The sequence below is a fragment of the Lupinus angustifolius genome, chromosome LG04 (genome assembly GCF_001865875.1).
Source record: "Lupinus angustifolius cultivar Tanjil chromosome LG04, LupAngTanjil_v1.0, whole genome shotgun sequence".
Classification (NCBI taxonomy): Eukaryota; Viridiplantae; Streptophyta; class Magnoliopsida; order Fabales; family Fabaceae; genus Lupinus; species Lupinus angustifolius.
In genome coordinates this window covers 27,268,035-27,333,975 of record NC_032012.1, presented here as the reverse complement: position 1 = coordinate 27,333,975, position 65,941 = coordinate 27,268,035, and the positions used below count along the sequence as shown (strand labels likewise).

Below are 65,941 nucleotides of genomic sequence, written 5' to 3'. Positions count from 1 at the left end.
TTTCGGAGTTTCGGGGTTTCGGGGTTCGGGAGTTTCGGGGTTTCGGGGTTCGGGGTCTCGGGGTTTCGCGGTCTTGGGGTTTGGGGTTCGGGGTCAGGGTTCGGGGTTTTGGGTTCGGGGCTCGGGGCTTAGGGCTTAGGGATTATGGCTTAGTGCTTAGGGCGTAGGGCTTAGGGCTTAGGGCTTAGGGCTTAGGGCTTAGAGGTTAGGGCTTAGGGCTTAGGGCTTAGGGTTTAGGGTCCAGGGTTCAGGGTTTCGGGTTAGGGGTTTAGGGTTTAGGGTTTTGGATAATAGTTTTTCTAGATTTTCAAGGCTAAGTTAAAAAGAGAGCATTTTTGAAATTTTTTCTCAATGGAACACTTTACTCTTCTTTTCTTCATTATTTTTCCCAACCTCTTTTACTTTTGAACCTTGGCTTCTATTTTTCTCAATCTCTTTTTGTTTTTTTTATTTGTAAAGAGATTTGAGTTTTTATTTCTTTTAAGAAGCTAAGTCCACCAATTCCCCCCCACCCAACTTAATCCTTTCCAACTACTCTTTAAAATTTAATGCTCTCTTAGAACATTTTTTCAATTTGGTTTCATGGGATAGTTTGGAAAAATTTATTGCATTTGTTTGGCTCAAAGGGGCTTATCAAAGGATGATCTTAATTGGGTTTGGACTTTTTGGCCTTTGGTTCAACTAATAAAAGAACATGCCTTGATTATTTCTTATCATTTTTATGCAATTAAGAGATTTAAAGACTCAAGCCTTAAATTAAATTACATCAAGTCCTAGTCCCCCCTTTCTAAATGAAGGCTTGTCCTCAAGCCTTAAAAAAATCTTTGGGACTTACTTGATGTGATTTAAAAATTGCTTTGCTTTCTAAATAAAAATAAAAATACTAACAAAAGACAATCTATTAATTTCAACTTGATAATAACATAGATTTAAAGCATAATAGAAAATGACATAAAGAAATGCAACATAATATAGAAATTGAAATTTTTAGGGAAAGAGAAAACCGGAAAAGCTTTTCTTATTCTTCATCATCGTCCTTCCCTTCTTCTTCACTTGTGTCTTGAGACCTCCCCTCAGGCCACTTGGTCTTTGCAACAAATTCTTCATAAGATCCTCCCTTGAAATTGTGCTTCTTCCCAAAAATACTATGCAAACTCTTATAAATGCCCTTAAGCCCACGGTAGCATGTCTTCAGTTGCAAGTTTTGCATTTGTTGTTCCCTCATTATGGCATCTACTTTAGAACTCATGGTCCTTCCATAGCCGCTTGGTTGCTTTGAGCTTAAGGCACCATACTTCTTTCTAAGCTCGGTTTGAGCTTGTGAGAGGGATTTTTCTTTGCAATAATTGGTGACATAAACAACGTTGATTTCGGATTTGAGGGCCATCATTTCTTTATAGGGTCTAAGCACATTTTGAAATTTGCATAGGTCAGTGATAAAATATGGAAGAATAATTGAAGGGATACCTTTGTTAATGCAATCCCAAATAGCATCTGAGATCACTGCAACAATGTCTATGGAGTCTTCATCATAGATGGAGCTAATGAGTTTTGCTTTAGGAAGAGGAAGATCTGAAACATGTGATGAAGGCCATATGTTGGAAAGTATGAAGCTTGCCCATATTTGGGTTTGTTGAGTCATGCAAAATTTGAAAATGGGCCCATACATGTCATATTCTTCTTCATGACTTTCTTCTTCACCCATGTAGGAAGCGTTGAGCTTCATTTGGTAGTCACATAATTCATGCTCCTCACTTGGTGGATTCCATGGGTTACCCAAGTACTCATTGATTATGTGCTTGTTGTCGAAAACTTGAGTCTCATTCACCCAAGTGTAATGATTTCTCCTTGCCAAACTTGATGTGATTGAGTTTGCAAAAAATTGCTTTACAACATCCAAAGAAAACATTTTCTTTGGTTAAGCATTTTTTTGCAAACCATATCTTTCCACCATATAAAGAAAACCTCCAAACTCATCCTCACTCAAGTTGATAATTTTTTATAAAATGATAGCATTCTTGAGTGTGATTTCTTTGAATTTTTATTTAGCATCATTACAGACAAACTTGGAGTTCTTGTCTACCCTTGCAACTTCCTTTCCTCTCCTTGATGAACTCCTAAAATTCCTAAGAAAAGTCCACAATACACACAAACTCCAAAAAAGTTAGAACATAAAAATGTGCATGAGTATATAGCTATTTCATGAATTAAACATCTTACACATTTTCTTGAAGAAGATTTAAGTAACAAAAATGAAGATTTACAAAATAAAATAACTAAGAAGGATAATTTACATGATGAAGGTAAAAGAAAACTTTGAAACTTGAGAGAAATTTTTTTTATGTTGGAGATGAGTTTGCAAAATTGCCTTGGTGATTTATGATTCAAGAATGGGTGTTTATATAGGGGTTGGAAGTCTCTGGTCAAGGATTTTTGGTCAAAAATCAAGAAAAAAATCCTCTTTTGAGGGATTTTTGGTCCCAAAGCACATGGCCTGAATTTAATTCATAAATTGTATATTTGTGAAAAATAAAAATACACAGTTATAATGAGTTATCTAACTACTAACTTTTACTTTCTGTCATTTACTTTTCTCAACTAACATTTATTTTTTGTCATTTACATTTCTGCAACTAACATTTATTTATTGTTTTATTCTTTATATCAGCCATTCGAAAGAAGTGGTAAGGTTAAATTCTAATTTTATTGCTTTATTTATTTGTTCTTTGCCAACCTTCCATAAGCAAGTAGTTCGGTTAATAAAGGAAAACTAAAATAAATATCATTCATTATCACTTGTGTTAAATTGTTAAATTCATACCATTATACCAGCGTTGGAATTGTTAATAATTCAATAAAGCTAAGTTTTTGGATAAAGGAACATTCTTGAAACTATTATACTATCGTTAGAATTTATTCTAACAAAGCCGAAATGTCGAGCAAAGAATCGACATGTCATTAAATAAATTAATCAGAAACTTGCTACCTTAAAATAAAGCAAGTAGGAAGACTCTTTCAACAAACATAAACAAATAATCTCATACCCTTTTATGTAATTTATTATGTACCAAATAATCTTTCTACTTTACCCAAACAAAAAAAATTAATTTATATCCACTTTTCAACTAAGGTACTCAAACATAAACAGATTATAATATCATAATTTATAAAAACTAAAACTAAAAACATAGTCACTTTATTTGCAATAGTATATAAAGTATGTCATTATATATTAGATTTGATAATTTTGAGTATTTTATATAAATAGTAGTATTTGAAAATTAAATTGATATTTGTTAAATAAAAGTGGTAAAAAAGTTATTTTTTTATCAAACTACATTTTGGAACCAATGGGTGTTGGTTCAAGTGATACATGTGTGATTCTCATTAACAATATCTCGGGTTTGAGTCTTGTGGATGAAAAATACCTATTAGGAGAGTTAGTCTCATATACATGTGGATGTTCTCGGCTCGAACAATATTGCCTTCAGTGCAAGGATACTTGTGGGAAACAAAAAAAACTACTTTTTGGAACTTACAGTCAATTCACTCGACGATATTTTGAAAATGTTAAACATACTAAGTAAACTAGGGAAAAATTCTTTTCGAGTATCGATATATACTTTTGACAATCCCTAAGTATAAAACCATTTTATATGAAGAATATTGACATGAATTATACTTTTCATTTAAATTACTACTATTTTGATTCAAATAAGGACATATGATAGGAGAAGTTTACCTTAGCATTGTTGGAAAGAATTGATGTAAAATCAAAACGAGAGTAGACTTATTGCCAAACATGATAAGACTTTGAGCATGTGAAGAAAAGATGGTTAATCACTTCCTCATCTTCCCCACAAAGAGCACAATTTGGCATAATATTTGTACCTAGGACACCCTTTTGTGCGAGACGTAACTTTGTTGGAACTCTCCCCAAGAAAATTTTCCACACTAAACATTTCATCTTTAGTGGCACATTACCTTCCACATCTTTTTGAAAATCATGTTGTCGTCCCTGTTATCTTCAAGAGAAAGAACCATGTATGAATTTTGAACCGAGAATGTGCCTCCTTTGTCATGAATCCAAATCCATTCATCTACGTAGTCATACTTAGGAACGAAATTCCCAAGCATCTTAATGAGGTCCTCATACTATTGATGCTCCCAAAAAAACAACCTTCGCCTCCATGAAAGAGACCAAGTCCAAACTCTATTCCTCTATGGAACTAAATGATGCATCTTTATGAAGAGTCATCTGAAACAGTCTAGGAAGTAAGTTCTTAAGATGGTCCCTCCCCACCCATAACTCTGACCAAAATCTCACATCTCTACCTGAACCTAATCTCCTATGGAAACCTTCATCAAACCACTCATTCACGACACTTTCATGATCATTACGAAGGTTACCTAGACCTCTCCACCAAGTCGAGCCCCTCATAAAATACTCATAATCAGTAATCCCACCACCCCGAAAGATCCCTACTCCAAATATAGATTGTAACACTTCTACCCAAAGAGAGTTTCTCTCAGAAAGCAATCTCCATTTACCTAAAAGAGCTAGGTTAAAAAAAACAAATTTTTTACCCCAGGACCATCATCCTTCTTAGAACTATATACTCTTTTCCAACTCACCCAATGAATACCTCTTCTCCCTTCATCTCCACCCCACAAAAATCTTCTTTGAGTTTTATCAATCTCATTAATAACAGAAATTGGAGCCTTAAAGAAAGAAAATAAATAGATAGGTAGGGAGCATAATATTGATTTCAGGAGAGCTACCCGACCACCAAAGGAAAGGAGCTTATGTTTCTTCTTGAAAGAGTCGATGACAAGAGACCAAGTAGAGAGTCTTCTAGGATTAGCAGCAACAAGGATTCCTAAAAATTTGAAAAGAATAGAACCAACACCATAATGAAGATTATTCACTGCCAAGTAGATGAAGTCACGAATATAGTTAACCCCTATGAATTTGCTCTTGTGGAAATTAATTTTCAAGTCGGACACCAATTCAAAGCACATCCGGATACTTTTAAGCACCATAATATTCTGAGTAGAGTTCTTTCCAATAAGTAGCGTATCGTCTACATATTGGAGATGAGAAATAATCACCTCTTCATTTCCAACCTTATAACCTTGGAATATATTTTTATTCACCGTTTCTCTCATAATACCTCCAAGACCCTCAAGCACAATCAAGAATAGAAAATGAGTTATAGGATCCCCTTGCTTAAGTCCTTTGGCCATGCTGAATTCGTTAGTTGGGCTACCATTAACCACAATAGAGACAGAGTTTGATTGTAAGCAAGATTTAATCCAACTCCTCCATTTGAAACTAAACCCCATTCTTTCCATCATGTAGAGAAGGAAACTCTAGTTTACAGAGTCATAAGCCTTTTCGAAATCCACTTTGAATATGAAGCACTCACAATTTTTCTTCCTTTTGGCCTAATCAATAACCTCATCTGCAACCACAATACCGTCCATGATATATCTTCCCTTGATAAAAGTTGATTGGCAATCAGAAATAAGTAAGTGGATCACCTTCTTGAGTCTAGCAGCAAGTAACTAGAGATAATCTTGTGAATACACCCTACAAGAAAGATATGCCTATAATCACCAACGTTCTGAGGATAATTAACCTTTGGGATTAACACAACAAAAGAAGCATTACAACCTCTAGAAGTGCTACCAAAAAGGTAGAAGTCTTCAACCATCAAAACAATATCACCCTTCAGACACTCCCAAAAATGTTTGATAAAGATGGAGTTAAACTCGTCAGGACCTGGGATTTTATCACCCTCACAGCTCCAAATAGCCTATTTTATCTCCTCCTCATCAAACTTTGCAGTTAGAAAATGATTATCCACATCAGATAGTCTATTGAACTCTATACCATCAAAAGTCGGCCTATTCCAATGGCATTCAGAGAACTTTGACTCAAAGAAAGATTTGAACAATTAACTGTTGTTTAGTGTATTTTACAAGGTTTGAAAATCATCTTTTCCATACTATGACACTAGATGGAAGGTTAAGACATGGTGTATGGTTTAACCAAAGTATAACACATAACTTGCATAAATTCTCATGTTGATATTGTTCAAGAAATTATTTCATCATTCTAACCATATTCTACTATTGAATTTGTAGATATTTAGTTTCTTCACTTTTTCATGTTTCTTACTTCATAAAAACACCAAAACAATTTTGTTTGTTACATTCTTACTTTAGATAAAAGATACAAAGTATGAATATATTTCTATTAGGAAATTCTTTGTGGTTCGACATAATCTTATACTATACTATAATTGAATCTTGAAAGAGATGCAAGTGTAAAATAGTAAAGTGTTAACTTATAAATTTTATTTGTTGATAAAGATTTCCTAAAAACATAAGTTCAAATCAATTCATGGTTTGTAACTTTGTACATAAGAATAGCATACAAAAAGTGTAATTCAATCAATAAATTGTTACTTGACAATAAAAGAGTGATGAATAATAAATCTATCCGCTAACATTTACTTTCTGTTATTTATTTTCCACAACTAACATTTACTTTCTGTCATTTACTTTTCTGCAACTAACATTTATTTATTGTTTTATTCTTTATACCAACCCTTCGAAAGAAGTGGTACGATTAACTACTGACTTTATTTTTTTGCTCTTTTTATTCTTTGATACCAACTTTTAGTAAGAAATGGAAAGGTTAACTTAATAAAATGAGACCGACCTTTATGGTATGGTTAAAAAGAACCTGAAAAGGGAGTAAATAAATAAAGTCACTAATTAAATAAATTGTCCATCACTCATCACTCAAAATCTAAATAAATAAAACTTGCATGAGTAAATCTTCTTTCAACAAATTGACCATTTGTTGAGGGAGGAAAACCTCCTCTAAATCATCTTTCAACACTTATTGAGTTACTGGTTGAGTTTTTGACTGACTTACTAACTGACTTATTGAATTACTGACTGAATTACTGAGTTGTTGACTGACTTACTGACTGAGTTACTAGTTGAATTATTAAGTTACTAACTTACTTACAGACTATCTTATTGAGTTACTGACTGACATATGACTGTCATACTAAGTTACTGATTGACTTACTGAATTACTAACTGACTTATTGACTGAGTTACTGAGTTACTCACTCACCAATGGAGTTTTGAAAATGTCAAACATGTTAAACAAATGTGGAAGTATTTGTTGTAAGTCTGTTTTAACTACTCCTAAGTATCCATTTTTAATGAGAAAGTTGATTGCAATTTTATTTTTTATTTAAAACTACTACTACTTTTGTAATTTTAAGAGTTTAAATATTGTGTCATTTTTTTTTGTTATGAAAGTTATGGTGTTACATTAAATATAAACCTCTAATTCCCAAAACTGCTAACCCTCTAAATTTTAAACTCAAACACTAATATTAACCCAAAATCCTAATATTAACATTGAATCTTAAATTTTGTGTGCATATTTTTAATCATGAATTTATTGTCCGAGTCAATTAATAACTCATACAAATTGGATGTGTTAACATTAGTGTCAATTTATATTCTAATTGATCGTATGTATGTTATAAGTTATTAGTTATATTATAAGATGATATGTTATCATTATTATTATTTATAAATATTCATGGTATCAACGACTACTAAAAATGTTAATTTTTGAAAATTCTTAAAAATAGTATATAATATCTTTATTAAGATATTTTTCGATATTATGAAACATCTACACCATTGTTTACTAATAATTGCCTTCTTCAATTCTTAGTCATGTTGAAATTTGAGGCTTCCTTGAAAAGCCTCAACTTTAACACTATTGTCTACTCGAAGAATTATTATTCAAAAGAGCTATCGTAGTCCACCATAAGGTGTATACTCATAACACAAGCCTTGTATCAATGTCAACTAATGCTCGTATCACACTATTGCATCAAGTCAATGCTCATATCATACTCTACCTCTCTACAAATGCACTTGTTACACCTTGCATCCAAGTTAATGTATATGTTGCACTCTGCATCAAAGTCAACCCGTACATATGTGCTTTTGTGGATCCATTAGCAATTAAAATCTTTCACCATGACATCATGGGCACACCATAAAGATATTTCATTTCTTATGTGAAATGAGATCATTTTCTCCAACATCAAGAAAGATATTACCAATACTTGCTTAGAGTATGACATGACACATGAATCTATATCTCAACCTTGGTTCCAATCCGGTACATGAACTTATGGATCTAACACATTTGAGATCCTCATCACAGTTTCGCCATGTTTCATTCTGCTTCAACTATCTAATATTCTTGTGCAATACCTTTGACAAACCTTATCCAGTTAATAAGACCTTCACCCCCTTTGCCACAATCTATAGTTACTAGTTTCATTGAACTTATTCACTATGAATCTAATGTATGAGTTAAGAGTCATATACTAATTGGCCTAAATATCAGTTATTGATGCAATAGAAGTGAGTATTACATTGGTCATAAACAATCACATAAATAGTATAGGAATAAATAGATCGAAGAGAATAAAACAAGAAAATTTGTTAATGTGATTCAACCAATTGTATCTACCTACTGTGACTTCATGAGTCTTCAGGACTATCAATATATTATTAGATAATAAGAATTAAAAGTTGTGAGAAATCAATGAGTGCATATGCTACTTAAGAAATTGTGTTTCAAATGCTTATAAAAAAATGTAGTTTGGCGTACACTCAATTTGATCATTAATATTGTGTCCATTGATCAGATCTGTGTGGCTGATAGAAGATAGATCCCCATCAGGCCATCAGCATGTGGGACTCACATATTGTGGAACTCTGCATCTATCATGTGATATTACTCACTCAACTGGCTTCTATAGTGATGTGATTCCAGAGGAAGGGAATGCATGCACAACACAATACACAAGTGGGAATTTACATTGCAAATTTCTCAGATCCATACAAATTAAACAACTAATTTAGCGGAATATATAACAAGAAATAATAAGCAAAACTAAAACAAACTTATTTGAGAGAGAGGATCAAACTAAATAACGTATGTTTGTTGGTTGAAGTTTACCTCTCTAATCTTCCTTTCTTAAGAGGAAAAAGAGGGGGCAAGGTACTGCTTTTCACCTGTGTGCAAATTGGTACGTTAATCATTGGTCTAATTCTAATAGTAGCTGACCTTGTCCTCTCCAACACTTTCTTTGTTCTCTTAACTTGTTGCTCCTGCTCTTTTTTCCTCGATGAAGTACCTTCTTTGACAGCTACAACATCACCAAGTGAGCTAGCAGAAGAGGATGAAGATGAGGAAGAAGAGGGTGATAAGGAAGAAGAAGCACGTTGCTTCTTCAACCTAAGTAGCTCTTTCCATAGAACAGTGCACTTAGGTGGCCTTGGAGATGGGTCATCATCCACAAACCAATTCACTGATCTACTCTCCTCATCTTCTTTGTTGTTACTTCTTTTTTCTGCTTCTTCTTCTTCTTGCTCTCCATCTTTGGCTTTGAGACTAATCTTGTTGAGCTTCTCTAGATGCTGCATCTGCCAAAAGGGAAGAAGCTTCCCTTCAAAGAAAAGTTCATCAGCTGTTAAGACTTTCTCACTATTACTCGCATTATTATTGTTTGAGAGGAACTCAAAATCTGCTGCATTCCTTGCTCTTTCACTTTCCTTATCTTTATCCTTTTCATTATGAGACTCTGGACTGATGGAGATGAAACTATTTTCATCTAAGAACTCTGCTGAGAAAGATATTCTTGGACTTGAAGGTGCCTCTGTGGATCTGGCTAGGTTACCTTGAATAGGTTCAACATCAAGGGAGGCCATTTTGTTTTGTTTTTTTTATGGGGTATAGAGGAGAAATGACAGACTGTGGTTGTGGTTGTGTTTGTGAGAGGCTTTATCTGTCACGTTTTTATATGCATGGGAATCGTGATGATTTATAAAGGAGGAGAGTGTGCTTTAATTGTTACATGGTCTAATTTTTAATCTCTTCTATTTTAACTGTGGTGTGGAGCTGGACGGTGAGATTATAAAAATCAAGTGGCCTGGTAAACTCGAAACAGCTATTTATAAACTAGAATATAGGGACAGCACATGGACTCCTTGGGAAGTTAAAGACAAGGTTTTCTCATTACCCATTCTTTGCATGCAATCTCGCTTTAAACCCCCTCCCCTGCCTTGTGTCTGCATGCTTTATCATTATAATTTCTTTACATTCTCATTCCATGGATATGAATCACAAGCAAAAATAATAATAAATATTTATTTTTTTAATTTAAATATGTTTTTGTTTGGACACAATTTGAAATAGCATATCACTATTCCAAGGTTAGTCCTTAGTGCATTGGTCTCGCTCCAGATTAAATAATTCTATACCTACACACTTCTAAATAGATTTAGCATCCTCGTATCACTTGCAAATTGGAATAGATCAAGCAATAAAATAGAATAAGGACCTGCAAATACATATTTTTAGTTTCATTCTAATTAAAAGGATTAATATATCATTGAAACTTGTATTTTTCTTTGTTTTTTTAAGTATTTCTCTCTTAATTAATGGAGATAATCCTATCTCTATAAAATAAGGGTGAAATTAAAATAGAGTTCTAAAATTCATAAGCTTGTAATATCAGAAATTAATTTGGTTGAAACTAAGATTGGATTCCCTTCACAGTTAAATAGATGTAGCATGTACCAGAGTTATCTTAAGATTGAAGAATGCAAGAGATATCAATAAAGTCTATTTTAAAGTACTATTTTTTTTTTAAAATCTGACCAAGTTAAATGACAACTCATGCGATGGATGGTTAAGTTTATTTTTTTTGCTGATCAAGTGCATGAATACAGCCTTTTCTCATTCAGATTGCTGATGAAGTTTATAATGATCCCTGCAGAACAGAACATGCACAAAAGAGACAGAGGGGGATTACATTATTTGAAGTTAAATTAAGGTTTAGCAAATAAGCTTAAGGATTATAGTCATTATTAAAATTAAAGCGCTTAGTCAAAGAAAGATAGGGTTGTTAATTTGACTCCCACTGCATGCAGGGACTATAACATGGGAAGAGCCCCAACCATGTGGCACATGAGAGTAATTTCCGGGCATGTGACAATTGGGGTTAAAGATTGAAGAGATGTCTATGAAATGACCAAGTAACCCTCAATGTGCACATGAGATTGTTGTCCTAAGAAATCGAAAACAGGTTGTATGTATCCTGTCCACTGTCCAGCTCTTGAGAAAGCTTCCGTTAAGATTTGGGCAGGCTCTAATTAATTTCTGACAGCTAATAAACAATGGGGTAAATCTTTCAATTATTACACATTGGTTGCTTGCTTTTGTTCATAAGTGGCATTCTGTGTGGTCCTGCCTTGGACTATTATTGAACTCCACATTAATGTAAAAGGACGGTAGTGTGAAGAAAAGCAATAAAAAAACTTGAACATTTCTTTTTGTCATTAATTTATAAGGTTAACTATGCAGGTCTTTACCAAATTGAATATGATTCTAGTACGATCAACACTTAAATGATGTATTCTCCTAAACTTACCCATTTAGAAGTCGCTATAGGTTAAGTATGAAGATAGTATATCATTTCATTTCTATTAACTCCTTAGCTTTCCTAACATGTAAGACATCTCAAGATCAACCATTTCATCACATAGAGCAGTGCTTTCATAGTTTCAATTGTTATAAAGTTTAAGGATTGTATCAAAAAAGTTATAATAGCATGCTAAGTTTTACGCTTCATATTGCCGTCAACAGCTGAACTACGACATGCATGTGTGCTTAGCCATCAACTGAATGTAAATAACAGTGATTTCTGATGCATTTTGACCAACGGTATCAGTACAGTAGGGCCCTTAAACAATTGATATATGGTTGCACTAACCAACTTGGTCTGTAACAGACACGAGTAAAGAGTTATGTATCACCAACTTAATAGTACCTTCCAATTCAGCTTTTATGGGATAGTGAAGCATGTGTTGCTTTCGAGAGAAAGAATATTTGTTAGATATCATTCATACAAAATCAAAAATGGAAATCATACTATTATGAGAAATCATTCTTTATTATCTACAACTATGAAAACTATGATCTAATCTAATTCATATTAGAGAAGAAATATATATGTAAATGAACATTTTATATTGTCACTATATTATTTATTATTTATATTCAATTATTTTTTACTCTTCAAAAAAATAATACAAATGAATAGTGGGTGATTTACTCATTGTGTATAATTTTTTTTTCATGTTATGCATATGCATTTCTTCTTCCTTCTATCCAATATACATGTTTTTGACTTTTCTCTTTCTATAATTTCATTTGATAGATTGAATATTATGTTTTCTCTTTATCTAATTGTGCTTTATAATAAAAAAAAAGTTATATAATATAAAACATTAATTTCGAAAGCCAACGTACACATCCTATTATCTATTAAATTAAAAATACTATTTACACTTTACTAAAGCTAACTAATTTTATCATGTATATTTTTTAAGATTTTGTCCAAGTTTCTTCTCACTTTCTTAAGAAGTTGGGAAAGTGGGTTGATCTAAACAACATGGCAATGAAGATTTCCTTAGAAATGAATGGTTGGTTTTAGAAGTTTGTACAATTGTGATAATTATTGGCTGTTTTAGATTACATCACATAGTATACATTTGGATGTATATATTCTTTCCTATTTGCTTAAATATGATCGAGAAAATAAGAAACAAGGATCGAAGATTTTTTTGGCTTCCCTTTTAACTTTTTATTACCTAAGTTTTTACATCCATCAATTTCTACTATTATCTATACTAGCGTGTACCGTGCCTGTCAACTCGCTTTTCTATTGTTTGTAATGTGTATTCTATATATTAAGTTGTGTTATATATTGTAATTTGCAGTTGATTATATATTTGTTTGAGGTAATTGTTTAATCTTAAAGAAATGATACATATACAATTGTGTTCATCAAGAATAGAGTGTTGATATCTTCACTTAATTTTATTTTCTAGGGTGTTAACAGGCACTACCGTGTCTGTCAACCCGTTTTCCTATCGTTTGTAATGTGTATTCTACATATTAAGTTGTATTATATATTGTAATTTACAGCCGAATATATATTCGTTTGAGGTAATTGTTCAATCTCAAAGAAATGATACATATACAATTGTGTTCACCAAGAATAAAGTCTTGATATCTTCACTTAATTTTATTTTCTAGCGTGTTGACAGACATTACTGTGTCTGTCAACCTGCTTTTATATTATTTGTAACGTGTAGTCCGAATATTTTAAATGTCAAATATTCACATACTCTTTACTTAATTGCATACATTGTGACCAATGCAATATATTTTCATGCATTCCTATTTTTTAATTTAATGGACATACATTATGACCAATGCAATAGATTTACTCAATAAATTGAATTAATTAGATAAAAACCATTTTTATATGTAGAATACACATTACAAACAATAGGAAAGCGAGTTGACAGGCCTAGTAGTGCCTCTCAACACGCTAGTTAAAGGTTTTATATGTAGAATACACATTACAAACAATACGAAAACGAGTTGACAAGCCTGGTAGTGCCTCTCAACACGCTAGTTAAAAGAATATTCATAAATCAAGGGAGTAGTCACTAAAGTCAAGGAGTCTTATATGTCTTCTTCAAATTTTTCTATAAAATGTACAAAGAGTTTAAAATCTGCATTGACAGTATAAAATATTCTACACTATCAGTACATCATTCACCATTGATTTGTATTACTTTTGTTTAAGAGACAATGATTATTAACAAATCAATGGTGGATGATTTAATGGCAGTGTAAAAAACCTTAACACTGTCAGTGCATACATATTAAATTCATGTACATATATTAAGGAGTCTTATGCAAGAAAGTATAATATAAGGGAAAGAATGTTAACTGTTATAATTATTATAACTTCATTCTCACTAATAAAAAATTATGTGAGTTATTTTCATCAATTATTTAGTTTTAACTTAAGTAAGTTCAATTGTTACAACTTCTTCTAGGTGCATATTTATTGGGAGATGGGAAAATTTAACAATTTTTTCATCAATGATTCTCAAGGCAAAGAAGGAAAAATATATTTAGTAAATGGAGGAGATTTATGCAATATTAGTGGCTGACAAAATGAATGGATATAACTATACACATGGAATTTTATTGACTTAGTAATAAGGATGTTATTATGATAAATGTTAGTAGTCTTTCCTTTGTATTGTGTTTGTTTTGCTATTGGTTTTATATTCTTAATTGTTTACTATACTAAACAACATCATTGTGAGTTTAATTTTTATTATTGCCTTTATTATTTACTATAGTAAGTGTATAAATTATTATAGTCATACGAATATAAAGTATTCAAATGTAGATTATAATTAAACTTTATCACTCCAAATGTTTATAACATGTAAAATGAAAACTCGGTATCAAACATTGGGAATACAGGTTGATAGACACGGGGGTCACCCTAACCATAAACTTCACTTACAAAATAATTGTGAATCACTCAATTATTTTAATGTTTAATTTAAAAAATTAATAATTACATCAATCGAATAAATTTAATTACAAATTATAATATATAACACAACTTACTATATTTAATATTTATAGCTTGTAGATTATACATTACAAACATATTACAAACAATATGAAAGCGGATTGACAGACACGATAGTATCTGTCAACATGCTAGTTTAGATATTAAATATTTATAGCTAGTTTAGATATCAAACTCTTTAGGTTTCTCTCACTATAGGTTCATTCCAAATAACGTTAGTTCCAAAGTAAACTTATAAAATAAAAATGGGAAACATATTTGTTTCGCAATAACATCTAACCCAAGTTACACCAGTGACGCTATTGTAGTAGTATTTTAAGCCCCCGAGAGATAAATAATGGTAACATCAAAACTAATCTCAAATTAATGGACAATAAGAGTCTTAATGTACTCATTATGGGCAGTAAATACTTCATAAAATGGTAACAACTACCATCCCAAAGTAAACTCAATTATAACCATTATTTATCCTTTCTTGTATAGTAAAATAAGATATAGTGTGTAGCACATTACTATATATTAACTTGCAGTGGCGTTGATGACATTTCTTTCATCCCAACTACACTACCATTCAACTACCATTCTTATCATTAGTATAAACTAATCTCAAGTGATTGAATTATGTGAAACTTATGAACACGCACAACAACCAACAACGTACTTTACTTAATTGGACTCTTACCGTATCCTGTAATTAAGGGTAAAATATAACAATACCTTCATATGAAGCACAAACGATAAAAACTCTTGAAGAATAAATCTATAATGTGAACCTTAAATTTTGAATCAATATGTCTGTCATACCAATAGAATAGAGAAATGCATTGCATTATGTCCTCTTATTAATGACTGACATTGGGTGAACTCGATAATCATATGAATTGTAGAAATAGTGAAGAAAGAATCACATACAAATATGGAATTAAATTAGTTAATAAATATACCTTGGAACTTAGAAGGAAACTCATGTTTATTTGATTGTTTTGTGTTATCTCCAAATATAGTTAGTGAAACATTTCGTCAAATAGGTTTTGCTCACAAATTTCTTCATCCATATTGCACTGATATCTACTTGCATGAATAAAGCCGTTGTACCCACCTGTATTTCCAAGTCAGAGTATTCCTTTAACATGTAGAGAAAAAAATTGAAAAGATCTTTCCCATTTAAGAATAAGATGAAAATGGAAATGGAAAAAGGAGTAGTTTAATTCATCTTAGATTAGAATTTGAATGGAAAGATGATGGTGTTGCTTTCAGATCTAATATCTTTTTTATTTTCCAATCATCAATGTATAGGTATGAATACTCTATGGATGTGGATGTCAGGAAGAGTGTTAGAATTGGGACGGTGAAGGTGGAACTTCACTGATTTGTAGAAAATTATGTATTAACAACTGCAAAGAGAGGAAGTGAACTATAATAACCCTTTAATAAAATGAGAAAAAAACATCTGACACAAATTAGGCTAATGGTTGCTATTTGTAAAGGTAACCTGAAAAAAATAAAACTGAGGTAAAGAAGACAATAATATCTTGATATAAAGAACATAAGATAGAAATTGTTGAATAAGCAATCTCTAACAAAAAACATAAATATTAAATGACTGTACCTATTGTAGAATAGAGGCATACCTTGCATTATGACATCTTATTAATGACTGTGATGAAAGAATCTTATGTAAAAATTGAAATTGAATTACTTCATAATGTAGTAAGTGAAACATTTTATCTGGTTTGGTGTATAAATTTTTTCATACATTATTCCTTTCCATGTTACATGAATGTAAAAGAGATGATTGTAAAAATTTAAGGAAACAAAAGGTATCATATTTTGACTAATACTTACATGTGTGGATGAAGCCATATACATACTCTGCATTTCCATTTCTCTCATTTCCTTCATCCTTTTTTTTCTTTTTTACGTCCCATCACTCTCTCTCTCTCTCTCGTTTCCCTTTCTTTCTTCATCTTCCTAAACAATAACTAAAAACCTTCTTCTCCACATTTCCCTTTTCTCTTCCTTTCCTTCTCCCACCATAAACACACCAACAACCACAACTTTAACCCAATTTTCCTGCTCCATCATTCTATTTTTCCCCAACCAAAAAAAAACTCACAACACAAAACTCACTTTCCCATTCCAACACCAAAACTTCAAAGTTTAGACCTTTGTTTTTGTTGATCATGGAGTTTGCATCTAGTAGAGCGTCTCCAGCAAGTACACTACCACTTAAGGCAAGAAACACGGAAGCTCCACCGGTATCATCTACGGTGGTGGCAACCCAAACCCTAAATCAAAGGTGTTGTGAAAGATGTTGTTGTTGGGTTGATTTGAGAAAGAGAGCAAATAAAAGTAATGTGAATGAGAGAACATTTATTCTTTTTGAATGAAATGTGCAGTTTTCTTATGATGAGGAGAAACTGCCACTCATCTCTGCTATACATATACACTTTCACACACTAACATAGTAAAGTGTAAATAATTTTAAGTATTAATTGTAACCATTATATATATATATATATATATATATATATATATTAATTTTAATTATTATTATTAATAAAAGAAAAGAAAGGGCTGGTGAAATCACAAAACTAAACACTCTACATTTGCAACAAGTATACAAAGTTAAGGGTATTTTTGTCAATATGAATGATTGGTAGATATATCATGATATAGATTTCACATATTTTGTTCTACACATCTCTCATCTACAACACCTTGCTGCCACTCACAGGTATGATTTTATATTATTTTATTTCTTGTCTTTGTTGGTAGATATATTACATATTATTTCTCACTTTTTCAAATTGCCCTCATCAAATATATCATCTTCATTTATGGTAGATATAATTTTTCATCATATAAATTTCACATATTTTATTCAATAGATCTATCAACTTCAAGCCTCAAACTCAATCACATGTGTGATTTTCTATTATTTTAATTACTGTCTTTGTTGGTAGATAATCATATAAATTTCGCATATATATATTTTATACGATTTCTCACTTTTTCAAATTGTATTCACCAAATTTATCATCTTCAAATCTCAACCCAAATCATAGGTATGGTTTTATTTTTATTGTCTTTCAATTTTTTCTTCTTTTGTGGTAGATATAATTTTTTCATCCTATAAATTTCACATATTTTATTCAACAAATCTATTATCTTCAACTATTAAACTTATTCAATTTATAATTTCCTATTCTTTTAATTACTGTCTTTATTGGTAGATAATCATATAAATTTCGCATATATATAATTTATATTATTTCTCACTTTTTTAAATTGTGTTAACCAAATTTATCATCTTGAAATCTCAAACCAAATCATAGGTATGATTTTATTTTTGTTATCTTTCAATTTTTTCTTCATTTGTGATAGATATAATTTATTCATCATATAAATTTCACATATTTTATTCAACAAATATATCATATTTAACTCAAACTCACTCAAGGTACCAACGAGTGTTGGTTCAAGTGGTACATGCTTGATTCCCCTTAAGCAAGAACCCGAGTTCGAGTCTTGTGGATGGAAAAAATGCTCGTTGGGAGAGTTAGCCCCACTTACTTGTGGATGTTCCCGGCTCGGACAGGATTGCCTCCAGTGCGAGGAAACCAAAAAAAAAACTCACTCAAGGTATAATTTTCTATTCTTTTTAATTATTGTCTTTATTGTTAGATATATTTTATATTATTTCAATTTTTCTTTGTAACTCTTTCAAATTTTCATTTCTTAAGGTATGGTTTTCAATTTATATATAAGTGTACAAGACTAATGTATTTTTTTATTATATGTTTATTGTTCTCATTTAAATTATGGATCTGTCATGATATTTGTTTCAGCATTTGTAGAAGAGAAAACATACTTCATAAACTATAATAATTAGAGGTTACCAATATTATTTGAGTGTAATTATAACTCTTTCTTAGGATGTTTTTTATTGCAACAGAAATTATATATATAATTATATGTACATTGTAATGTTCCTTTTATAATTCATTATGAAAAACTTTATTTCAAAATGAATTAAACTATTAATAATTTTCAGATATTAAAAATATTAAATACATATTCATTTCATTTTCAATTATATTTAACAAGTTTTACCACCAAAAAAACTCTTAAAACATTCGAAGACAAAAAAATAGCAAATTATACCCTACAATTCTATTACTCCCAACTTTAAACACCACACACCTTTTTTTACCTCATTTGTGTATGTGTTCAAAAACCCTAGTCTCCTTCTTCCACCAAAAATGGCATTTCTTTGAATAAGAACTAGCAAGTTACCCATGCATTTGCACGAGACGATATTTTTTGCCGCATGATTAAGAACATATATTACATGTGCATTTATGATTAAGAATATGTATGTTGCTCGTGCATTCGCATGGTTAAAACCATATATGTTACTAGTGCATCAATATTGTTAAAAATTATTAATTATATATAAAATCATACAGTCAGACCATACGATTTAACTGTTTAAATTGGATAAACTTAATATGAGACCTCTTCTGGTTTAACATTTTGCTCGACTTTCCCAACATTGTCTTTTACACATACATAACATGATATAGTTAGTAGTATCCTATTAATAAAAAAATCATCAATAAATTTATAATTTCATTATTATTTGATTCTAAAATAAGATTAGTATAAAAATAAATATTATTATTTGACTCTAAAATAACTACAAACAATATGTTATGATTCATATTATTAATATTTTAATATTGTTATAGTAACATTATATTTTAATATTGCACATGTAATCATATTCCTTTTATTTTTAAATAAATTACATACATTATAGAGTTAATTTGTTGTATCATCATCTTATTATATTTGATCGTTTAACTTAATTGGTTATTTGTGTATAATATCATTTTTATAATTGATCCATAAAATTTGAGTATTTATATTTATTTATGACATTAAAAATATAATTATTTATTTATCAATATAATTATAATTGTGCATTAAGTTTCTAATGTTAAATAATTGTGTAATATGCTCAATTAATCATGCACATTATGCAATTCAATAAATCAGAATAAATTATAGATTAATGAATCCAAATAAAAACAAATTATCATAAATGATGTAAAACATTAATCAGTAGATATTACTCAATTAATATTCCATAAATTCATTAAATACAATACTGCAAATTTATATTCCATTTTTTTGACTGATCCATAAATTCAAATAAACAAATAGAATATAAATGGAATTGAATATAAATATATTTCTCAAATTTATTATTTACAATTATGAAAATTTATATCTATAATGATCATTGCTTAAAATTAGTGAATCATAAATAATTTAATCAAAATATAAATCAAATCAATTGATTATCACAATCAAATCAAATTGCTGTGATATTTTGATTGTCACATCCTATTAAAGATTAAATAGAAAATAATCCAAAAACACAGTGAAAAATCAAATCACAAAACTAATTTTGAGAATAATTATTTAATTTTTAGATAACGGAATAAAAGATATTCAAAGACAATCATGCTAAATAATTTTGGCTTCTAAAATATAACTAACAATTGATTAATTGTGTGCAATATCATTATTGTAACTGGCTGAAAAATGTTGAACTTTTATGTTTCTTTATGATATTATTATTTATTTGTTTATCAGTATAATTATAAATATGCATTAAATTTTCAATTTTAAACTAATCATGTAATATGCTCAATTAATCACGATTGTCATGGAGTAGAATGAATCATGACAAATTAAATATAAATATAAATTGATCCATAAATTCAAATTTTGTAATAGATCCATAAATTCAAACAAAATAGAATATAAATGGAATTAAATATAAATATAAATTGCTCCATAAATTCAAATTTTGTAATAGATCCATAAATTCAAACAAAATAGAATATAAATGGAATTGAATATAAATATATTTCGCAAATTTATTATTTACAATTATGAAAATTAATATCTATAATGAGCATTGTTTAAAATTAGCAAATCATAAATAATTTAATCAAAATATAAATCAAATCAATTAATTATCATAATCAAATGAAATTTCTTTAATATTTTCATTATTACATCATATTAAAGAGAAATTCAATCAAAAAACACAATAAAAATCAAATAACAAAAATAATTGTGAAGGACCATTATTTAGTTTTTAGATAATAGATCAAAATACATTTAAAGACAATCATGTCTAATAATTTCAGTTTCTAAAGTGTAACTACCAATTAATATTACTCAATTAATACATTCAAAGACATTAATGAGTAATTATTACTCAATTAGCATTCCACAAATTTATTAGCTATAATTATGCAAATTTATATTATATTTTTGTAACTCATACATAAATTCAAACAAAACAAAATATCAATGAAATTAAATATTAATATTCCATAAATTTATTACTTATATAGTAGAATATAAATGAAATTAAATTGTCTTTGATGGTTATGACTGATATGATGATCACATTTACTATGATTAATTATATAAAATATACATATTCAACAATTAAACATGCTAAATTATTTATAATGATAATAAAAAAATTAAAGATTATTTTTACTAATATAAGGTTGACACATTCATATAGTGAAAAAAAAATCGAATTTAAAAGAACAAACACATAATAAAATTAAAGAACTGTTATTTTACACTCAGATAATGAATAGAATCTCTAATCATTGTATTATAGGATGTGAGGTTTCTTTTATGCAAATGTCGAAACAAAGAATATGAAAATGTCGAAACAAAGAATATGGCCAATTCGTATTTCTTGTTTTGGAAAAAATAACCACATAGGAAAAAATATTTTAACAAATATCATGTGAGAAAAAATAATCAAATTCATTTATTGTGCAAAGGATAATAAAATTGAAGATTTTAGTAAGATAGGGACACATAGACATAACACTAACCCGTATATATGCCTTAAGGGATAGTCAAACTGCAAATGAAGAGATAAGATGATAAAAGCGAGATAATATGAGAAGATAAATAAATTCATAACAACAAACAAACCAATACAATATTGTAACTTGTAACTAATAACTAAATGTGTGTATATATATAAATGGAGATCGGGTACATAACATAGTTAATGAGGATTTGGTAATTGTTAATGATGAAATCCTTGTAAATCATACACTAAGGAAGATGATTATTGAAAGAAAAAATCTACAAAGTAATGAAATCAATCGTACCATATATACAATATAAACAAATCAAAGAAAAAATAAGAATACACATACATAATAAACAAAAAATCAGTAAAAATATCTAGAAAATAAGAATATATCTAAAAGTAAACAAATGAATGAAAAAATCAATAAAAATGCACTTTAAACAACATATTTACAAAAGAAAAACAAATATACAATGATGAAGATTGAGTAACGGGATACAAACGCTATCATATTAGGTTAATGAATTACAAAATCAATGAAAATACACTTTAAACAACATATTTATAAAATAAGAACAAATCTACAATGATGAAGATCTAGTATCGAAAATCAATAAAAATACACTTTAAACAACATATTTATAAAATAAGAACAAATCTACAACGATGAAGTTAATGAATGAAAAAATCAATAAAAATACACTTTAAACAACATATTTATAAAATAAGAACAAATCTACAATGATGATGATTTAGTATCAGGATACAGAAGCCATCATATTAAGTTTAACGAAATGAAGATTGACGAATGAAACATTGGATTGTAGACATGTGAGAGAAGAATAGAGAAATATGAAATGAAAGGGGAGAAGAATATGAAGATATGAAATGATAATGATGGAAAAGTAACTCACATGTGAAAAGGGATTCAATCCCCTTTATTGTGAGATGTAATTTATTTATAGAATAAAAAACAAATGGACCAATTAATCATTAGAATTAAATTGTACAATGAACAAAAATGGAAGACTGACATGTTTTGGAGGAAAAGTTTTGATTGAGATTAACACATGTCATGAGAGACCTTTATTTTTTATGAGAGATTGACACATGTCATGAGGGCTTGAGATATTGAGACATTTCATGAGAGAGTTTTTTTTGTTATATAGGTAATAGAAATGGTAAGGTTTTCTATTACTAGTACTTATTGTGGTTAATCACTCATTGACTCCATCACCATCATCATATTACGAAATTTACATTCATGGTTGATTTAATTCTTGCAGTACTTACTGGAGTTTAATAGCTGTCCAACTCATCTCACAAGATTTCACTCATTTTTTAGTTAATTTTGAGGGTCATTGGTTGGAGAAGATATTGGAAGACAAAAATAGCTTCATCATCAACAATGAAAAACACAACTATGGACTTAAGACTATTTAGATTTTCTGGAAATATATTACCATTCAAGTAGATACTACATGTTTGCTTTGTAAATTTTGAGAATAGTGAATTCTTTCTTTATTACCTTTCTAGTAAACTAGTTTTAAGTGGACATGTTCAATTTTACATGTTTGTAAGTCTTTATGTTAATTCTCAATAAAATTGATTTTGGTTTTGATTCCAAATTTATTTATTTATATATTTAGCTTATAGAATGATGTTTTATTATAACATGTACTGGTAGTGTCACAATAATTCTTTATAAAAATATGTCGTAGTAGTGGAAGATAAAAATAACAAAAATATATACCTACGAAAACAAAACTGTAGGTATAGCATCAAAAACTTATATCTACGGAAACAAAACCGTAGGTATAGCGACATAAAAATGACGGATTAAAATGTCCGTAGGTATAGGTTTTTGAGGCTATATCTACGATTTTTTAACTTTTACTTACAGTTTTTTGCCATCAGTGAATGTCAAATTTCTTGTAGTGAAATTACCTCCTCAAATAGTATAAATTGGATCCTCTAACCTTTTCTTCTTGCTTACACCCATCCAAGCTAAACTACGCTAAGAACTATGATAAATTGAATACAGATGTTCATATTTGAATATATGTATACAAATCGAAGTTAAACCTCAATTTGATTGTTATCCGATAAGCAACAAGTAAAGATTGACACATTTGAACATCCAATATTTCCATACCCAAAAATACTTTCTGGAGAAAATGTTTATTTAATAAATGAAAATACTGCTAAAATAAAACAGATAATGGTGTTTATCTCTATAGAAAATGAAAAAGTTGAAGATAATCATGCTTTGAATTATGAATAAGACTGTCCACCAATTTGTTACAAGTTTGTTAGCAATTTGTTAAGTGTTTGTTACTAGTTTGTTATCTGAGATAACATCTCTACCCCATAGAGATAGTTGATTCCTTATCAACAAAGTTCTCACGTCCATCTATAAGTAGATCCATGAGTCCTTAGTTGAAAAGATGGGCGAAAACAAAAGAACACTAATACAATTTACAAGGTAAATACCAAATGAGAGAAATAGTGCAACACCTTAATACTTGAGTAACTTTACTCCATTCAATTAACAAGGTTAGCTTTATTATCTTCCTCCTATTTATTTTATTTTTTTCTTTCTAATATAATTTATACTAGTTTATTCTCAGTTTTAATAAAGATTAATTAGAATGAGTTCATCAATAATAAAACTAATTTAAGTTATTAAATTTTAAGTGTTCATTACTAAATTAGTTGAAGAATTTAATAATGATGTTACATCTGGTATCGTATTTCGCTTTCCACTTCAAGACGATAAATGGTTATGATCATTTACATTGTCTTTGTTATTTATCAAAGTGGAAAGGTGGTTAATAATCAATGTTAACTCTTCACCTATTACTTTTATTTTTTGGGAAATATTTAGTTATTTAAATAATGTTTTAATTTTTTAATGGAGTCAATAATAAGGTTATGGTTCGTGTTATATCTTACTTCCTACTTTGGGCCAAAAAATGGTTGCGGTCACTTATACTATCACTGTCATTTATTAAAGCAAGAAGATATTAAACAACCAATACTGACTCTTCGTCTATTGATTCTGCTTTAATCAATTCAAACAATTTCAAAAAACAACCAAACCAATTTATCAATTTTCAAGTAAGAACTACGCAGTTTTGATTCACTAATACTTTTGTGGATAAATATGAGCAAAATCTTATCTAGTCTGACACAACAAAAATAAAAAAAAATATTTTCTTCCTCCTTTTAATAGCACAAAAGTAAAATATTTGTTTTATCAATTATCTTTTTTTAATTTAGGGTATAATAAAGTCTATCTTGTTAGTGAGGGTACCATCTTAGTATGGACGGACAAGGTGTTGATACCTTCTCTAATTCACAATTGACTCTCGAATCCAAACCTCTAATTTAAAAAACAATTTTATCCTAAATTGGACTTCAAGTAGAATATTCTATGTTTTAACCACAAAAACATAGTGACAACTTCACAATAAGTTGTGTAACCAAAAATTGTGGCACAACACTACTGAATATAAAACACATGAAGTATTTTTTCATCACGCTCAGTCAAAAACCTAATAAATGATTTCACTTCATCCTCATATTCTTTCACTAATTGATTGACATTCATCCATTTTCGATCAACAAAGAAAGCCTCGTCTTGTTCCATCAACAATAGTAGTTAACTTTTAAACCCTAAAAAAAATATTGACAAAAAGTTATAGTGAGCTTAAATCATAATCTAACTCATTTGTAGTGAGTAACAATGAGAGATACAAAAAATTAAAATACATGGATGTTATAAAAAATGAAAAACTAAGAAGAATGACAAAGCTCACTTTCAGTATCTTCACTTTGGTTGTGGGATGAGTTGAATGTATGAATGTTGTGACAATGTGAGTCTTGTGTGAAGGTGAGTGTCGTGAGAATGTTTTCTGAGTTTTAGCGTCCAAATAAGCGAGTAGTGTGTGAGGTTGTACTTTTAAATTTGAAACGATTCAACAACAATCACTAAAACAAATGTTGTTGAATCTATGACTGTCAATAACGCTTAGTAAAGCAAACGTTGTTAAATGCGTGAGAAATAACAACACTAGCTTTTGAATCTTTGAGTGAAGCAAGTGCTTTTGAGTGTCGTTGAATCTTTGAGTCATACAATAATAATGTTCAATTAAGAAAACACAATTGATTGTATATATACCTATCACATTTAAGAATATATTTTTTTACCAAATATTGTTGATTTCCTTCTGCCTATCATTTAACATCATACTATATATGAACATTGTTAAATGTGTGTTGCTAAATATGAAGTCTAACATAAAGTACTTCTTTTGTTGAAAAATCTTGAATTAGAAATATTCTCACCACTATATCCTAATTTTATTTCTATTTGTCATGCATATTAAATTTTAATTTTAGAAAATTAAATAGATTTATTGAGGTTTGACAAAATTATACAAATGGTTAGTGTTAAAATAAATATAGATTGTTATATGGGAGGGCAACCAACCATTTCAAAAGAGACCCATGGAATAAGGGGATATCCTTATTATACCCAAAAAATAAAATAAGGGGATATCCTTATGATACCCAAAAAATAAGGAATAAAACTTGGACTCTTATATATTACTAGCGTGTTGACAGACACGTGTGTCTGTCAACACGTTTTTCTATTGTTTGAAATGTAATTGTTTATTTAAATAATTAAATTACTTATAGTTAGTTTGTAGATAAAGTGTATAATTGAGGCGGAATTTTTCAAATAAACTATCATGAAACGAAATATTTGTCAAATGCATTCTTATTTTTTAGTAATGATTGCACAAAGTAGTAAATATTATAACTCAATTAATGATTTTCCTTTGGTATGATGAAATTGTGAAAAAAAATCATCTTTATAGAACGTTGTTATTGAATATTGAAGTCGTGAGAATACAGTTAAGAGATAAATATCATTACAAAATATTTTTTGTTCGGTAAGTAAAGAAAAAATGTTATAGTTACAAAATTAAGAAGAAGACATAATTAAGAAAATAATATGGGACATGTAATAATAGGGATATGGACATTAGGTTATATGGTCTTTTTGTAGAAAATAGGCAAGGGCAAAATGAGGAATTATAAATTACTCCATGGTAGGTGGTTACACCATGTTTTGGCTTTATAATAAGTATAGATATAGGCTTCGTCTATTAATGGCAAAATTTAGTCTCACATGTTTTTATGATGATGTATATATCGTTTTCCAGTATAAATTATTTTACCCACAAGAAAGTGATATATGTCACAAAATAATTCTTTATTTATTGATGATTGGTTTACAAGTAATATATATATATATATCACTTTCTTATGAGTAAGAAAATTTAATAAGATGATATATCATTATTCTTTTGTTAATTGGATTGATGAATGTAATGTTTTCTCCATAACCAAGTAGAGTACCTTTCATTTTTTTAAAATTGGTTTGATGAAACAATAATGTTTTATGCATAACCACCAACTAGGTTCCCTTTTGTTTTTATAATGCTTTTTCAGATGTTTTTTTAGATAAAAGATAATAAAGTAAGTGAGGAATAAATTATATTAAGATAAAAAAAATGAAAAGAAACCTCCTTTATATTATCAACTTAAGGACTTGTTCGTCGAACATGAGAAATTCTTAAATGTTTCAACTCTATATATTTTAATTACCATTCGAAGTAAATTATTAACTCTTTTATTAATTATCCTCCTACTAAATGAAAATATATATTATGTCTTTTTTTTATAAGTAATATATATATATATATATATTATGTCTTGAAATTATAAAAACAATCATTATGATATGTTCAATATAGTTAGCTTATAAATAATTTTTTTTAAAACTAGTCAGTTGTTTGGAGTTTTATAATCTAGGATATAAATGGATGAATGATTTTAAAGTACACATATATAAGTGATCGTTCGCTCTCTATATAAGTAAATAATAATTAAAATTATATAATATTAATAGTAATAATGATTATATATAAAAATGAATTATCTTTTTAATTGATTTTGTTTTATAGTGAATTTTAGTTAAATTATGCAGTTTCCGAATTATTTCTCAAATGAGGTTGTTTTGAAACTACTTGTTCAAAAATATATTTATCAAACTAAACTATTTATTAAAATAAGAAAGTCCAAGTCAACCCATTTTTTAATATTTTTGGTTTGATATGTGGCTATAAATAAATAGGCAGTATTTTTAAAGAGAAAGTTTATGAATTATTTAAAATGAATATCCTTAATCAACCCAATTTTATGTATTGTTTGTAATTTAGATTTTCATAATAGTTGTTATTATGGATTCTCATCATGAAATATACCAATATAAATATAAATGGTTGGCAAAACAATACAAACAAGGTTACAGGTAGGCATGGGGCACTAACATAGTGACATAGGATAGGATAGGAATAATAACGATAACTTAGTTAGCTGTTCCAACCTTTACTAACTAAGAAAATTACTGGTTTGACAAACCAGATTATTGGTGAAGTTGTTTTTGCGTACTACTCAGAAGCTGGTTCACATCCCTTAATAATATTGTCATCATCAAAAAACCTCTTCCACAACCAATGCTGCTTCCAAACTCTGCCAGTCATCTCTTCAATCGGGACATTCTTTGTCTCAGGGATGAAGAAAAGAACAAAGGTGGACATGATAAAGACCCATCCTGAGAAGAAAAAGAAAATACCAAACTTGAAGTGGCAAAGCATTGAGAGGAATGCTTGTGCAATCACAAATGTGCATACCAAGTTTACACAAACAGTCACACTTTGCCCTGCTGATCTAGTCTCTAATGGAAATGTCTCACTTGGGATAAGCCAACCAAGTGGACCCCATGACCAAGCAAATGCAGCTACAAAAATACACACCATAACAACCACTACAACTGCATAACCTTTTGAAAGTTCATTAGAATGATCCTTCACCTTGAATCCTAATATGATTGCAATCACCATTTGAGAAAAGAACATCTGAACACCAGCTTCCAACAAGAGAATACGTCTTCCAAGTTTGTCAACAGAGTAGATAGAGACAATAGTGGAGATGAGATTAACAGCACCGGTAATGACAGCAGAGTATAGGGAAGCATCATTCTTGAAACCAAGTGTATTAAAGAGAACAGGAGCATAAAACATTATTGCATTGATGCCAGTGAATTGCTGAAACACCTGAAGGGCAATGGAAATCACAAGTTGAGGTCTGTTGCTACGCTTTAAGAGATTCCTGAAAGGGTGCTTAACCTCTTTAGCTACACGACTTGCCTCAACAAGTTCTAAGAACTCAGGTTCAATGTTAATGTGAGTGCCACGGATCTTTGTGAGGACAGCTCTTCCTTCTTCCAAGTGACCACGCTCAATGAGACTGTTAGGAGTATCAACCACCAAATATGCACCTATTGTGAGCAGCACTGCTGGGATACCAGCCAGACCTAGAGACACTCTCCAACCCCACCCACCTTTTATCCTTCACATCAAACCAATGGTACAATTGATATTACACCGTCAATGGTGGTGGATCATGTAAAAATACATTCAAGATATTACAAGATTTCTTTATTATTCAGTGACACTAGCATTACTACTTGTTTTAATTGAAGGCAAGAATCACTCTACCGTGTACTATTCGATCAACCATCATGCAAGTCAACATATACTTTAACAAAGAATGAAGAAATTGATGGCTATAGAAGTAAAAAAAACAGTCCTTGATTTAAGGAGAAATTTGTATATTGTTTCGGATAATCAATCTTGACCCGCACTATTATACTATTACTATAATCATTAATTCAATTTGCTTAGTGCTGACTACCACAAGCTAGTTTTGCTTTGAATTCCTTTGGGCTCTAAACATGATTAGTTATATTTTAACACACACATGACACAACTAATCCGATTCCTTTCGACTTGCAATGAATGGTAAGAAGACAAAATAAAATGATACAAGGGGGAGCACATTTACTTGCTGGTGCCATAGTTGACAAGGTTAGCAAAGAGAATGCCAATAGTGACATTAAGCTGGAACAGTATATTCAATGCTCCACGTATTCTTGAAGGTGCGATCTCTGAAAGGAAAACTGGCACTGCCTGTATCATCAATTTCAAGTACCATTGAATTATTAGCCATATAGTTTGTTTGTTTTTTCATTACAAGTTGAATTAGAGTAAAATAATCAGCTGTATCTTTTGTAACTTAAGTTTAAATAGGAGTATTAATTACTGAAGAATTTATCAAAGGTTTAAATAGTTAATAAAAGATAAGATAGAGACAGAATTCGTGAACTACTTCAAAATAAAAGGAGTAAATTAAGGTTATATAGCTAGGCTGGCACTTTCGGTATCAAATTATGAAGCGGAAGCAAAATTTAAGGACCCTATTTATGAATGCATTAGTGTCATAGCTCTATTGCAAAGGAAGGTGGTGGAGCCTCAACATGACCTTGCTATTGATAAGGTTCATCTTGCTCGTTATGATGTTGCAGCTACAATGAGCAATTAGTTGTTAACGGTTTCCCACAAAGTTCTAAGTTGGCTTAATAAATTGATGGATCAGTGAAGGTGCCAAACTGATTAGTTCAAATAACTCAAGAAAGTTAAAGAAGTCATGCTTGGAGGGACTGGACCAGAAAGTCAATGATGAACCGCACTAACATTTGGTCCATGTATTCATAACCAAAACCAGAACTACAGTGGGCAAAGTTGTGATAAAGGATCACTTCTGATGATTATCTTTTGGGCTTATATTGGACATTCTTTTATTTTCTTTGATGTTTACTACTAAAAAATATCTTCTTTCCCTATTATTAATTACATCTATTTCATTCATACATTGTTATGATATGTATTTTAGTTACACATTAAGATAGAGATTTCAATCCATTTCTCTCTCTTTCACCCATTATAGTTGTTTTGTTTCTGTCAAATAGATGGTTAAACAACTTTCATCAATTCTATGAGGTTTGGTCCATTTAGATGATGAGAAATGAAATAACTTTTAATAGTAAAAAAAGTAACCATTCGCGGGTGTTACACTCTATCCAAGTTAGCTCATGGCTTTGGTATTTTAATTTCTTATTCATAATTTATGTAATAAACACATAGAGGTCTCCATAGTGATTCCATGCATAAACGTCAATTAGTAAGAATATTTTAAAGCCAAGCAAAATAACCTAGGGCTAGCGGACGATCGAGAGTTTGAAGGGGCAAGGAACCTATATACATCACCCTAATTTTGGTTTCAGCTCATAAAACAACAAAAACCCCAAATTTGTCTTTAATAGAGGGACACGAGAATCTCACATCACCTAATTTTGTTTTGGCTCATAAAACAATATAATAACGAATATAGAGACCTGTTGTAGTATGTGGTTTTTAAAGGACATTTGATGGACAAATACGTGCCCTTCAAATCATATATATACATTTTATTTATTTATATATATATAAATAATATTTGATAGGTAAAATTGTATTAATTAGAAGGTACTATTGGTATAAGATTTATAAAGAATAGTCAAATAATTATATAATTTCAGCTTTTTAGGAGTAGTAAGAATTTAAATATTGTATATAGTGATTAATGATCACAAAGTTATGGATTCAAGTATAGATAACAATATCTCTACTTATGAAGTAAAATTGCATACACTTATTTTCCATAAACATACCATTGGGGCTAATCCCTTTTTAAATTTTTTTTTATTAAATGAATATAGACTAAAAACTAAAATAATTAGAGCTTATATTGATTTTATATTTAATTTTAAAGATATAACAAAAAGTAATATAAGCTAAAATTATAGATTATAATTAAGAGTAGAATATGGCAAAACTAATTTATCTCGTACAACTCCTAATTAAATAAAGTTATAGACTAAAATTTGAAAAATAGAGGATACTAATATAATGATATATTTAATATTTGAGGATTTGAATCTCACTCACTACATATATTAACATACTAATATTTGTTAATAATTTTTTTTTTATAATAGAAAATATAATGTGAGTTGAAAATAAAAATTAAACATATGTGGTATAATAATTGGTTCCGTTATGATTAATATATATAATATACGTATAGAATAGGTATCCATTATCATTATTATTATTATTATTTATTATTATTATTATTATTATTATTTTGCATGTAGTATGCAAAAAAAGAAGAAAGAAGTAGTAGCTCGGAATAGTAAACTATACGTACCTGGTTAGCAAAACCAACACCAGAACCAAGTAATATTCTGCCAATGATGAGCATGGGAAGGTTTTGAGCAGAAGTGTTGAAGGCAACACCAGCCATGAAGAAGAAACCAGCTATCAACATTGTCACCCTTCTCCCCATTATCCTAGTTGTATATGAAGCCATCAATGTTGCCGTTAAACCCGCCAGGTACAGACACGACGTAAATAACTGCAGCCCTTCACTGTCGTATTTGCAGTAATTGCTATCCACTCCTTTCTCTTCCACCGTCTTTCTGTATACATCTCCAAAAAACTTCTTCAAGAATGGTGCCATCGATGTCACCCCTCCTGAATCACTCATGTGCCATTTCAATAATCACATATGTTATTTCAATCAATATATGATGATTTCATTATCCATGTACGAGTAAGTGAAGATAACTTACTCATACCAAAAATATATCCAACAATTTAGAACTCATACTTTTTCCCTCTGAAATTGATTTTAAAAAAAGTTTGAAATCACAATTTTTAATTTATATATTGAATACTACAAGAAATTAGCATTCTCCAAAAACGCCACTTATATATTGAATATTACAAGAAATTATTGAATGGAGAACGAAAAAGTGTAAACTTTTTGGTTGGCTAGCTAGATCATCTGAGTTGAAGAAAACATGTATGCAAATGGTTATTATATCTTGTGTCACTTGTGTGTATGAAAGCATTACCTGAAACACCGACATCATATCCAAACATAAGACCTCCTGTCGCAGCCATTATGCATGAAATGATGACTATGGGAGTTATCTTTGCCTCAAATTCTTTGCCGTCGCCAGTAGTGAAACCTCCGCCAGCCATGGTTGCCCCAATACTTATATGACCAAGAGAGACTGATATTTTCTTTGGTTAGCAATGGTGGGAACGAGTGAGACCGGATTTATAAGCTCTCCTCAATTTGGATATCATCATTCTTTCTTCTCGACCTCTATGGTGTGAAGAAGATCTTTGCTCATCACCTTGACATCACCAAAAAAGAAAAAAATGAATAATACTTATCAAGATAAAGAAAATTAAAGCTTCAAGATAATTAGAATAAGTCTCTATAGATACGTCTATCCTAAAACTCTTAAATATACAAAGTAGTAATACTCAAACTATTTTTAAAGAAAGTTGAAACACTTTAAAATACTTAAAACAATTTTCAAAATTAGTGTGTAACGGGTTACTTCATCTAAGTAACAGGTTACGTGTGTGAGAAAAGAGTTATCCAACTTAAAACTGTTCAGAGTAATCCATTACTTCTTTGAGTAATAGATTACCAGTTTTGAAAAGTTGAGTAATCGATTACCCAGATTGTTGTAATCAATTACTCTAATTTAATTTTAAATGAACAGTGGACAAAGAGTTTGGGTAATCGATTACTCACTATCAGTAACCGATTACTGAGAGCTGTTGCATCAGATTTCAAAATGAAATATTCTCACTCCAAGCGAAATCTCTTCACTTCAAACAACTCCTACACTTTCAGAAAGACACAATGGGTGTTTGGAAAGTCTACATAAAGACTCTAACTATCACAACACAAACACACAACAATACAACAACACACAACTCTTATACAATTTTCAAAAGCTCTTAAATTTATTCTGAAGTTATTCCTCTACACTTTTTGCAACTAGTCCTTAACTTTCAAAGTTGTTTTTCTGAAGTTGCTTAGAAGTGTTTCAAAGTTTTTCAAAGAGCATTATTACTTGGTATACATAAAGAGTTGATTGGATTGCAAGTTATACTACTTTCATACTTGTAAAGGCAATCTGCCATTGTTGTAGAATACTTTCTTTCACGGGGTCTGAAAAGAAAGAGGATTAGAATCACTTGGAAAAGTGTTTTCCAAGAGTGAATAAGGATTAGGGAGTGTGTAAGGTACATAGAAATCTCGGGGGTGAGATATTTTAATTACAACTCATAATTCTTAGTGAAGAAATCTCTTGTGCTGCAAGAGTACTGAGTGTAGCCTTCGGTGGACTAGAAGGTGAACCACTATAAAAATCATTGTGTATTCTCTTCTCCATTTATCTCTTTCATTTTATCTTGATTATTTTTCTGCATATATTTTCCGCTGCAAGTTAACTCTAGATTTTGCAGAAAAAGTGGCCATAATTTTCAAGTCAACTAATTTACCCCCTAGTTACAACCTTGTTCTTACATATGGGAGCACGTGGGTGCAAGTCTCTCACTTTTTTTAAGCAAAGGCTATTATTCATTTTCCACCAAAAGAACTAATATATTTTGAAATATAAGGTGGCCCCTTAAAATAATTATTTTTATTAAGAGAGTAAAGTATATCACCGTAACAGGATATAATAATTTCATTAGAAGTGAATCTAAGAAAAAGGGAGGAGCTGAGGTGTTTTTTGTAAGAAGGATGCCCAAATATTTAGTAAGTGGATTAGGGAGTTATAATTGGTGGATTTACCTCTAGTTGGTTGGAATTTTACTTGGTACCAATTTGAAAATGGAGCAATGAGCAAGCTTGATAGATTTATGTTGTCTGTAGACTGGTTCTCTAATTGGCCTAACATAGCTCAATGAGCTTTGAGTAGAGACATTTCAAATCATTTACTATTATTTTGAGGTAGTGGAAGGTGGAAAGGGGCCATGCTCTCAACATTACATATTCCCTAACTTAGTCGCAACAACCTAGAATGGTGTGGGGGTGTATACTAAGGAATGCATTTATTGTGAAGGAGAACTTAAAACTTTTAAAAGAGAGTATCAAGGTGTAGAATAAGGAGTCGTTTGGTTGCCTAGACATAAAATTGGGGAAATTGGAAAGGGACATTCAAGAACTGAATATTTTGGGAGAATGAACTATGTAGGATGTCAATCAAGTGACCATGCGAAAGTCTCTAACTGATGACTGGTGGAAAGCAATGAATTTGAAAGATAACTTGTTGAGGAAAAAATCAAGGAGTGAGTGGTTGAAGGAAGATGACGCTAATACTAAATACTTTCATGCTTGTATTACCAATAGAAGAAGGAGGAATCAAATTTAGGGAGTTTAGATCGATGAGGTATGGTGCGAGGAGGAATCGTTAGTAAGGAACAAGATATCAAGTTACTTCAAGAGGATTTTCCCTAGTGTGCCTATGGTGAAGCTGAAATTGGATGGGGTTCCTTTTCATATTTTGGAAGCCAACCAAATTATTGTGTTGGATGCTGAAATTCTAGAATAAGAGGTTAGAGTGGTTATTTGGAGTTGTTCTAGTGATAAGAGGCCTTGCATTTTTGTTTGGAGTTGTGCTACTGATAAGATGTCTTTTTATACACGCGATAATAAAGCAGAAGGAGACAAATTTGAAGTAAGGAGAGTCTTGCATTTTTGTTGGTTATCCTCAAGTACAAAAGGAGTATCGTGTATAACTTTAGGAATGCAAGTGGCTTTGAGAATGGCTTACCAATTGAATTGGATCACACAATTAACAAATGCCCACTACAAGCATCCACTGACACATAATTTGAAGAAAATGGGGAATAACTTGGCCTAAATGATACAAGTCGAATTGTAAGTAACGAATTAGACCATGTTAATAGTGATTTGGTTCAACAACCCTGCAAAATAGATCAGAACGAGTCAAAGTCCAACCAAATAAACTAGGTGATTATATAACTTATTTGCCGCCTCTATAGACCATTTGCCACCCACAACCTCTCAAGGCTCCTAGATGGTACATCCTCTCTTTTTCTATTTTTGATGAAAAAATTTGTAATTATCATAAGGCTTACTTGTCGACCATCACATCACTTGATGAGTCAAAATACTTTCATCATATTGTAAAAGATCCTAGGTGGAGAGAAGAAGTGCAAAATGAGGTTGATTCCCTTGAACTAAATAACACTTAGACCCTTGAACACTTGCCACCTAAAAAGCATGATGTGGAATCTAAATGGGTTTACAAAATCAATTATAAACCCAATGGACATGTGGAGCAGTTCAAGGCACTTCTCATGGCGAAAAGGTTCACTCAAGTGGAGGGGGTCGACTTTTATGAGACATTCTTTCTGGTAGAAAAATTAGTCACTGTACCGAGTCTACTTGCGGTTGCTGCAAAGAAAAACTCAATCATTCATCAATAGATGTGAACAATACATTTTTACATGGGGTCTCAATGAGGAAGTTTATATGAAAATTTCACGAGGTTTTGTGAATTAAAGAGACACTCGAGTATGTTGCTTACAAAAATCACTCTATGGTTTATGCTAGGCATCTAGAAATTGGTATTGTAAGTTTAAACAAGCTTTCTTGAAGGCTGGGTTTCACCAATCTCGTGCTGATCATTCTCTTTTCATATACAAGAAAGGTACAACCTACGCTTTCGCACTTATATATGTTGATGATGTTATTGTGATGGACAACAATGATGCAAATATTGACGACTTGAGAAAATATCTTAATAAGTGATTTAGTATCAAGGATTTGGGACATTTGAAGTACTTTATGGCCACTGAGGCTCAGTTATAGGAAGTATACCTTGGACATTTTGGAGGAGAGTAGATTGCAAGGTTTTTTCCTAGTTCCTTTCTCATGAAACAAAATATTTGTTTGGATGAAGCGCATGATACTTGTAAGCTACTAAACCTGACATCATCTTTGTAATGAATATGTTCAGCTAGTTTCTGTCTGATCCACAATAGCATCGTATGGATGCAACAACAAGTTTGACATTATCTGAAATCAACAATAGGGCAAGGCATTTTCTTATCATCCACTAAAGATTTAAATTTGACTGCCAACTATGATGTTGGTTAGGGAGGTTGTTTACACAATCGACATTTCCAGACTGGATATCTGATCATGTTGGTGGTGTACTGATATCTTGGCGCACTAAAAAACAATATGTCGTTTCTTGATCCTTAGTTGAGGCGAAATATCTAGCAATGGCCACCACAATGAGTGAGATCTTGTGGTTGCAGCGACTATTGAGAGAGCTTGAAGCACTATTTATTGGGTTCACTTCCCTTTATTGTGACAATCAAGTCGCACGATACATAACCAAAAACTCAGTCTTCCACAAATGTACTAAACATGTTGAAGTGAATTGACATTTTGTTAGTTAAAGAGTTTCATCTCTTGAAATTCATCCATTATCTATTAGTAATGTTGGTGCAGCGGAAGCGATCGTTTCATAGCGTTGGCCACAAGCAATCAAATATAGTGCATAGAATAAATAGAAGAGAATAAGACAAGATACTTTGTTAACGGAGTTCAGTCAATTGTGCCTACATCCCCGGGAGTGCTGAGAGGCTACCAAGATATTATTAGAGAATAAAGATTACAAACCCTAACATACACATGGACCCAAGTGCCCATGAGGTGTGTCTATGTGGTGCTTATATTTGGTGCACATTATAACAATGGATCTGATTCCAATATTTAACATTGATGTTCTACTCTATTCTAATTCTAGGTAATATGAGACTTCATACAATACATATTTTAAACATCCCTAAAAATCTACACCTTGATTGAAATAGGCGAATATCTCGCTCCTTAGGAAATCTACACAAGAATCTCCACCTTAGCGAATATATGACTCCACATTGCTCAATGCCTAATTCTCTTTAAATGCTCCCCTACAATATAGACCTTTTGAGTATCCTTGATGATGTTACCAAGAGCCTAGCTCTCCAAACTTATAGTGCAGCTTCCTGTACCGCCATCAAATGGAACATGTCGCCTAGCCACCCATTGCTAGGAAGTCTTTCGATATATTGGAACATCTACACAAAAGTTCACAAACAATCGTCCTCTACAATACTCAGTAAAACTGAACCTTGGAACTTCCTTGAAAAGCCTCAACCACTACCACCATTGTCTAATCCAACAATCCTAGTTCAAAAGAACTATCATACTCCACCACAAGGAGTATACCCACAACACATACCTTGCATCAATGCTAACTAATGTATGTGTCACATCCTTGCATCTAAGCCAATGCCCATGTCACACACATGTCACACCCATGCATCTCTACTAATGCTCATGTTACAACTTGCATCAAATTCAATGCCCATGTTACACCCTACATCAAAGTTAGTCAATGTCTATATGGATATTCCAGACACACCATTAGGATATTCCACTTCTCATCTCAAATGAGAACATTCTCTCTACATCTATAGATATATTGTCAGTACCTGTCTCTAGGTCAAACTCAACATATGAGTCTCTATCTCCACCTTGATCATAATCCAATGCATGAACTTTTGGGATTCTGGATCAACACATCAATGCCCACACCACAGTTTCACTATGTTTCATGCTCCTTCAACTCATCTACTCTATCTTTGTCATTACGTTTGACACACCTTGTCTAAACATCATGTCTTCACCCTCTTCAGTTATCACATGGCACCTAGGTTAAGAGACATCTACCAATTGGCTTTGATACCAATTATTGGTGCAGCGGAAGCGATCGTTGTGCGGCGTTGGCCACATGCAATCAAATATGGTGCATAAAATAAATAGAAGAGAATAAGGCAAGAGACTTTGTTAACGGGGTTCGGCCAATTGTGCCTACGTCCCCGGGAGTGTTGAGCGGCTAACAATATATTATTAGAGAATAAGGATTACAAACCCTAACACACCCATGGGCCCAAGTGTCCATGAGGTGTTTCTATGTGGTGCTTATATCCGCTGCACATTATAACAATGGACTTAAGTTCAATATACAACATTGATATTATACTATATTCTAATGTAAGATAATATGAGACTTCATACAATAACATATTTCAAACATCCCCAACAAGTAAAATGAACAAGTGAGAGACATTTTCACCAGACCACTTGGAATAGAGCAATTCCACTTCTTGTTGGCCAAGGTTGGTGTTCGAAATCTTCACATTCCAACTTGAATGAGAGTGAAGAAAATTATATCATATCTTCTTATATTTTCTTCATATCTTCTTATTTTTTCCTTCTATTCTAGGTTGTTAGTTATCTTAGGATATGATAATTGCTTTTCCAACTCCTTCCTATTTTTGAGAAATTTTGTTGTTATCTTTCCATGCATTTATTCTTTTGATTACAATAAATAATATGAATGAGATAGGCAATTTTATCATGTATAACGACAATACAAACAATAGGGGTTACAAATTATCCATAATTTATCAAAATCTGAGAAAATTAAATCCATCCATTAGAGCTAATATATATAATATAATGGATAATTTTAATAATTGAAGGATTTGAAATCATTCATTATATCTAATAAATATCCATGGATATATACATTTAGATGGACTTCCAATTCATCCAAAAAAACAAATATTCACAAATGATGTTATTTACTTTCAAATTCATTAATTATCTTAACACCCACTTTCTTATAGTGATTCACACTCACTTTGATGTTTTTTATTAAATTGATATGAATTCTAGGACATGTGGACGTGGTTAATATTAAAATTTTGTTCTTAAATACATAACATATATGTATATATGTTAAAAACTTTACACGTAAAACCTTAAACACCATATGCTTGTTGATGTTACATATGTCTCTTGTAAAACGTTCATTAATCAATAAAGTATCAATTTATGACAAATGTATATTTTTTTATGATGTATGAGAATATATCATTTTTCATTTTTTATATAACAAAAAACATAACATTCTAAAAGTAATTTTCTTGAATCATTAATATTAAGGCACTAATCAGTACTTTATATAAAAAAACACCAATTTGCCATGAATCTAAACAAACACAAAGAACATCATTTCCACTTTGAGGATTCATAGGGCAGTTTTAATGTATGAAGGTTGCAATATAGAAAAAAAGAATTGAAAGTGTTTCTTAAAAAAAACACATTTTAAAAAACTGATTTTTGGAAGTGATTTTTTAAAAAAATATTTTATTGAAATATTGGTTTTTTTTTTTAAAATGATTTTATTCAAAAGTGTCTATTTCAAATTAAAAAATCAATTGGATTGGATATTCATCCATCCAATTCATTAAAACGGATTAATGAATAAATTGGATAGATTGGAGTTCATCCAATAGATTTGGATATGGATGGATTGAATAATTTTAAATATAATATAAATGATTTTTTATGGATTAGTTGATGACTTTCTATCTATCCATTAGGATCTAAATCCATCTATTTGCCACCCAAATAATGGTATGAAGTAATAATCAGAACTATTAAGCTAAATTCTTATGTCAAGCTACCAATTATGTCTCACATCACATGGTGTTGGAGAGCTCACATTTGAAGTAGAAGGAAACAATTATTAATTGAGGTGGAGTGTTATTATTATGATGTACAAATATTTAAAGAGGCTGAGTGGCTGACGGTAGAATTGAATATGTTAAATAAAAGGACCAAGGTTGTAGTTTCTGAGAGACAAAAATAACTAGTAGTTGGGTGGGTGGTGTTCGACTGAATTAGGGATGAGTGTATGGAGTGATGTATATTGTGTTTTTATGACCAAGTTGAAGAAAATTCTGCTCATTTTTCTTACTTATCATGTGATAGTTACAGTTTGGTGGAGTGTGATGGATTAGATTGGTATGCATGTGCAATTGATGTCCTATAATTTTTTTAAATATTTTCTAAGTATAGGAAGCATAAGTAATGGGGAATGTTCTTCTGGCATGCAATTGTCAAGTTACTTCGAAATGGTATAGTTTTTAATTCCTTAGCTGCTGATTTTGTAGGATTGTTACATTTGATTAAGGTTTGATTTTCTTCTATGGTAGTTTATCAATATAAGAAGGGCTCTTGTAGGTGTCTGTGGCTGTAAGTACATTTAGTACTTTTTAAATAAAACTGTCATCCTTCCAATCTTTGTATCAAAACTCAAGGAGGTTTAGTGCAAATTACCTTTTTAATTTAGATTATTATTGTATACATAGATATGAGTGAAAAGGGAAAATAAAATGTACGCACAGTCATATCCTCAAATGGGTTATCCATGTCATTTTGGTGAGGCTAATTAGCTTGGATATTTCCAAGTTACTAGAGTAAAAGTTGTGTGTGGGCTTCAAATTTAGTCATCCATATAGCTCTTCCAGAACCAGTGTTGTCCCCATACTTTCTCATTCATATCTTCAATGGGTATATTTTTGGTCTCTGGAATTAGGAATATGGTGAATAATCCCATTACAAGCACCCAAGCTGAGAAGAAGAGGAAAATGCCGTACTTCATATGGCACATCATGGACAAGAAGGCTTGTGCAATAATGAAGGTGAAGAGCATGTTGACAAACACAGTCACACTTTGGCCTGCTGACCTGGCCTCTAATGGGAAAGTCTCACTAGGAATGAGCCACCCAAGTGGGCCCCATGACCATGCAAATGATGCCACAAATGTGCAAACCATGATGACCACCAACATAGCAAACCCCTTGCTCAAGTCCTGTGAGTAATCTTGGACCTTTAACCCAAGCACTACAGCAATGATCATCTGAGACACAAACATTTGAACACAAGCTTCCAATAACAGCATCCTTCTACCAAGTTTGTCAACAAAGTAGACAGAGACCAAGGTGGAGAGAACATTGACCGCACCAGTAATGACAGCAGAGTAGAGGGCAGCATCACTTTTAAATCCCAAAGTGTTGAACAAGACCGGAGCATAGAACATGATGGCATTGATACCGGTGAACTGTTGGAAAACTTGCATGCAGATTGCAATAATCAAAGGAGGACGGTTGTGACGTTTGAGGAGGTTTCTAAAAGGGTTCTTGACCTGTTTAGCAACTTTACATGCCTTAAGAATATCCTCAAACTCTGCATCAACATTGTCTACACCACGAATCTTCTTAAGCACAGCCAAACCTTTGGCTTCTTGACCTCTCTCTATGAGACTATTGGGAGTGTCATACACTGCTAGTGCCCCTATTGTTAGCATCGCTGCTGGAACCCCTGACAATGCAATTGATATCCTCCACCCATATCCACCTTCAATCTTAGCGGTGAAATAGTTGACAAGGTTTGCAATGAGAATGCCGATAGTGATGTTAAGTTGGAACATGATGTTAAGTGCTCCACGGATTCTGGTGGGTGCAATCTCAGAAAGAAAAACAGGGACAGCCTGATTAGCGAAACCAACACCGCATCCAAGTATGATCCTGCCTACAATCAAGACGATAAGTGTATTCCCAACAGCATTTAACACAGTTCCAATAATGAAGAAGAGACCAGCAGTTAACATAGTTTGTTTGCGTCCTAACTTCCTTGTCACAGAAGAGGCAAACATGGTAGCTACCAAAGCTGCAAGGTATAAAGATGATGTGAACATTTGAAGGTATTGATTGTCATATTTGCAGTAGTTACTTTCAATCCCATGCTCTTGTGTACTTTTGTATACTTCTGGGAAAAACTTTTGAAGAAAACTAGGCATTGATGTGACACCACCTGAAATTCCAATATCATAACCAAACATAAGACCACCAGTGGCGGCCATGATGCAAGATATGATAACAGTAAAAGTAATCTTCGCTTCATAATGGGTTTCCCCACCAGTTGATGTAAATGCTCCCCCAGCCATGATAATTATAACCTAAAGGTGTTGAGGTTGATGAAGAGAAAAGGAAGAATAAGATAAGAATGAGAATAAGATTGGGATGAAAGGGATGAAATGAGGAGTCAAATGACTGTGCACGTACGTAACATATCAAGCTAGCTACTCTAACATTGATATATCTACCTATGTACGTAACATACATACATATATATATATAGCTATATGGATGGTGTAATTAAACAAGACCCTAATCAATTCACTGGTTATCTAATTATAGTTAAATGCTATATTTCATCAAATTATATCTAATTATAGAACATACTAGGAGTGAAATGTGGGTGGACAGTCCTTAAACCGTACGTGTTTCAATTTTGTTCACAAATTCCCTCTTAAACCGTGTTTTCACCATTGGAATATAGCTTAAATTAGCCAACTCCTGGTGTGCTACACCGGAGGAACATAACTTAAATAGATATAGCCAAATATATATATATTTTTTTTTAAAAGTGAAAAGTAATAAAGCATACTTTGTATAAAGATATTTATCCGTAATGATGTCTCATTCTCTATCTCGGACCAATAACATATTACAACATGAATATAAAAAAATTAAAACAAAAATTACAAAAAGTAACATTCTAATTGATTGGGAAATAAAATACGACATCATTCGAAATATGTGATCTTTGTTTTTAAAATATATACTAACGAGCTTAGCCTCTCTCCAATTTAATGAAGAAAGAGAATTTTTTTATTTTTCATATTATTTAATTAATAAATATTGGGAGAGAAAGACTTGTGTGAAGACAAACAACAAAACATTGCCAACACATTAGGAATTTAATTCTAATTAAAGTTTAGTTATAAATGATAGTATAAAAAATCATAAATACATTTGCCTCTAAATATGATGTCGTGTATGTGTCTTTATGCATGTTTTCTCCTATTTAGACCATTGAATTTTTTTGTATGACACATGTCAAGATATTCTCCTAGGATCCTCCGGATGATCTCAATTCGTAACAATGAAGTCGTCCAAAAGAGTCACTATTAGGTTGAGTATCATTTTTAGGGTTGGAGTATTCGAGAAAGTACATAAAAAATATACGTAATTTTTTAATAATATAACACTTTTACTTTATAAATATAAAAGTGAATTGTAAAAGTAATGTTAATAATTTGTCTATCTTGAAGAGAATGTTCTCATAACTATTAATAAAAATCATAACTATTAATATTAGAACAAATGATATAATTGTTAAATATTCGTGAGGTTCAAATATTTTTCTTATATTGTTAAATATCTCATTTAGTTGGGGGAAGTATACCTATATGTGAAAACAAGATTCATATTAGAAAGTAAACCTTTTGTGATTGCAATGTTTATAGTTGTGTCGCAAATGATGATATTATGTTTGATAGTAATGAAAGAAAGAGAAAAGAAGATAAATCAAGTTGAAAATCTTTATTTGAAATGTGAAATTGAGATGAAAGAATGATGAGGTTAAAAATGCAAGAATATATTTTTATCCTTCCTTCCTTTTTATCCTTCCTTATTAACAATGGAAATTAAATAGGCATGTAGAAGCTTCTAGAAAACCTCCAAAAAATTCTTCTCTTCCACCTAACTCCTAGAGATACTTTCTAAAATTATTCATTCTCTCATCCCACTAATGAATCTAGGACTAGTAGGTATTGTGTACAAATGTTAAAAATTAAAATAAGATTGTAAAATCTATATACTGACAGTGTAAAGATTTATATACATACATTCTATTATCTACCATTCATTTAGAATATTTTTTGAAAAGTCAACAATAATTAAATATCAATGGTAGATGATGCACTGATAATGTATAAAACTCATACACTGTCAATACACACATCTTTTTCTCTTAAAATTCTCTTAAAATAATACAAATAAAAATATTAATACCAAAATTAAAAAAATTAAAATTTATTTAATCAAATAAATTACATTTTTCATATTAATATCTGATTTTCCAACCTACATCATATTATAAAAGGTTGGAATATTTTTTAATTTATTAATCCTAACTTTTAATTTGCCCATTTAACATATCAATTTTGTCCTCTATCTATTTATTTAAGGATTGTTTAATTTTGCCATTTAATCATCATTATCATTGTTTGACACATTTACCTCAATCATCATTATCATTGTTTGACACATTTACCTCAATCATCATAATTCATAACCTTAACAACTATCATGCTGCCATACCTAATCTATACCTCAAGAATGACCACCACAAATTCGACAATACCATCTCAAGAATGAGATTCTAGAGTGTTATGTGGCGACCATGACTTTAAAAGATTCTATTTATATTTGAGAAGTGAAAAGTAAATTTAAAAGCTTTCGATAACTTTCACCCATTTAGGACGGAAAGCTCCCAATAATTCACCCATTTTCCAAGTCTAGAATACTATTAAATTATTTGCTGTAGAACTATTAGTTAATTAAACTTTTGGTATCAATAACACATTAATGTACTAATGTACGTATTCGGTCAAATCTATGAATGTATTAAAAGGTTACATTCACTATTTTGCTAATTTTAGTAAGAATTTAAAACAACTTCAAAGTAAAATTTAATTAGAAGAGAAGATATGATAGAAGTTTCGATCAATATTCTTATTGATATTATAAGGATATATATATATATATATATATATATATATAAATATAAGTGGAAATTAAATATTCTCTTCGAATATGGATTGGTGCGGTACCATATTGATATAAACAAATTTACGTGCCCATTAGTCACCTTCCTTGAATGAAGAACAAAGAATAATTAATTGTAATAAAGATATAAGCAAAAATGATTTGCTGCTACACCCCTCTATACAATAAATTTTAATCAGTATATTTCACATCTTCGTGTTGCACATGGTTTGGCACATCAACATCAACTATTAGAGTAAGACATCAAACGTGGACCCTGTTTTGGCTGGGTCAATTTGGCTTAATTCAACACTTTTCATTCATTTTGAATACACCCCAACACTTAACAATCAAGTTGCCAATAATAGATGTATTTTAAAGTTTAAACCATATTAATATTATATTATGATATATAATGGTAACACTCCACCTGGTCCCAACTCCGAAAGCAAAAGCTCATTATTTTTGTTTGGTATCTTTTTCATATTTTCTTAATAAAAAAAGTAAAGCAGGCAAGGGCCGACAGTTGTATTTATATAGTTGGTGTACTTTCACAAACTATGTCTAGAAACAATACATGAGGTTGGGCACTCTTATGTATTTAAGTTGTGTAGTGATCATTTTCAATTTATTGTACTTTGTAGGTAGCGTTTGAGAGATCATACTGATAGATAGGATGGAGAATGAGAAGAGAGTAGTGAAAGGGAGAGTGGTTTTAATGAAGAAGGGGGTTCTGGACTTCCATGACATTAAAGCCAACGTTCTTGATAGAGTTCATGAGTTTTTGGGCAATGGTGTCTCTCTCCAGCTTATTAGTTCTACCACTTCTACTCCTGACCCAGAAGGTACCTATCTAGTTAACACAATAATAAAGAGATGCTTTGCTTGGAATATTTGTTGATCATAATATATATAAGATGAGTGAAGAAAGAAGCAAAGTATTTTTATCTTATGATACTACTTGTTCAACTACTATAGCATTGCATTATATTTTTGTATGTATGTTAATGAGTTAGCAATATATATATATAGGAAATGGGCTAAGAGGGAAGCGTGGAAAGGAGTCATACTTGAAGAGATGGATTTCAAAAATATCTTCTTTGACAAAAGCAACAGACACAGAGTTTTCCATAACATTTGAGTGGGATCATGAGATGATGGGAGTTCCAGGGGCTTTCATAATCAGAAACTATCACCATAGTCAGTTCTATCTCAAGACACTAACCATACAAGATATTCCAGGCCATGCTCCTCTACATTTTCTCTGCAATTCTTGGGTTTACCCTGTTCATCGTTACACCTCTCCTCGTCTCTTCTTTGCAAATAAGGTAAATATATAACAATAACAATTTTCATATCAAAACTATCCATCTTAATCTTACTCTCTCATTCATCTATGCATTTTCAAGTATAAAATAATGGGTAGGTTTGGTTAACCCTGCCCCATGCATGCATTGATAAATGGATAAGAATAGATTAGTTTGTTGTGTACTTGTGTTTGAGGCGTATATTCCAAGTGAAACACCTGAAGCACTACGGAAGTTTAGAGAAGAAGAACTATCAAGCCTTCGCGGAAAAGGGGTAGGGAAGCTTGAAGAGTGGGACAGAGTGTATGACTATGCTTACTACAATGATTTGGGAACTCCAGATAATGGTTTTGAATATGCACGCCCTGTTCTTGGTGGTTCACAACAATTTCCATACCCCCGTAGAGGAAGAACTGGTCGTCAACATACCAAAAAAGGTTAATATATATATAAATATAACTCATCATCATGTTGTTGTTGGAGAGCACCACTAATTATCAATAAATGACAACTTACATGCATGCATGTTTCATTCCTTAAATTGCAGATCCCAAAACTGAGTCAAGATTGCTTCTTCTGAATCTAAACGTGTATGTTCCAAGGGATGAACAGTTTGGCCACATCAAGTTCTCAGATTTTCTTGCTTATTCACTCAAATCTATTGCTCAGGTTGTGCTTCCTGAGATCAGATCTCTTTGTAACAAAACCATTAATGAGTTTGACAGCTTTGAAGATGTACTTGCTATTTATGAGGGAAGTCTTCAGCTACCAACTGGACCTGTCCTCAATAAAATTAGACAACTTATTCCCTATGAGATTCTTAAAGAGCTCGTTAGGAATGATGGTGAGAAATTCCTCAAATTCCCAGTGCCAGACGTCATCAAAGGTATACAATACAATATAACACAATGCATACTCATATACATTATTTTCACCTCTCTTGGATGGACTCATTAACTATATATATATATATATATATATATATATATATATATATAATTGCAGTGAGTAAGGGCGCATGGAGGTCAGATGAGGAATTTGCAAGAGAAATGCTTGCTGGGGTTAATCCTGTCATCATTCGCCATCTCCAGGTACTTTTATTCACTTATATTTTTATTAGCAATTCATAACCTTTCTTTTGTTTCAACAAGTGAACTTAATCTATGGATGGTGATACATGTGAATAGGAATTTCCACCGGCTAGCAAGCTAGACCCCAAACTCTATGGAGATCAAAATAGCTCCATCAGAGCACACCACATACAAAATAGTTTGGATGGGCTCATAATTGAGGAGGTACTAATCACTATTCGCACTTTCTTTGACTAAAGATGAATGAAAATGATATACTCAATTGACAATGAAGCATGTTAATTTATGTTGCTGCAGGCGCTTCAAAACAACAAGTTATATATATTAGATCATCATGACGCATTGATGCCATACATAAGCCGAATAAACTCTACCAACACAAAGACTTATGCCACTAGAACACTCTTGTTTCTGCAAGATGATGGTACATTGAAGCCATTGGCTATTGAATTAAGCTTACCTCATCCACAAGGGGAACAATATGGAGCTGTCAGCAAAGTCTTCACTCCAGCAAAAGAAGGAGTAGCTTCTTCTGTGTGGCAGCTCGCTAAAGCTTACGCTTCTGTCAATGATTCTGGATACCACCAACTTGTTAGTCACTGGTGAGTAATCTGAATATTTGCAAGCAAGCAAGCAAGCATTGACATCAATAATAAAGAATATACTTGTCATATGATTTCATTTAGTTTTTTTATGATGTCATTGAGTTAGGATTTATCTTATTATCCACTTGTTGTAATGTAGAGTTTATACACACCATATTATCATTACATCTTCCTTCCTCCTTCTAGATCCCTTGATCCTTCTGTTCCCCTCTATTTCTAACAATAATGATGTGCAGGTTATACACTCATGCAGTAATTGAGCCATTCATAATAGCTACAAACAGGCAATTGAGTGTTCTTCACCCAATACATAAGTTGTTGCAGCCACACTTCAGGGACACAATGCATATAAATGCCTTGGCTCGCCATACGCTGATCAATGCAGATGGGCTACTAGAGAAAACAGTTTTTCCGGGTAAGTTTGCATTGGAAATGTCAGCTGTTATCTACAAAAACTGGGTTTTCGGCGAGCAGGCACTACCTGCTGATCTGCTCAAGAGGTGAGTGAGTGAACCACAAAATTACTGATTCTATTTCTATTATTTATAGGCCTAATCCAACAAAACAAAATTGTATTTCACTGAATTTGTTTCAGGGGAATGGCAGTTCAAGATTCAAGCTGTCCTCATGGACTTAAACTTGTAATAGAGGATTATCCATTTGCTGTTGATGGACTAGAAATATGGGATGCAATTGAAAGTTGGGTGAGTGAATATTGTAATTTCTATTATCCATCTGATGACATGGTTGAGAAGGACACTGAAATCCAGTCCTGGTGGGAAGAAGTCAGAGTTGAGGGTCATGGTGACTTAAAAGATAGGACATGGTGGCTAGAGATGAAGACTAGAGTTGAGCTTATTCAATCATGCACCATTATCATATGGATAGCTTCAGCCTTCCATGCAGCTGTTAATTTTGGACAATACCCTTATGCTGGCTACCTTCCTAACCGTCCAACCGTGAGTCGCAGGTTCATGCCTGAGCCAGGCACTCCTGAGTATGCAGAGCTTGAATCAAACCCTGACTTGGCATTCCTCAAGACAATCACGGCACAGTTCCAAACACTTCTTGGTGTGTCATTGATAGAAGTTCTATCAAGGCATTCAACTGAAGAGGTATACCTTGGGCAGAGGGATACTCCTGATTGGACCTTTGATGCTGAACCATTGAAAGCATTTGAGAGGTTTGCACAGAAACTTATTCAAATTGAGAAAAATATAACAGAGAGGAACAATGACAAAAGATTGAAAAACAGAAATGGGCCAGTCAAGGTACCTTATACCTTGCTCTATCCCAACACCTCAGATTATACTAGGGAGGGTGGACTCAGTGGCAAGGGAATTCCCAATAGTATATCCATCTAAAACAAACACCTATGCTAGGTGAATTCTAATTATTAAGTGTTGAGCCAAGGACATATGGGTGTCTAGCAAACACAGACATGTTTAACATCTATCAGTTAAGAGGGTATTACTTTTGCAGGTTTTATTTATCTAGTAGACTGGTTTTGCATTAGTTACCAAAAATAATTTGTTTCAATTGTTGTATGCAGCAGCATTTGCCCTGATTGTTGTAGTCCATTGTAATAAAATTATTTTTACATTTGAGTATATTTGATGAAGATTGAGTTTAAGATAGTAAATTGTAAAGACATATTTGGAATTTGTTTAAATTATTAATAGCACATGTAATTGGTTAAAGTCATGAAGTCACAAAATCAAGAAGATTACACATTAATCATGGATAAAACAACAAATTTGTCCCTCAAAGCCATTTAAGTAGAGTTTGGGTCATTAAGGGTGAGGACATGAGTTCAAACCATAAGGAGTGCACTCTTCTCCTCCCCCCACAAAATTGCCTACAAAAAAGGAACAATAAACTTAGGATAAAACTTGCTTACAACATTTCCCCATCAAACAATGGTGGAACACCAACTTCCATGTTTCCTTCCAACATCTGTAGCACTCTTATCATAGATGGTCTAAGAGTTGGGTTAGGACATAAGCACCACAACCCAACCATTGCCATTCTCTCAAACCTCTTGAAATCATTAACAGCTTCAAGATCATGGCTCACAATAACTCTTAGATTCCCTACTTTTGCCCAATGAAGAACCCAATCTATAAGTATCATGTCATCACCACCATCTTCAATTTGATGCAAATCAATGTGCCTTCTGCAAAACAAGATTTCCAACATCATGACACCAAAGCTGTAGACATCCACTTTTGCAGTGATAGGTACATTTTTGAGCCATTCTGGTGCCATATATCCCATAGTACCTCTTACAACATGCGTACTTGTTCTTGTTCTGTCTTTCATTAGTAGTTTTGCCAGTCCAAAATCTGCAATTTTTGCTCTATAATTTGAGTCTAAAAGAACATTTTGTGGCTTTATGTCACAATGAATGATCTGAGGATCACACTCTTCATGCAAGTACATCAAGCCTCTAGCAATTTCTACAACAATTTTGGCTCTATCTTCCCATCTTGGTATATCCTCCTTCCCAAGAAGGAAATTGGATAACGTACCATTTCTCATCATCTCATATACAAGAAGTCTATGATTCTGCTCATTGCAGAAACCCAATAACCTTACAAGATTCTTATGATGAGTCATACCAATTACTTGAACTTCATTCACAAATTCTTTCTCACCTTTTTCTTCATGTTTTTCAAGTTTTTTCACAGCAACCTCAACTTCTTCACCCTCCAAGGTTAAAACACCACTATAGACTATAGCAAAGGCTCCCTGGCCAAGTGTATTCCTAAACCAGTTTGTTGCTTGTCTCAACTCTTGGAATGAAAATGACTTTAGATTGATGTCCACAGGGTCTGGCTTTGGGGGTGACCCTTTATGCACGAGATTTTGAAATGTTGGGTGATGATAGATAGCAATAGTTGCAAAAACAATAGCAAAAAAGGAGCATGCTGATAGAGCTACTAGATAAACAACCTGAGAAGGTGAATCATTTTCATTGTCTTCATGAACTTGAGCAACTTTAATAAGTGCCACTCTATTGCTAGTTGCAGGAATGCTTTTTCTGGCATTTGAAAGAGGTGTCCTTTTCTTATAACAAACAGATTCAATCAAAACAGCAGCCATGCAGAAACAATCATTGATCACCTCATTCCTGCAACTGTTGAGATCAGAAGAGTCTATCCTTTGCAGATCAGAATAAATTTGGTTTGGTATATCAGCATCTTGAATTTCTTCCACAGTGAAGTTTGATGATGAAGATGAATTATGAGAACAGAAATCCATGACAACTTTGGGATAGCACCCTCTGGAGGGAACACTTGGATCCAAAGGTGTGTAACCTGGCAAACAATCACAACTGATTGTCCTATTGTCAGGTGAAGTGCAAAAGCCATAGACACCACAAATAGCATTCACTGTGCAGGGTTGTGTTATGGCCTCCCATATAGTTGTCCAATGATTTCCACTTTCTTTAAGGTAAATCAGTTGTTGAAAATTTCCATGGTCATTGATGGTTGCACGATGATAGTAATTCTGTATTGGATTAGGCACTTGTGTAGCTGTGGTCATATTGAATATGTTGTGTGTGTCATTGACAGCATAAAGAAAAGCTGTGGTGTTATTAAAAACAAGTGTGACATTTGTATTATGATCAGTTGAAGTGTACCAATATCCAGGATCATCAAATCGAAATGCAGAGATAACAATGTTACCATCAGTCTGAACCTCCAACTTGTATTGTCCAGTTGAGTAGTCTTGTGTTGTAATATTGGCATTGGAATAAAGTATATGACCCATCTTTAAAGTTTGGCCAGGTAGAATTGTATCTGTTGGTGAATCAAAGCTCTCCCATATGGTTGAAAGAGAGTTGAGCAAGATGAAATTACCATTGTCCTGCATCATAGCAGAAGTTGCATTATTGGTAGTACCATTGTATATTGGAAATGAAGTGTTGTTAGCATGTTGTATCACAAATTGGCCACTGAGTGTAAGATTGATGGTTGATCCTATTTCAGCTGGATCATCTCTGTTAGCAGACCAAACTAGTGTTTTATTTGGAATCTTATTAAACCAAATTCCAACAAGATAGTGACCAGTAACAAGAGGGTAGAATCCAAAGGCAAAATCACCAGAGCCTGATTCCCATGATGAATTAGTCCCAGCAACAATGCTGGACCCCAATTTAATTGATTTATTTTCAGCTCTATAGCACATTAAGAGCACACAAAAGCAAACAAACAATAATATACTCACATTAACATCCATGTTTTGGTAAAGAGGAATATGAAGGTGAAGTTATTATAAGATAATATGGATGATGATGATGATGATGATGATGATGATGATGATGATGATGATGATGATGATGATGATGATGATGATGATGATGATGATGATGATGATGATGATGAGTGTATAAGAGTCTTCCAAGGAGTCCACTACGTAACCATCTCAAACTCTATCACTAACACTTTGAACCAATCAAAGTCAACAAACTAGAGTATTTCAAAACCTAATTATGGTGTTTTTAGAATAGAAGCCCAATGAATGTTGACTATTCCAAAAATTGGGATAGACACAACCAATCTTAGGCCGTGACTTTTTTAGCTAGCTCCTTATCTTTAATGTGGTTTCGTCATTTCATTGGTGGGTGGTGTTTTCATCTTCTGCAATCTATTTTGTCATTGTATTTGGACTAGGCTCTTTATTCAACCATTGTTTTATCAAAACTCAACAAGCACCATCACCATATTATTATATTGTCATTGTCAAATGTTCACACATACATATACCACTCTAGGACTATGAACCTCCTCTACCCCATCCTAAGTTTATATGGCATATGAACATTGGCATATAAAATGTGCATAGACTTAAGGACAAAGAGTCCGGCATTATAAACTTACCTCAACCAACTACCTCTAATTTATAATATATTTTAGTATAAAATGATAAGAGAATCCGTTCTTTAGTCTTTGTTGTTGAAGTTATTTCTTTGCATGGATCCTCTTGGTTTGTCACATTGTCCTCAAGTCTCCCTTAAAGGGCATATAAAAATAAGAAGCAGTAATTAAGTGAAGTGTAGCCAAAATATATGTCCTCCTAATATCATCTAGACCTTTTTTTAATACCACCATTTTCACTTCTTCAACACACTATAGCTCTTGCCTCATGCTAAGCATTTTCTAGACCAACTGGGATTTTGGACCTTGTGGATTTAATATCGTATCGAAGCTTTGAAGAACATTTTTTTTGCAATGTATATTTATGAGCACCTAGTCTATCATTTGCTGGTAAGAGTATTAAAACGAGTTTTGGTAAAGTTAAATGAATCTAACTGGAAAATTTAAAATGAAGTAAAAATAAATTAAGAATAAGAGAGCACGTTTTATTCAATAGCCACTCTTGAACACATTTTGTTTATTTCATTTGCTGATATCGATATTGGACATCATTGATTTTTATTTAAGGTGAGACACTTTTAGTAGCATTTCCAATCCTACAACTTAATGATTATTAAATGGGTTTTGCGTGATTTTTACATTTTTCACACTTTTCAATAATTTAAAGAACTTGCATGAAAATTTTACTCCAATCCTATAGCCACCCCATGATTCTTAAATAGATATCATTTTATGTCTCAATAATCCAACAAGAACATTCAGTTAAGGGTTTACATGGACAATGAATGGGGACAGGCTCTGTCCTCCTTAATTAGTAGTGCCACATAAAAATGGTCCCATGGAATAGCTCTTCAATAAGCAGTTCCTGTTCGCTAAGAACCAAGGTTGGAGCTCCAAGATTGGGGTGTTAATTGCAGGAAAAGTATTTTACATGACTTCTACTTTTGGCTTCATATGCTCTTCAAAGAGAAGAGTGATTGGCAGACTCAGCTTATAATTTGAGTTGCAACTATATAATCTATTTGCCTTTCTTGAAATTCAATATTCTTTTATTATAATGTTAAAGCACTATAAAAAACATTAAAGTGAATATGGGAGATAGAAGATTTAAGTGAAAAACTTATTTTAATATAGGATAGATTTGATATGGGTACACACCGGGGGAGGAGGAGGAGTATGTTACTAAGTACTTAGTAGTTACTAGTTACTAGTAAAGAAAGAACAGAAACACATGTAACACATGAAACACATGAAACACTTTACTAGTAAGGAAAGAACAAAAAACACATGAAACACATGCATGACAGCATATGAGTAGAAGGAAGTTGATATGATGATATGATTATATATTAACACTTTCATTGAGCCTAGCAGCTGCTGCCACAGAAGCAGCTACGCCACCAGGAGTGACTGTAGCACCAGGGTTGTTCCTAACCTCTGCTCCACTCACCCCTCCTGCATCTTCACGTGTTGCCGCTTTGTCCGCGGCTAACTTAGCCGTAGCACCGCTCAGAATGTCACTCATCTTAATCTTATCCTCCTCACGTTGGCAATCAGCGTTATAAGCCGCTGCTGACTGAGCAGTCGCAGCCACTCCACCCGGCTTTATAACATTATTCCCAGTGGCTCTCACCTCCGCCGCCTGTATTGCAGCCGCATCACTCTGTTCCACTGCTTTGTCACCAACTGTATGGGCTGTCGCCTCCAGAGCTTCCCCAATGGTTATCTTACTCTCTTGTCCCGTACCACCCCTGCCCGATTCAACTGGGGTTGGTTCAACATACTGTCCCACCACCTTTACAAAACAATTCAAAGGGATAGTATTATAAACAATTCAAATGGATAGTAATATGAACAATTCAAATGATGATGATGAATTGATGATGTAGAACCTGTCCAGCAACTGATTCAGTTACGATGCGTCTTCCAGGAGCATGGGTCTCGGTGACGGTGACACCACGGTCACCGGCGACACCAGTGACATCACGGTGGCCAACAAGACCAGCCCTCTCGTTGAGGGTGGCAGCAGATTGCATGGAGGCGGCAACTCCACCAGGTACAGTTTGACCCAGCACTCGTGTTTCAGCGCTCTGCATCATGTTGGCATCTTCAGGTGCAACCGGCTTCTGTGCAAGATCACCCGAAACATCAAAAACGTCGCCGTATTTAATAGGATCTTGGTCTTGAGGGCGCTTTGGCTGTTCTTGACTCATATTAGAATTGCAAATCAAACACACGCATATACTTGTATGACTTTGTGAGTTGTGAGTGATCAGTTATATATATATATATATATATAGAAGATGGAGGAGGTGGATAGATCACAGGATGACACGTTCATTAACATCACACGTGGAATGACGCTACATCCCAACCGACAAATTAAAATGACTCGTGTCATGTTCAAGAGACAGCAATGTATGCATGTGGATATGTACATCAAACACATCAGACTTGTCACTTTAATGGATAATTCCATATTCCATATTCCATATTCCAAATTAAGAGACTAATTGAAAGGAGATTCACACATTAAACCATTCATTTGGTTATCATCACAATGCTCAAACCTATCCCATTCAATCAACTATGTTAGTATTTAGTGTCAGCAACCTAGGCATATAGATTATAGGGTATTCATTAACATCTTGGGATCAATATTATTTGCACATCATTATTCTCCTTAACTACTTAATATTAATCGTTAATGAACACCTTATCATACCCTATCATATCTTCCTCATGAATATATATTAATTGTTAATGAACATTGATATATCTCAACATTTTTGGTTAATGTGTGTGATTGATAGTTGGTTGAGTCATGAATTTGCTCAATTGTTATACTGCAAAACTTATATCAAATCTAGTATTGGTTAAGTAGAGCAATCTTCTCACTAATTTGATTATAAATCATGTCGTCTCCAAAATAAAACCCTAGTTCTTTGTTTCGAATTTTTACTTCACTATAAATACTTGAAGTATGACTACTAATTTCAATTCTCAAAATTCCTAAATCCTCACAATCTAATTATCAGTGTCAATTCCCAAAATTTTCACAATTTTGCTACTCATGCCAAATCTAATACAACAAAAAGAAAGAGGGAGTCAAAATTGTTTCAGCAGAAGGAGAGAGAAGAGAAGTTGAAGAAATGCTTTCAATCAGTGTGATTTTTCTTAATACGGGAGACCTCCAATGACCATGTCAATCCGACAGCCCAAAAAAAGATCTCAATGCAAGATCTGACAGTCAAGATGCAACCAACAATCACTTTGACCGAATATTCCTCTCATCCCTCAAAGCTAACAATGGTAGTGTCGACTAGGTCAACATGTGTGTCAATCGTATGATGACTTGATCAACACATCACAAATGTCCTCACCCACCATTAAACTCATTGTAACCCCTTGGGGTACACCACTTAGAATGCACTAAAGACTTTCTTTATGAACAATTTGCAAGTGTTTCATCCATCATCCTACGTGGGACTAGAATTTTTCACTTTGCAAGTCCCCATTAATGGCCATTTATTCCAACAGGGACATTATTATACGCGCCATTCTGTGCCATGGACCAGACCACGGTGGCTCCAAATGTTTGATATATGAGAGCATGTAATCAATTATATTTGTAGATAACTTAATTGCTAATTACAATAGCTTGTAGAAACACGATTATTGGCTAATAAATACAAAACCCAAGTCCTTACCCTGAAGTAAAGGATTACATAACTAACCTAAAAGGAGACAGTATAATAGTATACCATAAATTGTAGTTCTGAAGGGACTGATATTTTGGTGTTGTCCTTGAGTCAATCTGGAGCATACTGTGTATACAATCCTTCTATTGTTATCACACTCTAGTCAAGGCTTCTTAGTTTCTCAACGAGTATAACTATTAAGGTACATTTTTAGTTCAAAGTGAACTTCAATCTTATACATGGTTTAAAATTTCAGGTTGGAAAAAACACGGTGATTAGGGCATAATTACCATCATAATCTGGTTGGGAAATATCTAATATCACGACCTCCAGGTGCAGTAACACACTGTTATCATCACCTCATAATTGAAAAGGTTTAAAACAAGGTCATAATAGAAACTTCGGCCTCCTACTAACTACAAAATTCTCTTTTATCTGTGTTTCTGTGAGTAATTGATCTCTGTTGAATTCATAAGCCTTAGGAGCAAAACTTGGGTACAGCTTGGCAACCCCAAGGAAGGCCAGTCGAAAACGAGTAGAATCAATTAGACTTCATCTCAATATCGGAATCGTCCTTCGGATTCACATCAGGATTGTCCGCAGGTAGAAGGCCAAGAAGTGGCAGAGGCAATAAAGAGCTAAGATTACAGAGGATTATCAACACTGCCAAGTTATCAAATTTGTCCCTGGTAATTCCAAATAGTTGAGTCAGACCTGCACCAATCAATCCCCCAAGAAGGCTCCCCCCATTAGATACTGACATGAGAGTTGCAAAAAGAGTGGCCTCCATTCCCTCTGGACATAATTTTGCAGCTAGCACAAGAACGGGCATAAAAGAAGCCTGAAACAAACAAGTAATCAGATGCAAGACTAAATTTGCACAGACAAATAATAGAATAGTTGAATGGCAGAATCTATGTGCAAGAAGACTACTCATGCAGTGCATGCTGATATTGCTTATTTCATGCTATAATCTGGCATTAATTATGTCCTGAATCATCACATGGATTAACATTGACTCCGTCATTAAAACTACAATCACATATGGTCCTCCTCTAAATTTACTTTTCCATAGAAATGTGTCATTCTTCAAAAACTGATGGAAGGATTCCTATTCTATCACAAAAGATGAAGTAAAAACAGATATTTCAGCATAATGTGTGTACCAACAAGCAGCTACATAGCAAGGTTGCCTTTTGTTGAATGGTTCATAAATATTACAAATATAAATTGTTTATTGAAGTGTTCCATACAAATGCAAAACTTAAGTGTCTGGTAAATCTCTCAAAAGCTATTTTTAACTACTTTTTGCTGGTGGCCTCTAAAAATAAACACAGCTTACACATTTACACAAACTTACAAAGAAACACTACTGAGAAATTCACTTCGGTTTTGTTGGCACTTCTTACATCAGCATGCAAAAGCATCTTGAAAAGTATAAACACTACCAAACTTACCCTAATATCTAACAATACAGTGACAAATTATTAAACTTCAACGGCAGTGGCAGAAACATGAATGGTTTTCCAGCACAAACAGAGACAGACAAATTTCTTTGGTAAACACTAAAAACCTAATCTATAACAACTATATCAGAAGAGATATATTATATCTGTTTCCGGACCAAGTAGTATAACATGGAGTGTAAGATAGTGATGATAACCTGACTCAAAACAGTGAGAATTAATGAATCCCCGATTGCAAACCATTCATTATTAATGCCTAACTTCCTGTTTAGTCCAGTAACCAGAACAACCTGACAACGGAAATATATTTAGAAAAGTATGTTCAAATAAAAAGTATATAAATTCACACAAAACATATTTATTACTAACCTGAGTCATCCCAAGAGCTGAACCTAAAATGGTAGTCGCAAGAAATATTTTCCGCAAAGGTACATTCTTCAGAAATCCATTATAAAGTCCAACACCAATCAGAGATGCAATTGAGGTAACAAGCTTGACACGCCCTAAAAACTCAGGTGTAAAACCAAGAGAGTTTGTGCTGAAATACAGAAGACATTATTTATGAATTATGATTAAAGCAAGAGGAAATTCATTCATTCCAGAAAGTAGAGGAGAATGATTATATTCACAGATTGGACATACTTAAAGTAGAACATAGCAGAGTCAGACTGTGGAGTTGCTTGCCACAAGAAAATAAACAAAGTGGGAAGAAAAACACTGGGCTGTCCTACAGTACCCCACAGCTGAATGATGTTCTGCTTTGAACTTTCCCAAAACTCAGGAGTGGCGAAAGGAAGATTTCGCCCTCTTGCTATGCCGAGCATAGGCTTTTCTTTTACAAGAACAGCAACTGCAGATGTTATGAGTGGAAGCAATGCTGTGACACCAAAAACAAACCTGGAACAGTAAATAGTTATTAGTAAAACATAAAAGAGACAAGGAGAGGGGAACACTTGTATCACTCTATCAGTAATCAGAATATCTTGATTTACAAACCTCTTTCATTACCTTACTCCATATGCATCCACCAAAGAACCACTGAAGTAGGAGCTAACAATTCCACCAAAAGCTGAAGAACCCCAACATAAAGACTGAAGAGATCCTGAGGTGCTTTGTGATTCACCACGTGCCCTCTCTACAACCATTGAATCTACAACCTAAAACACAGGTAAGTTTCTGACATGGTTCTCTGAACAATTTGAATCCATAGAAGAGAAAACAATAAAGCAATAATATGATAGAGAAAATACAGTGCTTCTAAAAAGTGAAGAAGAGAAGGAATTTGAGACTGACAACATCTGAGAAAGCAACAGAAAGAGATCCGAGAAGTATGGAGAAAGCAGCAGTATATTTGTTGTCAACAAAAGTAGCCATCAAAGTCCATGAGAGTGCACCAAGCAAGCCTGAGAGAACTAGGTATGACCTTCTTCGATAGCCAAAAAGGGGGACAGAATCACTGCATACAATATCAAATAAGATAATGGAAATTAAGAAAGGAAAAGAGATAGAGAGATAGAGAGATAGAGTTAATACTAACCTAATAAAACCATATAGAGGTTTGATAAGCCATGGTAATGTAGAGAAACCAGAAATCAGAGCTGTCTAGTGCAATATTCAGAAGCAGGAGATGGTGAGAGAGAGAGAGAGAGAGAGAGAGAGAGAGGATTACAAAGAAACACAAGTTGTGGAATTCAAATACCTGAGCAGGGTCGAGATGTAAATCGTCTTTTAAATAAAAGCTAACAGCAAGCCTTGCAAGTCCTAACACACCTTGAACAAAATAAACCATCGCAACTGCAACATTATCTGGGGACAATTCTACCCCAAACAATCTCATTCCATGTCTGATAATCATCTTTCCATTTCTATTACCAGATGAGGATGAGGATGAAAATGATGATGCTTCTTCAACTTCAAGATCTTTCTCACCTCTTAACAATGGATCATCGCTGTTCACGCGGAGACAGGTCACAGACATTACTTTCCTCACCGGCACGGAGGGGGAAAAGGTGAACAAGGGTAAAAATGGAAATTTAAAAGGGAAGGATGAGAATGAGGATGATGAGATGGTATTAGTATTTACACCACAAGACATTTTTATACTATTCCAATTTCCAAACCACCCTCCCACACTCCTGCTATCTCATTTTATTTCTTTCTTTATTCTTTATATACCCTATCTCCTCTTATCCGCCTAATAAATAATAACAAACATCCAAATTATCTAAATTTTCAACAAAATTAAATTCATTTATACTAATACTAATTTATAAACTATAGTTACTCCTTCCCTATTATCTCCTTTCACAATTTTAATTTATATTTATACCAATCTTAAATGCATATTTATGGAGTTTAATGTGACACCAAGATTATAACACCTTTATAATTTCTACCACATTTGTTTATTTCATTCAATTCTCCCTCATCCACTCTTTTAACTATATTTTTGAGATGTATTAAGAAATGTTATTATATTTCTGTAAGTTTTTTTCTAGATATTGTCATTATTTTTTCCCTCTTCGTTTACATTATGTTCAATGAAATGCTAAAGTGAATTATATTGTTATGTGCATCTATGAATCCTTTGTTTTCGATCGTATCTCCATTTTTTCATTAATGGCTTTATTTGGAGGAGTTATTTTTCCATCTTGCTAATTTGGAATTTTAATATCTAAAAATATGATAGTTTTGTCTTTGACTATCGCATCTGAAAAAATGAATTTTTCATAAACTCTTGGTAGTGTCCTGAATATTTGGGGAGATCAGATCATTCCTTAAATATCATAATATTATAATCTAGTAAAAGTCAAGTTCTAATCTTGGTGGAATAGGTGTATAGGTTTAAGTTGAACCATAATATAATTTGTTCAGATAATTGCTTTCATAAATTGTTATGCATGCATCCCTTTCTCTATGCAAAATAACAAGTTTTGATCTTCTTCTTTGTAATCTGAATCTCTTAAACTAAATAGGTGAGATACTCTCTACTATTATTTAGATTGTTATTTCAATTAAGAAGTAATAAAGTGAAAGTTTGCACAACATTTAATATGGTAAGCCATAAGTCATTTCTATATACATTCTATATGTATAGTGTTGTTATAATGAGTTTTGTCTATAAAATAATTATATTTTAACTTTGTTTTAGATTTTTAATCTAAGAGTTTCTTTAATGGAGTTATATGTAGACATGCAAATTTTATGAAGTTAAGATAAGTCTATGCAAGTGTGTTTTATAAAATTTAGATTTATATATATAGAACATTAGTGCAGAATATGTACATCCAACCACAACAAATAATAAGAACTGAGAAGAGAAGAGAATAGAATAGATGAAATAGATGTTTTATACCTAACACCATAAGCAACAAAAATTAGAAGCTTTCATTATTGTTTTTCTCCTTCTAAATATTTATTTGATAAGTGATTTTTCATGAAAAAAGTGATGTTACATAAAAGGCTCTTTAAATGTTTCCTCATTGTTTTTCAAGAATTAAATGGTATTGCATAAATAGATCAATAGTTGAATTGAAGTTTTTTCTGTTGTTTTTGGTTTGCCTTTTGTTTACTTGCACAAAATGTATTCCTTCTTAATCTTCATCAATAGTACGACTTTAATTTTTTAATATTGTATTTGTTGTATTTGATTTGATTTTAGTTTTAGTTTTTGTCGGTATCTTATATTATCATATGTAATATATGGTTGCTAGTGTAATTTAGAAAAAAATTATTCTCTTTTGCAGGATAGGTTATGTTGGCAATTAGATTAGATTGAGATAGTTTCTATGTTTTATAGTGAAATATGTTAATGACTCATAAATCTAATCATTATAGTGTTATTCATGATATTTTCTTAAAAAAAATAAAAGAGATATTTTGACTTGATGCATGTCAAACTAGACCAATAGTGAGCCAATTTTAAGATATATGAAAAAGTCCCTTTTCTAGTGTTTTGGTTGATGGATGGGATCCAAACTGTTCCTTAGCTATCAAAGTATCAAAGCAATTATTGCTATATGTATATACATAAAATAAATATCAATTATTGATATAGGAGAATAATGTATCTCCTCATATTATGATATAATTTATCTCCTCTAACCAGTAAAAACGTGACATGTGTGCTATTTTGTTTATTTTAAAAAATATTTTTATAAATAATGATGAAACATGACACATGTCATAATTTCACTGGCAGAAGGAGATAACTTATCTCCTTATACCAGGAGATACTCCATTCCCTATTGCTATATGTATATACATAAAATAAAAAGCAATTATTGATATGTTAACTAGCCAGACATTGAAACATTATTTTTAATGTGTTATAATCTCAGGTATATATTGCCCTCTTTAATAATGGAGAGGAGTCAGACTCACAAGTATGAGAGCAGTGCCTCTGTTATAATATTTTTTTTAAATTAAGAATATAAATATGGTTGATAAGTGTAATGGCACCGGAATTCTGAAAATGGTATGCAAGTAAATGTCACAATTTTATTAAGCACGTACGTATGTATTCATGTACCATATACTTACTATGAGAAAAAGTAGATAGAGAGAGAAAGTAAGGCACTTTAATACCAGTGATGCAGGAAATGGTGTCAGAGTTGAATGAGTTTTTGAAGGGATTGAAATCAATCTATGTGGGCTCGTTCAAAAAGAACAGATCAGCTTGAAGTTTGTAGTTAGGAATTGGTACTATTTTCATACTTTAAGAAAAATAGAAAATTCATTTTTCACTGACGAGTTGGAATATTTGCGGTTGAGTTTTATACAGAAATAAACAGAAGCAGAAGCAGAAGCAGTTAAGCAGCTATTACAGCCTCACACCTACCTTTCAGCCTCCCTTGTACGGCTTCAACTTCAAAACTTCATTTACCTTTTGGTTATAAACCACCCAACCTAATTCTATTCACTTTTTCACTTCCACAATTTTCACTACTTAAATAATCACCTTTTAGATCATGAGTGTTACTTATTCTTTATTCAAATTTTATAGGCATTTCGATCATTCATTAATATTTGGATAACTTCCCATTGAAAGAGACTCATTTTTCATTGTATGTTCTATATTCACTCCTTCTTTGTTCATTCATTTTACCCAACATCTTTATTCAAAATTATGTGATATAATCTTGCACATAAAATTTGAAGTTGTATCCCAACCATAAATCATCCCAAAACATAATATCCCTTCCAAGAGACCCCTTCTTATGCTCTTACCAAACCAATCATGATTTACCAAACCGAGAAGAGTTACACGATCATTATAAGATATTAGTTTGTACTTCTAAAGTGAAAGCTTCCAAGATAGGATACCAAATGAATAGTCCTTTGCCATTAGCACCAGTAGGGACTCCCAATAGTTTAAAGGGGGTCAACCAAGTTTACAGTTAAGCTTCTCTACGATCATCTTTAAGAAATAACATGCTCCATTTGAAATACCATGAGACTCCTTTTATACTACTTTTAAGGAAGTTTATTTTCAAACCTGATGACAACTCAAAACACTTCAAGATACTCTTAAACACCGTCAAATTGTAATAAGATCTCTCCCTTATTAACTAGGTACTATCAACATATTGGAGATGCGAAAATATAATATCATCTCTTTCAACCTTGTATTATTTAAATATGTTTTCTTCATAACTTCTCTCATTATACCACTAAAACCTTCACCTACTATCAAGAATGAGAAAGGCGCCAACATACCCTTTGTCTTAATCCATGTTCCAATTTGAAATCATTAGTCGAGTTGTCATTAACAATAATAAAGATGGTTGCAGATTTTAAACAACTTTTAATCCAACCCCTCCATCTACCAAATTTTAATATACTAAATTGTTGTGAAAATAATATATTTGTTGGATAAAAAAGTAGCAAATATGTTAATCCAAATACTAAAAAGGGGTGATCTTTGAGTAGTTAATGAGTCTCCTACTAAATGAGATCCAAAGTATGGATATTAATGGGTTTGGATCAGTCAAAGTAGCGCACTACCTAGATCTGTCTCGTTCAACCATTTTGAAAGTCGAACACACATAAGTACCTCTTGGATCTATTATCCACAGGTTTGTGAGTACGCAGCGGATCCATGAGCACCCATAAATTTAGAAAATATTTAAAAGAAATTGAAAACAACTTATATATCTACATGTATTTATTATAATCATGTGTTATTTTAGACAATAAAAAAGAATAAAATGATAATAACAATTATAAAGCATAATTAAAGCAACAATACACAACTTTAAATTGTCATTTAAATATAACTTTTTTACTAAAAAACATAATTGAAAATTAGACAATAAAACATATTAAACCCTCTAACATTCCTCATCAACATAACATGCATTCCTTCATAATTACGGATTAATAAATATAATATCATTGCTTAAGAATATAATACCACAATTATGACAAAAAATATGTTTATTTATTATTGTGAGTATAGGTACTTCGTTACCCAAATCTGGACTCATTCAACAATATAGTTCAAAATCTCTAGTCCTAACTACTTGTGAGTCTAAAAACAAGAACTCGGACCCGATTTGTTGCGAGTATTACCTGTGGATACTCGCGGATTCGAATACCTATTGTCTTCCAACATAAGCAACAATTTTACCACATAGTTTTTAGAGAACTTGAATTTTCCAAGTTTTTTTTATCAAAGCTAAATAAAACTAAAATGAAACCAATCGCATATTTTCAAATATGTTTGGCTGGACAAAAGAAAATAAAAAGAGATAAATAAGTAAGAGATCATAAAGAAAGAGAAATAAATAGATTTTTGTAATTTTTTATATAAGAGAAGATAAAAGAAAAGAAAGAGAAATATATATTTTCTCTCTCACTCTTTTGTTTGGTTGAATAAAAAATGAAAAAAGAAAGATGATGTTATGTTTCAAAAAACAACAATATCCTTGAAATAAAGAGAAAAAAAGAATTTTTTTATGAATTAAAAATAATGGTTATAATTTTAGATTATAATTTTTTTATTATAATTTAAATTAATATTATTTTTATATCATCATATTTAAAACTAAGAATAGAAAAAAAAATTAAAAGACATTTTTTATATCTCATACAAAATCACTAAGTTTTTGCATACATTTTTTTAGAATCCGAATGTTCTCAATATATTATTTTAATATGGTGCAATCCCATAAATTATTGGTGCCCTTCAGTGTACGGTAGTGATCTTCTAACCTATGACTCCCTCTGGTGCCGCAACTCTGATTGGTAACCACATAGTTGTATTTACAAAATAATGGAAACCATGTGATAAAATTATTTATCCATAATTCACTTAAATCTAAGAAAACTAAACCTATTTGAATCCATTTAATAGAGTTAATAAATTTAAATGAATATAATTTAATGAATGAATTTACTAATTGATAGGTTTGAATCCATTCATTATATTTAATGAATATCTAAAGAAAATTCTAAAAAAAAAAAAGAAAATTATACTGTTTAATGGTGGTATAGTACCTAGGCTCAGTTGTAGATAACTAATTAAAAACTTATAACATATGAAAGCCCATAAAATTAGTTCAGATAGAACAATTTGATAAGGTTAGTTGGAAAACTAATTAACATATGTATGAGAAACATTAACAAGTATCCTGATGTATTGTGTCATTGAGAGAAAGTGAAAACCTTGCCTTGAAAATTAATATTAAAATATATGAAGAATGATGGATGAACTTAGTTTTACCACAATATCAATATTCTTATTTTATATTCCATAAATAATGTTTTTAATAAATATAACACAACTCTATATCTAAAATAACATAAGCCCTCTAATCTGATAAGCTACCTTAAGTAAGGTATACAGGTTTTTAAAGTTTTAGCTTATTAAAAAGCACCATTTTATGAAACAAAATATTTATACTTGTTAAATAAACCTCACT

General features: G+C 31.9%; 7 protein-coding genes across 8 annotated transcripts; 1 reads left to right on the top strand and 6 right to left on the bottom strand.

Annotated features, from left to right (window-relative positions):
* On the bottom strand, window positions 8,911-10,046 carry LOC109346839. Its single transcript, XM_019586648.1, has one exon. It carries the CDS (start codon window positions 9,829-9,831, stop codon window positions 9,076-9,078), a length of 756 nt encoding a protein of 251 aa, XP_019442193.1. The 5' UTR covers window positions 9,832-10,046; the 3' UTR covers window positions 8,911-9,075.
* On the bottom strand, window positions 27,892-32,638 carry LOC109346838 (sugar transport protein 13-like). Its single transcript, XM_019586647.1, has 4 exons — window positions 32,459-32,638; window positions 31,750-32,075; window positions 29,506-29,630; window positions 27,892-29,010 (listed from the first exon to the last, which is right to left on the bottom strand). The coding sequence occupies exons 1-4, from the start codon at window positions 32,586-32,588 to the stop codon at window positions 28,050-28,052; spliced, it is 1,542 nt and encodes a 513-aa protein (XP_019442192.1). The 5' UTR covers window positions 32,589-32,638; the 3' UTR covers window positions 27,892-28,049.
* Window positions 40,614-42,449, bottom strand: LOC109346837 (sugar transport protein 13-like). Its single transcript, XM_019586646.1, has one exon. It carries the CDS (start codon window positions 42,293-42,295, stop codon window positions 40,793-40,795), a length of 1,503 nt encoding a protein of 500 aa, XP_019442191.1. The 5' UTR covers window positions 42,296-42,449; the 3' UTR covers window positions 40,614-40,792.
* On the top strand, window positions 45,581-49,578 carry LOC109346835 (linoleate 9S-lipoxygenase 5, chloroplastic-like). Its single transcript, XM_019586644.1, has 9 exons — window positions 45,581-45,808; window positions 45,996-46,291; window positions 46,467-46,707; window positions 46,818-47,156; window positions 47,276-47,361; window positions 47,458-47,565; window positions 47,659-47,963; window positions 48,203-48,466; window positions 48,562-49,578. The coding sequence occupies exons 1-9, from the start codon at window positions 45,640-45,642 to the stop codon at window positions 49,328-49,330; spliced, it is 2,577 nt and encodes an 858-aa protein (XP_019442189.1). The 5' UTR covers window positions 45,581-45,639; the 3' UTR covers window positions 49,331-49,578.
* LOC109346836 (G-type lectin S-receptor-like serine/threonine-protein kinase LECRK4) lies at window positions 49,450-52,239 on the bottom strand. The gene has a single exon (XM_019586645.1). It carries the CDS (start codon window positions 52,209-52,211, stop codon window positions 49,863-49,865), a length of 2,349 nt encoding a protein of 782 aa, XP_019442190.1. The 5' UTR covers window positions 52,212-52,239; the 3' UTR covers window positions 49,450-49,862.
* On the bottom strand, window positions 53,978-55,125 carry LOC109346834 (late embryogenesis abundant protein D-34-like). Its single transcript, XM_019586643.1, has 2 exons — window positions 54,742-55,125; window positions 53,978-54,644 (listed from the first exon to the last, which is right to left on the bottom strand). The coding sequence occupies exons 1-2, from the start codon at window positions 55,060-55,062 to the stop codon at window positions 54,192-54,194; spliced, it is 774 nt and encodes a 257-aa protein (XP_019442188.1). The 5' UTR covers window positions 55,063-55,125; the 3' UTR covers window positions 53,978-54,191.
* LOC109346832 (folate-biopterin transporter 1, chloroplastic) lies at window positions 56,466-60,128 on the bottom strand. Of its 2 annotated transcripts, none has more exons than XM_019586639.1 (8): window positions 59,716-60,128; window positions 59,554-59,618; window positions 59,310-59,472; window positions 59,025-59,173; window positions 58,659-58,913; window positions 58,386-58,554; window positions 58,214-58,306; window positions 56,466-57,391 (listed from the first exon to the last, which is right to left on the bottom strand). In XM_019586639.1, the coding sequence occupies exons 1-8, from the start codon at window positions 60,109-60,111 to the stop codon at window positions 57,092-57,094; spliced, it is 1,590 nt and encodes a 529-aa protein (XP_019442184.1). In that variant the 5' UTR covers window positions 60,112-60,128; the 3' UTR covers window positions 56,466-57,091. The 2 variants fall into 2 exon arrangements, with proteins under 2 accessions (XP_019442184.1, XP_019442185.1); XM_019586640.1 differs by having other exon boundaries at window positions 59,554-59,614; window positions 59,716-59,828.

Bases quoted from the DNA above. Each gene is read 5' to 3' on its own strand.
- LOC109346839 (XM_019586648.1), bottom strand. From the start codon at position 9,831: ATGGCCTCCCTTGATGTTGAACCTATTCAAGGTAACCTAGCCAGATCC.
- LOC109346838 (XM_019586647.1), bottom strand. From the start codon at position 32,588: ATGGCTGGCGGAGGTTTCACTACTGGCGACGGCAAAGAATTTGAGGCA. The intron at 32,076-32,458 runs GTAATGCTTTCA...TGAGTGATTCAG, and splicing joins ATATGATGTCGGTGTTTCAG to GAGGGGTGACATCGATGGCA. The intron at 29,011-29,505 runs GTAAATGTGCTC...TTTGATGTGAAG, and splicing joins GTCAACTATGGCACCAGCAA to GATAAAAGGTGGGTGGGGTT.
- LOC109346837 (XM_019586646.1), bottom strand. From the start codon at position 42,295: ATGGCTGGGGGAGCATTTACATCAACTGGTGGGGAAACCCATTATGAA.
- LOC109346835 (XM_019586644.1), top strand. From the start codon at position 45,640: ATGGAGAATGAGAAGAGAGTAGTGAAAGGGAGAGTGGTTTTAATGAAG. The intron at 46,708-46,817 runs GTTAATATATAT...CTTAAATTGCAG, and splicing joins TCGTCAACATACCAAAAAAG to ATCCCAAAACTGAGTCAAGA. The intron at 47,566-47,658 runs GTACTAATCACT...ATGTTGCTGCAG, and splicing joins ATGGGCTCATAATTGAGGAG to GCGCTTCAAAACAACAAGTT.
- LOC109346836 (XM_019586645.1), bottom strand. From the start codon at position 52,211: ATGGATGTTAATGTGAGTATATTATTGTTTGTTTGCTTTTGTGTGCTC.
- LOC109346834 (XM_019586643.1), bottom strand. From the start codon at position 55,062: ATGAGTCAAGAACAGCCAAAGCGCCCTCAAGACCAAGATCCTATTAAA. The intron at 54,645-54,741 runs GTTCTACATCAT...TGTTTTGTAAAG, and splicing joins CTGAATCAGTTGCTGGACAG to GTGGTGGGACAGTATGTTGA.
- LOC109346832 (XM_019586639.1), bottom strand. From the start codon at position 60,111: ATGTCTTGTGGTGTAAATACTAATACCATCTCATCATCCTCATTCTCA. The intron at 59,174-59,309 runs GTCAGTCTCAAA...CCTGTGTTTTAG, and splicing joins CTGTTGCTTTCTCAGATGTT to GTTGTAGATTCAATGGTTGT. The intron at 57,392-58,213 runs GTTATCATCACT...TGTTTGTTTCAG, and splicing joins TTCTCACTGTTTTGAGTCAG to GCTTCTTTTATGCCCGTTCT.